This window comes from Dipteris shenzhenensis, chromosome 25 (assembly GCF_047967505.1).
Source record: "Dipteris shenzhenensis isolate YYH24624 ecotype China chromosome 25, Dip_SZ_1.0, whole genome shotgun sequence".
NCBI lineage: Eukaryota > Viridiplantae > Streptophyta > Polypodiopsida > Gleicheniales > Dipteridaceae > Dipteris > Dipteris shenzhenensis.
Window position 1 is genome coordinate 42584372 of NC_141620.1, and position 72089 is coordinate 42656460.

Genomic DNA, 72089 nt, shown 5'->3' on the forward strand with positions numbered 1-72089 from the left:
TGTATTATCAAATATGGATAGAGAACAAGCATATGACTAACTCAATCCTAGCATAGGAGATTGGGTTTTGACTTTTATGGAAATTGTGGCTAAGGGGTGCTACATACAATTGAAGATTTAGGCCCTTATGGTGTGAAATGTTGTAAAGTATGCTAGGAATGGCCGAAATCACTTTAAAAGTGTGGCTTGATATTCTGAAAGCATTGGTGATGATTGCAATGAAGTTTGATACAAAATGGTAAGGCTGACAAATACACTGATAGCTATGAGCAACAATGGATTAAAATGGTTGCAATGGATTAAAATGATGTGAATAACATGACATATGAAACCATTATTCAAAGTGCATCCCAACTTTGAATGCTAAGGATCAAGATATGGGTTTAGAAATTGGGACACATTTCCAACATGAAGAAGCAAATTGATTTGGGCAAAAATTTTGCATCTTTGATCGGAAGGTGGCCATAACATAGGCACTTTTTTTTTGTTTTTACATGTTAGGATCATCAATGGCACAAAGCAATGGAAGGATTTTGCAAGCCATAAGAGTTAACCTGATGAGTGGCATCACCTAATTGCCCGAAAAGGAAAAGGCTACCATACGAGCTGCATGAATGCTAATGCAAGCTAGGTTAGCATCAATGGGGAGAGGAAAGGAAAGAATACAAGATCTAGGTGGAGGAAAGTGCAAAAACATGGGGGAGGAGAAGATAGAGAGAAGCCCCAGAGACCTGAGCTCACACGATAAGGAGGTATAGGCATTGCATGCTTGTGAGAGATGTAAGGTGGCCGGTGTCCTTGCATGACAGGTAATGGAATCCAAGCTTCGCTGTTGTTACATCTGATTTCCTCACGAGTGCCATAACTAGGATATGTACTCTTAAGGGTATAATTAAGTGAGTGATCCAATAGAAATGTGAGGTCCTTTGTTCAACATAGGGTCCTTGTAAGCATGAAATGTATTAATTTTGAAGTAACAATTATCTTACCATAGTCCCTTTAGTGGACCTAGTGGTAAAATGACCCCAAGGATGAAAATGACATCTTCATCATCATCCTTAACAAATGAAGTCAACACCTAGGGGAGGGTGCTAACATCCGTTATTATCTAATTCCCCCTACTGTACTTCTTATGTGTGTGTGTAAGTGATGGGGGATGCATCCCCAGTTGAAAAAAAAACAAAAAATAGCCCCTGAGAGGCCCAAAGTCGCACCTGCATGCACCTGGGCCTCTCAGGGGCTATTTTTTGTTTTTTCTTTTACTAGGGGATGCATCCCAAAATTTCCCAAACTCTTGGAGTTGTGCTATTCGTTGCTCATGTCAAAGAAAGTGGTCATACATAATGGAAATTGTTGTGACCAACTCTTTTGGACTAAGTCATGCATTGATAACAACATTGTTCTTACTTCGAATGTACTCAATAATGTTGCCATATTACTAGAATGATTGGTTTCAGCACATCTATTATTCTATCCATTGGGTGATAGGTAGCCCAGTGAGTGATTGGTGTGGTCTGTGTTGACCGTTAAAAAAATGTTTTCATGTCTTTAATACATGGACTATGTTAGAACTTCTCTCTTTGTCACAAATAGTTATGGACTTAAAGCTTCCGAATCTCAAGTGCAATCAGATGTCCATTCTACTATAAGAGCCCACTAATCTTATGTTTGCTTAATAGAAACAAAGAAAAAACAAAAAATAGCCCCTGAGAGGCCCATGTGCACACAGGCTGGCCCATTCTTCCAATCTGCGTCTTTTATGCTCCTATTCTTCTGGTTTGCTTTTTGGCTCTTTAGGTGCCTCGGGCTAACTCTAAGGATTGGATTGCTCCCCATGATCTTCTTCATCGTCATTTGTTTGCTCATTGGTTTTTGTCCTCTCCTCCTCCTCCTCCTCCTCCTCCTGCCTCCTCTTTCTTCTCTCTTTGATCATTGCATTTTATACATCAGGAGGGATTGGGAGCTTTGTTCTCGAATCAACCGGTCTTCCAATCTGCTTTGTTCTTGCCATGTTGATGATGGTAGGGCTATGGAAAATGTGACGGTAGGAAGGAATGTACTAGTATGAGCGAGTACTGGTGGTATTAAGAAAATGAAGGTATTTGCATATATATAGGGGTATATTTATTTTGTGCATCATTATTAGTTAGCCCCCCCCCCTCTTCCCCCTTTACCCCCCCTCAACCCCTCTTCCCCCCCCCCCCCTATTTGTCATCATCCCCTCGGGGGTTAACCTCACAAGATTTTAGTGTACCACGTGCATTGTAAAGAAGTGACATTTATCAAAAAATTTACTTAGTTCATTAAAACATTGGGTTTTCTCATTCAACTTTAGGAAAAAATTACGTAAAGAGGAGGGGTGTTTGTTTTGGGGAAAAGAACTTATTTAAGGGGTTTTTGAAATTGCCCTTGAACTCCCGTGAGGTTGCTCCCCCAACCTTTTTCATCGTCCGCCCTGATTGGGTTCACAAGTACAAAATTCAATGCTTGTTTTAAAAAAAAAAAAACAATTAATCAAATGTCCACAACAAATATTGAAGTGCGATTTTAATTAACATCAAAGTACATTTGGTTTAGCAAGCCAATGCTTTCCAACACGAATTCTAGTTGCTATCCAACTTCTATGTTTTTGGGAAGCTTGCGAAGATATCCATGAATGCCTTCTTTTACTCGTTTTAGTTCGACGAACTACTTGAGCTAACTCTATTTGCAAAGCTTTATTCCTTGCATAGAAGGACCTGACTATAGCATGATAGAACCACTCGAACATCTTATGAAGAGCATTACTTCCATTAATTCCCCCTCTATGTCACGTACTCTTGAAATAAGCACCTCGAGCTCTATAATGAGACTTTTCCATACCTTGGGCACTCCAAACATTCAATGAATCATATTGGCAAAGAAACCATGGACCATGAGCATAAAGAATGTGCTGCATACATAGAAAAAACACGAGGTAAACAAGAATAAATTGATTGCAAATTAAAATTTTGAAAATAGCAAAGACTAAACACACCATGTAGTGAGTAATGTGTGATTCACCCCATACATCTACCATGGCTTCAATGAACTCTTTCATGATGACTTTATATAGTTGCACATCATCATCGTCTATGGAAGGCTTCCTCAAGATCTTTACCAGAGTATCCAATTCTTTCCAAACACGTATTCTCAAGGTTCTGACATGAGGATCAACTTCCAAATTAGTCATGCAATCACATAACTTTTTACAATAATTCCAATGCAGATTTAATCGATGTTTTCCATGATTGCACAAAAACCTTTGTGCCTTAGAGCCTCCCATGGACACTTTATTTGGAAGATTTCTTGATTTTCCTGACAATTGTGCATCTTTGATAAGCTTTACATTCCCCCCATGTAGACCCATGCTCGAGAGTAAAGCTTCGACCCTTGCTATACATGATGCCACTCTCTCCTCCAGTTTCATGTTCTATGCATATACAATGTGCAAGTAAACCAATTTATCAATGAGCCACATCTCCGCATGTAACACAAAAAAATGCACTCTTTGTAATGGAATGTTTAAAATTGGATCCCAATTTTTATCGTTCTGATCTCTGTTGGGTGCATCATCCTGATTGTAGTTCGTTACTCCATTGCTCTAATACATTTGTTTGTTAGCCTCATCATACGTGATGTCATTCATTACATCTTTAGCATTCCCAAAGTCTTTTCCTCTTTTTACTTGCTCTTTCCCTCTATGTATTCCTATGTTACTACCTCGAGTTTGGTTTGAGTGCATACAATAAAGACACGGATATGTCGCATTTGCACTCAATTCTGTTCCAAACATACACTTCAACGTCTTGAGATCTCCTGCCATGTGCCATTCAACTTTAAATGATTCGAACCCTTCAACTTGAAGCAAGTCAACCTTTCGTTTACGCATCTATGACACTTGGAATTGGAGATCTATCAAATACCCATTTCAAGAATGAGTATCTCTTTAGGAAGTTCAAATGCGGCAAGCCACCAAATGTGCTTTTTCGATTGCACACTAAAACCTTCCCTAATTTCCTTATCTTTGGCATTTCCGAGGGCTTTACTCATCAAAGTAATACTAACCCTCTCCAACTTGTGGCCTTTTATAGCCTCACACTCATCCAATTTGATAACGAATACTAACTTTCCTTCACAATCTGAAAGATTAAAGATTTACATGATTAGAAAAGATTTCATTTAAAATTCGAGCACTCTAAACAATATAATTTTAACACACCCCATGCTTTCATGTTGTAAAACTCCACCATTGCAGCTTGGACCCTATGTACATCCAAAAAAACATTATTATGCTCTATGTACTCAAAGGTTCTTGGTCCTTGCTTTGCCCCTTTGATAGTTGGTCCTCTTTTCTTTTTGCTATGGTGGACATTTGTCTTATTTGTGCCTTCCAACATAATGCTTCGTGAGATGTGTATAAATCCACCCAACAAATCTTGAACAGTAGAATTAGTTTCTTTCCTTGCATTTCTAATGTATACTGGTCTCGGCAATAGAGGGTTCTTAATGCCTTGACCTCGAAGTGCATTTACAAAGACATTATACACAGCTAAGTACCCTTGCCAAGACTAATGCTAGCAGCATCACATGAATGGATAACTTTTGATGGATCTACAAGATTCTCTAAATCACTTGGAACCTCTTGTAATATTGCATGTCGTAATGCACGCCGACAAGGGTATCTAAGAATAGAAATCAATTCTTTCTTCTTAATTACACTCTTTATGGCACAAAGTTTGTCAGAGGAATTTCTTCCAGTAACCTCCTCCATAAAATTTCTACAGAAATTATGATAACATTAGAAAAATAAATGACTCATTTGTAAGTAATGCTTCATAATTACAAAACAGTCCAAATATATGTACATACCTTGTAGCTTTCACCCTGCGTTTCCTTGCTCCACCACCATATGGCAAGCTCTCCATTGGTTGCATGGGCTTGATCCCCACTACAAGGACATCTTTGTTGGTCTTATGAAATTCTTTGGTTGTGGTTTGTTCATAAATTTTTTACCTGTAATCCTAATGACATGTTATGGCTATCAAATGCGGGGACAAGGTCATGATGATGGTAGGGAATAAAGTGGTTGGAATTGGTGCAGTGTGTACAATAGATTCGAAGGCCTGAGGCCTACTGTGGTGGTGTGAAGATTGGGACAAAAAATGTATCGATGATAATGGAGAATTCTATCAATAGTGACATGCTCTTGCCATTTCCCACTATGGATGCAGTGCTTATTGGTGAGGCACTTTGAAGTGTTGTCAAGTGGTCTAAGGGTTCTCTAAAACATGTTGGTGATTCTTTAGATGATCTGGTGACTCAAGAATCTAAACCAAGTGATCCTAAGCCACCTTATGTTCAGGCAATGCTAGTTTCTTCATTGGAAAATGACAATTTCATTTGTGAATCTTGGAAAGATAAAAAGGTTGTCTTGTGGGATGAGAGCAAAACAAAGACCATGGTGAAGGTGTGATCTTGTATGTTTTCACTATAAACTTTGACCTATTGGGTAACGATTGCATTGGTGTGGGTATTGAAAAGAAACAGCAAATTACAAGAAGTGATTTAGGGTCTTTTATGTAAGATGTCAGCTCTCTCAGCCTAGTTAAGTGTCCCATCAAGCAAATTACCTTATTTGATGGAAGACCATTGCAACAGTACGTGCCCATGGACCATGTTGCTGGCATGGATGAGGTGGTCAATGATCGAATGTTGAAAAGGGGTGATCCACCTTCAAAGAAAAGAAGGTACACTTTCATTAATAGGATGCCTAAACAAAGAGAGCCTCCAACACCAATGTACGAAATGTCACTAGAGTCGGTGCAACAGGTTTCTTCCATCAATTGTTGTGGGAGAGGGTGTTGCCAACATGTTGGGTGAGGCCTGTTAATGATTATAAGGAATAACTTTTGGGGCAGCTCCATGGAGTCTCGTACAAAATTTATATACGATGTGTTGTCAATGGCTTGGCATCGTGACTACACTAGCTACAACTTTTGGGTAAACGGTCAGGATGTGTGTTGCAGAGCATGGTACGAGATGCATGGAATTCCAAGGACATCATTTTATCAATACATGGAGCAATTCGAGAGTGGTGTGCAATGATATGTGCATGGGAATTCAAGGATTGTAAGGAGGATCAAGGAGCACATAGGTATGGGAAGGGCTCTCATTCAACACTTTGTGGATAATAGCACAAAGCATATGCCTCACAAGAGTACAACCATGCAAGATGGTTCTAGAGAGACATAACAAGTGATACCTGAAGTGTATAAGAAGATAGACATCATGCGTGAGGTCAATACTTCTCTTAATCAATGTGGTTATTAGAGCCTATCCACATCCACATTTGGCATGAATTGGAAATCAGACTTAAAAAATTTAGCCTTGCTAAGATGAGTGAATTCTCTAAATGTAGCTTGTGCAGTCGAATCAAGGCTCAAACAGCAGCCACAAAAATTCAAGATGAGTGCATTTCACTGACGGAGGAGAGAAAGATGCATATGATACAGTAACAAAGATGCATGGTGTAGGTACTCCGAGATGGATCCAAAAAATTTTGTATGCATAATCCATGATAAGGTGGACCAAAAAAAGACAAAAATTCCAAGACTTAGGGTGAGGTCCAAGGACACCAATTTTGCATGGAAATTATAGCTTTCACTCATTTCGAATGGTTATCCATGAGCATGGACATAGTCATTATGGAAACTTCACCCTCAATGGTTTGTGGCCATCTGATCCCAACCTAACAATTGGATCGCTCTCAAATTTTTAATGCAACCTCGAGAGGATGGATATGCATGGCCTTGGAGACCTTGCTACTAATGGGATTCCAAGAAGGAGCGCTCACCTTCTGAATGCTCTATGCTCAAGAAACACTTTGGACTCCCGTTACAGTTCTAAAGGTGCACATCTTTTTACAAGTGGAGCTGGCTTGTCTAAAAATCTAGATGTCACGATCACAAATGCAAATCTAGAAACTATATCATAGAGTGATCCAAAGTCTATCACAGATGCCATGACAACTTCATTGCAAGGGCTACAAACACATGTATGAATTTGTTGCTGTCAAATACAAGAGAAAACTCACCCTCTTTACAGGGAAGTGTTGCTATTGCGCCACCATATCAAAAGTTGCAAGAGAACTTGCTACTCCAACTAGATAATTGTGTGTCTGAGACAAAAAATAGATACTTGTTTGCATACCTTTCTCTTCTTGGAGCAAGGGGCATTTTCAAGACAGTTCAATTGGGCTTCTTGATGGCAGGGAACACACATGAGGACATTGATGCAATGTTCAATAGGTTCTATGAGAGGTTGCAAGTGGGATAAACATTAACTTTCCCTCATCTGATGGATACATTCAAAAAATGTACATCATCTTCATCAGCACCATTTCTTTTTACATGGGTTCCTACCTGCAAGGATTAAGCAATGGCTGCATTTGTGAGGGATCACTTGCAATTAATATTAGGGATAAAGTATTACATTCAGTTTTGGGAGATCACTTGCAATTAATATCATGGATAAATTATTACATTAGTATTGGGAGAGATGTGCAAGTGGAAAGAATGCATCGTATGAGTCCTACATTAGGCCAGTGATAGACTATTGGAAAACCATGATCATTGAGCTTGAACAGGAAAACATCCTAGAGATAGGAGTGTAGAGAGATTTTTCACCAAGAATAGATTGATCACCTCATGAGGAGGATGATATAGATGTTTGCATTAATGAGTTCTAGAGCTATGAGGAATGGAATGATCACTATTGCCGCCTGCTAAAAGGTAAACCAAGGGAAGAGTTTAGACCAATGGTGAATGTTAAGCCAGGTGACTTCGTCTTGGTGAGTCCATCAGACCCTATATACCCCATATGGCTTGAAGTTGCCATATCATGTGCGGAGAGGACCAACATAACATTGGAAAAATACCCAAAACCATGTAAAAATGTGTAGATTGACAAGCTTCCTACGGAAGAACACCATAGGGCGAAATGCTGTAGTGGAATGCCAATTTATACTCTTCATTAAATATATCAAGCTCATGCATGTGTCGAAGTCAAGTGCAAGTGTTAAAGGCTGCATCAGGAAGGCCGATATTTGTTCCATTTTTGGCCTGTAGCATGACAAGTCCTCATTGTGGCCACTAGCTCTAGAATCTTTGTTGCATGCATGGGCGGGTGTGGAAAACCAATCCTATAAATTTTCCCCCTTTTCTTGCAATCTTTACTATGTTTGTGGTGGGTAAAAATTTTAGGCGAGTGGCCATAGTTTAGGTGAGCAGTCACATTGTACGTGAACACAAGTAGTGAAAGGCCTCTCCCCACCATGGGGGCCTTACTCTCCATGCAACAAGCTATAGAATCTCCACCTTTTTCCATGTATATGTGCTCCTTTCTCTCCTAGGTGGGCATGAATGAGCTATGGAGTTTGTGAACCCAATGCCACACAATCAACAAGCTTTTGGAACGTGTCTTTTGGACAAGACAGTTGTGTAACTATGTTGCCTCCACCCAAGTGATGATCTTTGCCTCCAAATGTACTCTTGATCCACCAAACTACATTAAGTCTAGCACAAAGGGAGCATAGAGGAAGGAAACTACCTTCGGTCAAAGAGGTCCTCAGTGGTGAGCTCTTCCTTAAAAGAGCTACATACCTGGCTTTACCCAGTTTTTGCTCTCTTAGTATTGGTCAAGGGCATGAGCCCATGGTCGAACCCCCTCCCCTTTTTTTTGTACTCCCTTGCTCCCCTTTCTTTTCTAGGAGCCTGACCAGCCCCGCAAAAAAAAAAAAGTGCAAAAAACAAATTTGCAAAATAAAAATAAAAATTGCTCTAGGTTGTTGAGCCATTTGCGTCGAGCGCAAATGGCCTTGCCTTCAGCACTCGATCTCCACCGATCATCACTTTTAGCAGTAGCAACTCCTCGCTTAGTAAAACCTGGCATAGCATGCAAGCTCTTCATCCGCTCGCTAACACTATGCACGAATGCCGCAATCCATCCTTCAGAAACGAGCTCTGTCATCATAGTTGCTATGCCCCGGAGAATCTTGAGCGCGGAATGACATGGAATCCATGAGGTGTCGTTGATTTGTGAGCTTGATGTTTTTCATCCGCAGGTTTAAAATCCCTAGGGTTATGGCTGGTGGTGCTGTGCGTCCATAAGGGGAGTGTTGCTCATCAATTGCTGATGATGGAGAGCTTGGTGTTGACTCTCATGCATTATTTTGCATGTCTATCAAGCACGTCTATAGTTGCTTTGTGTTGTTGTGACCTTTCACTAGTTTGGCAAATATGCTAGTATCTTGGCATATAAGAGAAAAGGGTGGCAAACTTTCTCACGTGTTGCCTACCTCCATATCTGCCTTCAATCTCAGACATCCATCCCATCATTAGTGTTATTGTTGTCGTAAATCCACCCTTGTGTCATTGTTGTATGTGAAGCATAGGTTGAAAGGAGGGCGTTACTCTAGTGGAGGGGAGAAATCTACATCCCCATCGGGGCTCCCATATGCCAAACTTTGGCAGCGTAAAAAAAGTGGCAAGCCATAGGAACAACTCATGTTATGGCAAATTTTTCTCTTCTGCCATATGTGAGAAGTCCCTTAAGTTCCTAAGATCCATGTCACCCATGGCACCAAACTGCAAAATGGTGGTTGTTCAGTTACAAGGGAATGATCCTTGGGAGGACATTCCTCTAGGAAAAAATATGCAAGAGTCTGTTGGCAACAACCCAAATTACTAATGGGTGTGGCATTTGGTTGTTAACATAGTGGAGAATGATCAACCTTGGAGGTCATTCCTAGGAAGAAATTTCCAAGAATATGGTACAAGCACATTCCTTAATTTTATACCAGGGTCCCAATCAAGGTTCATTCACCCATGTGAAGGTTTGGGGAGTTTATGCCCTCATATCTTAAAGATCTACACCCTAGAATTTTTTAACGAAAGTTTAAAGGTTTCAAATCGTATCCAAAGGTTAAGAAGAGATTTTCATTCCGCCTTAGACTTTCATGAAATGGGATGGTGTAGATTGTGCTTCGATTGACCTTGAACATTTATTTATGCAAACTAACTCCACTGAATGGTCACCCAACCTAGTTCGAATGCCTAATCTCAAGTTTGGTTCATTACATTTACAGTTTGTAAACAAGCTTTGCACAAAATATGTTCATGCCACATAATCTGTACATGCGTTCAAGATAGGGACCCCAACAATTCTATATTGATGATGGCATCTCTTTAATTTCTAATGCAAAATGTTCTCTCATGCCTTCTATTGTGTGACCAAAACTACACTTCAAACACTCAAAATCCATTGGGCATGTGGATTAAGCACGAGTAGTCATGCGAGACGTGGCTTTAATTGAGCAAAACCCAACTTGTATCCATGAAGAATATGAAGTGGGTATGAGATGAGTACTAACAAAAAAATGTGCTTACATGTAGCACAACAACACAAAGCAACTATAGACGCGCTTGGTAGACGCGCAAAATAGCGGGCGCGTCTATAGGCGTTGCTCTAGAAGAGAAATTACGGGCGCGTCTATAGGCGCGGCTAAACGCTCGTCTATTTGCGCGTCAATCACTGCGTTTATTTGCGCGTTAGACCTGAGAAAATACGGGCCCGTCTAACATCCCGTCTATTAGCGCATCTATTTGCGCGTGTATTTGCGCGTTTACACTGAGACTCAGACGCGCATTTAAACGCGGGGTTAGACGCGATCCAGAGAATACAGAAAGTGAGATTTTGGTGTACATCATTGCTTTCCAAACATTGCCCATGATTACCAAAGCACATAATTTTTTGCAAGCCCACATATACAAGAATTAAGGGAAATGAAGAGAATGAGACAATATGTAAAATAGTTTTGCCAATATCAATTGTGGGGCTACGGTTCAATCTCATCCTCGATGAGATCAACCCTTGCCAAACTATCTACTTCAAAATCCAAACAAGTGTTTAGATCTACAAATACATTCAACCCACTACTACTTGTGCCACTCATGTGCTCATCGAAATCAAGATCTCCAATGGTAGGCTCGTTCTCACGGGTAATGCCGGCCTCAATATCTATATCTCCTATCTCATGATCGTCCTCCTCTCTTGTATCACGGTCATCATCACGTCCATGGGCATGATCATCCTCCATACGTTCCATATTAGTAAATGTACTATACATCACTTTGGAACGTGGCATAATAGGTATGACATGCCACCACCTATTATTATCCACCATTGGTTGATAGACAACCTAATTCAAACACAAATACAATCATGTTACTTTTCTTGCATCAAATATTTAAAAGCGAGTATTTTTATGTGTGTGCACAGTACCTGTTCACATTGTTGCGGTAGTATTAGTGTGTCCTTCCTACTTTGCCAAAACTTTGTGGAGTCAATATATAGTTACAAAGCCACTTGCATGGTGTTTGATTGTTGCATTAGGGCCTCTTTCCACCACGTCCTTAAACCACTTTACATCCAAAACATACACAAAGAAGCGTCGAAAGTCAAGCATAATGATATCTTGGATTATGCCACAATAATCATCCATGACTCCATTGGCTCCCTCAAAGCTAGCAATGACGCCGCAATCTTGTGTGTTTCTCTTATCATCAATCCATTGTGTTCGAAAATGCTTGCCCTCACACCATATAGCATTGAACATAGTGCACTACACCAAGAAAAAATCAATTAAATAAGCAATCTAAATTATAAAAACCTCCTAACTTATGCATAACATTCTATATACCGACCTTGCTCATGTATCCCCTATAGCATACTCCCATTCTTCCATTGTGATATGCATCCCCTCGTCTTTCTCTGCTTTCTCCATTTCATCAAGTAGCCAATCCACATGAATATCCTTTGGAAGTGCTCTTAGACGCTGAGGGTATGGCACACGAGATCCGTGGTGTGTACGAAAGAGGGCCCTTTCTTCTTGTCTTCTTGCCTTTGCATCCTCGTATCTTGTGACCCATCTTTTCATCACATCACTATTAAGCACGCAAAAGAGGTTGATACTATTACGCAACTCCGTGTCTATTACTTTGTTGCGTCCTCTTCCTTGAGGCACAATAGAGGTCATCCTTAGGTCTTCATCATCTCTCCATAGTCATGGGAGAGAGCTATCCACATCAACAAGAAACTCAGAAATATATACAAGTGACTCTTGTACCAACCAACCCTCGGCCATGCTACCTTCGGGTCTTGCATTTTGTCTCACAAAGCCCTTCAAGGTCTTCATGAAGCGCTCGAGGAAGAACAACCATCGTGCATGTATAGTACCGCATATAGCAATCTCATCCACCAAATGCACTATGAGATGTAGTTGGCTTGTGAGAATAGAACGTGGAAATGTCTCCTCCACTAAACAAACCGCCTCCACTGACATAACTCGAGCATTCTCAAGCATGGTGGGATCTATTTCCTTTGAGCTCACATACCTCACAAGCTCGCCCATCTTGTAAATACAATCTTTCACGTCCTTTGATGCACTACGTGAAATGCTAGTAGGTAGTATGAACTGAACCCGCGAGGAGGTGGTTGATTAGTTGCTTATAGCTATTCACTCACAAATTTGAAAGGAAAAAGATATTATGCACATAAAATACTTACTTGGAGCATCTTGTGCCAATAGACTCCTCTTATTTTTTGTACTTGAAGCCACATGACATGGCTTAGCTTCCTTATTTTTTGTACTTGGAGCCACATGACGTGGCTTAGCTTCGTGCTATATGTATATACAAGCACTTTTTGAGCTTTCAATTTTATTGCGTTTTGGAGTTGTAATATTTTATTTGGAATTGTAATTAAAATGAGCTTGGCTGTAAGAATTGAATTACAGAATGTGGATATGGGATTCTTGTAACTATATAGCATACACAACATACACAGTATTCTGTAAAATTTTTTTAAAAAAAAGGTGCGTCTATCAGCGCGTTTATATTTGCGTCTGTCTGTTCGATATGCGTCTATACGTGCGTCTATCAATGCGTGTATTTGTGCGTCTATATAAGCGTGTATAAGCGCGTCTATACGCGCGTAAGTCTGATATATAGACGCGCTAATAGACGCGGGTCTCCTGACGCGCAAATAGACGCGCCCGTAAGTTTTTTATTTAGTTCATGAAACGCGTCTGTGCGCGCGTCTATGGGTGCTTTGTCTTGTTGTGTAGGAAAACTAAGGTAGAGAAGGGAACACACGTGCGCAGAGTTGAGAAGGGAACACACAAACTAAGGTAGAGAAGGGAACACACGTGCGCAGAGTTGAAGTGGAGTGTCATGCTTAGTGGGGAAGACAGTTTCTTTGTAGAACTACTACTAACATTATTCAAATTATCCCCACAAGCTTGCTTCTATCAACCAGATATTACACTTTTAAAGGCCTTATGGTTTTGTAGGAATTGAGAAATTTAATGCCATGGTGGCATTTGGTTCCCCTCATGATTTTCCCCTTAGAAAAAAGTATTTGTGAGGGCTTAAAATTAAATAGAATTCACATTCTAGCAAAACATTTTGAATTTAAGATGCCAACCCTCAAGAGCCAGAGGAAACCCCGCCTATTGGAATTAGTTTTATGTCCTTAGAATTTAGAAGAGGCTATATAGGGTAAGTTCTTAATTTATCTACCTCTTTTTTAAAGCCTTTTAGAAACAATTTTTGAAAAGAAAAGTCCCTCCTAATCGATTTTCGACTCTCATCCCATGCCCATGGCTCCTTTATATTCTAATTTTGCTAGTGCATGATTGTATTCTCTCTCTCTCTCTGTCTCTCTGTCTCTCTCTCTTTCTCTCTCTCTCTCTCTCTCTCTCTGTGTCTCCCCCCCTTCACCCAAAATGAACTCATGACCATTCTCCTCCTCATATCTATATACTCCTTGAATGCTCCATGGTGTAGAGCAAATCATGTGCTCTATTGGTTAATATGTCTTTTTTCTTTTATATATAGAAAAGGAAAGCTCCCAAAAAATGGTTAACATATCTTTTTTATAAATATTGAAAAGGAAAGCTCCAAGAAAATGCAGCAGAATTAGTTTTTTTCCCCCAAAAAAGGATTTATATTAAGGAGTTGCTAGGTTAGAGCTTGTGCATACGATCCTCATAGAGAGATGCTAGTGGTGTATTTTGAGCGCTGGGACAGATTTCAAGGTTGAATTGAAGCGCCTTTGGTGCTCAAAGTTGCACCTAGATTTTGGGGGTTGCAGATTTGAGCATCCATGCACGATTTCTCTTTTATCCAATACTACGTTGTCATCTAGCTCTGGCCTTAGGTTCCATAGGTTCCAAAGCTTTCAAAGTTCCTCTAGCACTGAAGCTATTTTGCCTAGCAAATAGGAAATGAAAACGGACAATTCTACAGCCGAGATAGAAATGGACAACTCGGCGGCCGAGACAAAGCTCTACTGCACGTGAGTGCGGGTTCTACAATGTATTAAATGCTTAGCCTTTTTGTTCACACGCGACAATGACGTTCAAGCTTCAGGATCGCACCATCTGCGCACTTTTGACGCTGTGTGCAGAGGCCCTTAGCAAAGACGATGAATATTAGAGCCAGTGCACATGGGCGTTCAAATGCGCCACTGGCTGCTTGAAGTTTAGTTCACACACGGAAATAACAAATGCTCATCGATGCATGCTTGGTGCTCATATCAGTACCTTGGATTTCTGGGTTGCCAAACATGGCACCGATGCGCCATTGTTTGGTAACTGGCAGTAGCGAGTCGGAGGAGACATTTTCACCTCCACAAGGTGTGCAGAGTGCAGGAGAGGCAGAGCTGTACACCAGCAGCCGGTAGTAATTTCGTTCGGATGGAGGCCAATTAACACTGCCTGAACATAGTTTTCCATTCCAGGGGCTCCTCGTTTACCGTTCCAATGCACAAATGGTGCAAAGCGAGTTGCACATTTTACCTAGCGTGTGCACTGGTCCTTATATAGATCATATTACATAACTTTACATTTTAAAATTTGGCTCTCCAGTAGCTCACCGACATTCGCAATCTGACGCAGGATTCGGGAACACACGTTGACCGTTGAGTACGTTCTGTTCGATTCCAATTCTCTAGTGAGTCTACTTTCAGATCGCGAGTGCACATGGAATCAAAAATCTTGCGGACATCCGATAGTGCCACGGAAAAAAACTATTTGTAATCCGTCCGAAGTTGGAAGTTCAACGATCTTCCCCAGCCGCCAATCACCATTTGCGAAACTTTTCACCTCTCTTTACACTCAGGCGCTAATGGGTCTTGAAAGGCAAAAAGCGTTGTTCGATCTTTGCACTAAAATTATTTATTCAAATGCACTGGCAATGCCACGCACTGGTAAGGATGTCTCTCATTTGATTTGCTGATTGTTCAAATTTCATAATTGAGGGAGACCTTTCTCTTTTCCCGAATTAGTTAGAGCGTGCATTGCATATTTGCAATGTCTTTGAAATGCATATTTACAAACAACCTTGCGAATTATCGTAGGTAACATACATTTCCAGCTGCGTTATAAGCAAATACAGCCGAAGAGAAGCCCCATAAAATTTCATTATTCAAGTAATTGTAGAGAATAAGAATATGAACCACATGTTGAAGGTTTTGCCTCTTGCGGTTATGTTACAGTAGGGCTGGCTGTTAAACATCAAGGCTACTCTTCTTGTTACAGTACAAAGCAGTGCAGGTTAGCACAACCTTGTTTATCAGTATTTCGTTGGGAATTTCACTTTCCTGTAAGATGCCTTCGTTTGCTAGGAAAACTTGCTTCATGATGAAGCACATGATGTTCTTCCATCAACAGGTCACAGGTGGTTGTGCCTACCTTTATATGTGACAATAACATGGTCCTGCTTATCTCAAGACCTCTCTGTGTGCTTCTTAACAGTGCAGCCTGGTTGGACACATTTGTAGTAACCCCTCCACGAGGTAAAATACAATGAAGAATATGAGAAGTTTGTAAGAACTATAGGATTAGATGAAGAGATAGTGATAGAGATTGGATCACACGGTACCTTCGAAACTGCCTATCTCTAATTTTTTTATCGCCGTACTTGAGCCACGTCAAGATCAAGTGTGTCGCTTTTTACTTCTAGCATCCAAGCGCTCCGCTCAAGGTCGCTATTAATTTCTTGGACTGATGTAAGCCCGCAATTAGACATGTGACTTGCATGGGTCGGTGAGAATTCGCAGCATACCTCATCGAAGACCACAAGCACTAGCTAGGTGATAAGAATATTGCTTGATCATGAGATCACCCGCCAGTATCAACATTCCCCGCCTGTTGATGAGTTTGAGATCCTGCAGCTTGCTTACAGGCTGTATAAGCTACAAGTGACTGCGGGGTGGAGGCGGCAGTGAATTCGCGCGAATCGGATAGAGTCGGGGAAGAACCACCGTTGGCGCCACATGAACGGGAGATCATACAAGGATTGTAAGACCATCCCGGTGGGATCGCGCGATTCAGCTCAGGGCTGGAGCGGGAGGCTGTCGCACTTGAATCCGTTGAAATTGAATCGGGAAACTCACGTGTAATCCTCGCCCATTCACTCCCTATTCGGAGTTCATTTATTCGGAGTGACGAACTGTGATCAAGCTGATAATGTGACTGTGAAGAATCGTAAGGATTTCCCGTTTGAAATGCGGGAAGAAGCTCAGAAGTGAGAAAGGATTCTGTTTCTGTTGGGCAGGGGGGAAATGAATCGGGTAGTTGAAACATACTAGACACATATCCACTGCATGCCAATTCACTTCCTATTCCGCGTTGTGCTGCGGCTGGCTAGAGTAAATGTCAGGGAAGGGGGACGTCAAGGAGAAGATATCAGTGTCTTCCTCATTCCAACGGGCCAGTGTTTCCATATTGTTCTCGCAACCTTGCGGCCCTAAGCTGGATGCTTTTACATCATCGTCAAAATCGGGCAAGAAATGCCATAATGGAGCTTCTGTGATAGAGGAGGCAGCAGAATCCAGTGCAAGCTGCATATCTTCGTCGAAGCTTCGAATTCCAAGACGTGGCTGGGGAAAGGGAGAGAGTATGTACAGGCGAGAGGCTGAGAAGGGTGGTAGAGGGATGTAACAATAGTGGTTGAGGTGGTGGAATGAGGAGGGGAAGAAGGAGAGGGGGGCGGCGGGGAGGAGGAGGGATAGCTGGGCCTGCGATGAGCCATGGGATGATGAGGCAAGGAGTCGAAGAGCGAGTCTATGATTCGAGGGAGGCATTCAGAGCTGCAAGAGATGAGTGAAGTAGGGAAGGATGATGGGGGAGCTGGGAGAGCAGCAATCGATCACTCACCGATGCTGGCGACGTGAAGGATAGGTTGCAAAGGATATCTATGGATATTCGTCTAATTTATTCCTTGAAGCTTAGCTCGAACTTCCGTGAAGCTTTTGCACGAAAGAGACGACGGAGAAGCCATGAAAGAGCTTCGAATTTGAGGAATTTGCATGGCAGTTGCAAACTTTTGCATGCCAGTTTCGTTGCAACTTCTGTCTGCCTCGCATTTTCAACTGTATTTTTTTCTTTTCGAAGAAATCAATAAAGAGACGACGGACATAGCCATGAAAGAGATTCAAATTTGAGGAATTTGCATGGCAGTTGCAAACTTTTGCATGCCAGTTTCGTTGCAACTTCTGTCTGCCTCGCATTTTCAACTGTATTTTTATGCCGGTTCTAATACAAGCCCGAGAAATATACGGGAAACTTTTATGCTCGGTTTTTGCGCAGTTTGCAAATAATGAGAGACAAAATTTGGATTTCTTTGAATGGCAAGCCTCTTGCTATAGGTTACGGCAGGGCTTCCCGCTTCACCTCAAGGCTTCTATAATCTACGCACAAATAGCGTATCCACGATTCTGGGTTTTGTAAAAACAAGATGGGTATCTACCAGTCCCTTCATGTTTCACCGATGGGTTCAGGGAATTAATTTGAACATGCTGAAGCTCGAAATCAAACATTGGTAAACCTCGCTTATAAGTTAGAGTCAGCATAAACCAGACCGAGCATCGAGCTAATTCTGACGTGAAGACCACGGAAAGATTCAAAGACGGCCGTCTGGACAGTTAGTGGTTGTGTATGCCCATGTATGTAAACATTATATATTTGGGAGCGTGCATTGCATATTTGCAATCTCTTTGAAATGCATATTTACAAACAACCTTGCGAATTATCGTAGGTAACATACATTTCCAGCTGTGTTATAAGCAAATATAGCCGAAGAGAAGCCCCATAAAATTTCATTATTCAGGTAATTGTAAAGAATAAGAATATGAACCACATGTTGAAGGGTTTGCCTCTTGCGGTTATGTTACAGCAGGGTTGGCTGTTAAACATCAAGGCTACTCTTCTTGTTACAGTACAAAGCAGTGCAGGTTAGCACAACCTTGTTTATCAGTCTTTCGTTGGGAATTTCACTTTCCTGTAAGATGCCTTCGTTTGCTAGGAAAACTTGCTTCATGATGAAGCACATGATGTTCTTCCATCAACAGGTCAGAGGTGGTTGTGCCTACCTTTATATGTCACAATAACATGGTCCTGCTTATCTGAAGACCTCTCTGTGTGCTTCTTAACAGTGCAGCCTGGTTGAGCACATTTGTAGTAACCCCTGCACGAGGTAAAATACAATGAAGAATATGAGAAGTTTGTAAGAACTATAAGATTAGATGAAGAGATAGTGATGGAGATTGGATCACACGGTACCTTCGAAACTGCCTATCTCTGATTTTTTTCTCGCCGTACTTGAGCCAACGGTATCCGTCGTCAAGATCAAGTGTGTCGCTTTTTACTTCTAGCATGCAAGCGCTCCGCTCAAGGTCGCTATTAATTTCTTGGACTGATGTAAGCCTGCAATTAGACATGTAACTTGCAAGGGTCGGTGAGAATTCGCAGCATACCTCATCGAAGACCACAAGCACTAGCTAGGTGATAAGAATATTGCTTGATCATGAGATCAGTACCCACCCGCCAGTATCAACATTCCCCGCCTGTTGATGAGTTTGAGATCCTGCAGCTTGCTTACGGGCTGTACAAGCTACAAGTGCCTGCGGGGTGGAGGCGGCAGTGAATTTGCGCGAATCGGATAGAGTCGGGGAAGAACCACCGTTGGCGCCACAGCGGGAGATCATACAAGGATTGTAAGAGCATCCCGGTGGGATCGCGCGATTCAGCTCAGGGCTGGAGCGGGAGGCTGTCGCACTTGTATCCGTTGAAATTGAATCGGGAAACTCACGTGTAATCCTCGCCCATTCACTCCCTATTCGGAGTTCATTTATTCGGAGTGACGAACTGTGATCAAGCTGATAATGTGACTGTGAAGAATCGTAAGGATTTCCCGTTTGAAATGCGGGAAGAAGCTCAGGAGTGAGAAAGGACTCTGTTTCTGTTGGGCAGGGGGGAAATGAATCGGGTAGTTGAAACATACTAGACACATCTCCACTGCATGCCAATTCACTTCCTATTCCGCGTTGTGACACAACATCGAGCTGCGGCTGGCTAGAGTAAATGTCAGGGAAGGGGGGCGTCAAGGAGAAGATATCAGTGTCTTCCTCATTCCAACGGGCCAGTGTTTCCATATTGTTCTCGCAACCTTGCGGCCCTAAGCTGGATGCTTTTGCATCATCGTCAAAATCGGGCAAGAAATGCCATAATGGAGCTTCTGTGATAGACGAGGCAGCAGAATCCAGTGCAAGCTGCATATCTTCGTCGAAGCTTTCGAATTCCAAGACGTGGCTGGGGAAAGGGAGAGAGTATGTACAGGCGAGAGGCTGAGAAGGGTGGTAGAGGGATGTAACAATAGTGGTTGAGGTGGTGGAATGAGGAGGGGAAGAAGGAGAGGGGGGAGGGGGGGAGGAGGAGGGATAGCTGGGCCTGCGATGAGCCATGGGATGATGAGGCAAGGAGTCGAAGAGCGAGTCTATGATTCGAGATGGGTGAAGTAGGGAAGGATGATGGGGGAGCTGGGAGAGCAGCAATCGTTCACTCACCGATGCTGGCGACGTGAAGGATATGTTGCAAAGGATATCTATGGATAATAAGTGCAATGACGTCCAACTTCCTTGAAGCTTAGCTCGAACTTCCGTGAAGCTTTTGCATGAAAGAGACGACGGAGAAGCCATGAAAGAGCTTCGAATTTGAGGAATTTGCATGGCAGTTGCAAACTTTTGCATGCCAGTTTCGTTGCAACTTCTGTCTGCCTCGCATTTTCAACTGTATTTTTTGCTTTTCGAAGAAATCAATATAGATCCAGGAGGATCCTTGAAGCTTCCTTCAACTTCTCCTCCACTTGCACGGCACCGCACCCTCACCTCAACTTCCTCTCCTCCGAATTTCTCTCGCCTCTCCCTGCGCCGCCTTGTACTGTACCATTGTCCTTAAATGCTTCACTCTCCTCCCATTTCGATCTTACTACGTAGCCTTTTGCTGTCGCTCACCATCAGATCTCCAGAGTCCACAGACTCCATGAGGTGCACAGTGCATCCCATTTCTTCCACTTACTATTCCTTTCATAGGCCTCCATATTCTTTGGAAATTGGATCCCTCTCTTTCCTATTTTGGAATTAGTGTGCCGATCTCGGTTGTGTCCCGCTCCCGAGATCATTGTCAATCGATCCGGATCTTTTACAGCTTCAACTAATGTGCAGCCGTGGTTTTCATGTCCTTCACATAATTGATCCCAGTTCTGTGCTCGAAATATCATCTTCAGTTTTACAAAGTTTTTCAAAAGCTTGTGACATGTATGCTCTTGAGTTTTTGCAAATGCTTTTAACGAGCATGTAAATGCCGCATATTCACGCTTGTTACGTTCACATAATTGCATATTCTAAAATAAAAACTGATTTGTCTCGCTATAATGTAACTGACAACCCGGTTCTAATACAAGCCCGAGAAATATACCGGAAACTTTTATGCTCGGTTTTTGCGCAGTTTGCAAATAATGAGAGACAAAATTTGGATTTCTTTGAATGGCACGCCTCTTGCTATAGGTTATGGCAGGGCTTCCCGCTTCACCTCAAGGCTTCTATAATCTACGCACAAATAGCGTATCCACGATTCTGGGTTTTGTAAAAACAAGATGGGTTCAGGGAATTAATTTGAACGTGCTGAAGCTCGAAATCGAACATTGGTAAACCTCGCTTATAAGTTAGAGTCAGCATAAACCAGACCGAGCATCGAGCTAATTCTGACGTGAAGACCACGGAAAGATTCAAAGACGGCCGTCTGGACAGTTAGTGGTTGTGCATGCCCATGTATGTAAACATTATATATTTGGGATTTTTTGAACAATGTTAAATGTGTTTCTGTATAGTGCAGCCAGTTTGAGAGTTTGGAGCACACCTGTAGTAACTCCTGCACAAGCAAAATACGATCAGTTAGCCTCAATGTACCGGACAAGATACAAAGGGCGTCAACAACAAGGTTTACTAGCGAACTTCCAGAACGTCGTGCACATATTGTGGGCAATTCCAAAAGAAAATGCCATGATATCGCACCTTCGAAACGTTCGACCTTTGATGCTCTTATCCGACCCGTACTTATTTCCAACGGAATCCATCATCTTGGTTGGGCGTCTCGGTGTTTACATATATGAGGATATGCTGAGCATGGGAGCCTTCCATGTCGTGGTTAACTTCACGGTTGGAAGCCGATGGCGTTGTCTTGTAAAACATGTAATGCATTAATTATTACAGCGTGAAAATTGAGTTCTCAGCATGAGGGGTTCGTAGTACAGAACTACCCAATAATATTGGCATCGCGATTCGCAGCCCTCTTGGCGAGGCAGCTGGCAGCAGGGATTTGGGTTGTAAGCAGGTTCCATGGAGTAGGGGCCGGCATTGAGCTTACTCGTTACAACCGAATCCCAAGGCTCGACGTTGTCACCCCAAAACGTGTTGGTCTAAGAATGGAAAGAGCAAGTCCCGACGGGTAGCGGAGGTGTAGCAGTCACGGACCGATTAGTACATGTTCCGAGTGGTAAAGTGGGGTGGAATGGGCTGATTTTCGTGGATGAATGGTGAGGACTTGCGGTTGGAGTGGCAGGAACGAGGTGAGGAGCTGGGCAATAGTAATTATCTGTTAGGGGTTGGGAAATTGAGGTGATGCGGGCTTGCTGTGCCGTATCCCCAGAGATACATGGGGGGGTTTTAAGGTGAACGGAGGGAGGAGAGTGAGGTCGAAGGAGTCCTCGAGAAGGAGGTCAAGCTCATCAAAGTGTAATGTATTCTGGATGCAAGGCCAAGGAGTGATTGATATTAATCATTCATAAGGCCTGCCCAAGATTTAAAAAGTAAAGAAAAAGGAATCCACTCAAAATGATGTGAAGGAAGAGGAGATAAAGGGAAGAGAGAGAGAGAAAGGGGATAACACATATTTCGTTAATTTTGGACTTTTTCTGTTGTTTTTGGACGAAGCCCAAAAATCCTTCCCAAATGAAAAGTTTACTTTGTGAAAATATCCTTCCTAAATCAAAATTTTACTTTCTGAAAATATTCTTCCCAAATCAAAAGTTTACTTTGTGGCACTATCATATTCACATAAAAATATTGTTTTTTCAATCTATACTTTTGCACCAACATGCAAGAATTTGAAATAATCCTATATTAAAAATTCTAGCTATACCTAAGTTATTTGTTAATTTAATTATTTTTAATATTTTTCCTTGACGTGATAAATTTATAAATCCATGAAAGGAGACTTAAATATTTCATGAAAATAACATTGTCACTCGCAATATGCACAAAATTTTTAAAACTTTTAATAAATAGAAAAAAGACACGATGCTATAAGACCCAAGTTTTGTATTGAACCAAAGAGGTATAATAGCAATTATAGCTATTATTATATGATTACATTGAGAGACGTTGCTCTCAGCTAGAGTCTTTATATCCAAAATGATATAGATTGAACATATGTTTACAATTTAAATTGTTGCTTTTAAAGAGCCTCAATTCGTGCCATCTACATAATTTGACTCCCCATTGTCTTATTGCTCAATGTCATGACAGTCTCTTGCCAGGTGCCATCTGCATAATTTGACTCCCACTTGTCTTGCCAAGCCTTGCCCCTTGGGTGCATTGACTCCCCATTGTCTTATTGCTGAATGCGATAGTCCCTTGCTAGGTGCCATCTGCATTAACTCCCTATTGTCTTGCCAAGCCTTGACCCTTGGGTGACATCCAGTGCAAAATACAGGTGCCATCATCTGCATTAACTCCCACAAGTTATCTTGCCAAGCCTTGCCCCTTGGGTGCATTGACTCCCCATTGTCTTATTGCTCAATGTGATAGTCCCTTGCCAGGTGCCATCTGCATTAACTTCCTATTGTCTTGGCAAGCCTTGACCCTTGGGTGACATCCAGTGTATATTTTGACTCTCATTTGACATAGGAGGTGGTGACACTGATTATAGTTGTCTTGGATTGGCTTCTTGCCTAGTACCCAAATAAAATCCTTCAATGGACTTCAATACAAAGCTTTAATCATGGACATTCTTCATTTGCGCTGTCTCCTTCTACTTCCTCCATGGCGAGCATCCTTAAAAATTCGTGTATATGCAAAATAGTTTGCTGTGGTATTTTTATTTTTCCTTCTACCTCATATCCCATGCGCTTCTTTGATTTCTTTGCCCTTGAATGCCAAGACACTATGATTGTCTCTGTCGAAACTTGAGAGACCGCTTCATCATTTGGGACCCAGTCCTTCATTATACAATTAGTATACAATGTGTTGTTATCCATATTCTCCTTCCTGCCCTTTGGCCCATACCATACCGCTATAAATGTTGTAGCTCTCCCTTGGTCATCTCTTTGCACATCAACTACTTTTGTAACCCAAAACTTCACATTCTCATATTCATAATCCGATGGCCGAACCACAACAAATCAATCGACCTCTATATCTACTTGTGGCATAAACTCTCTCTTCTTCGGTCCACAATATGGATGTGGGAGTAATGATACAAATTCATTTTCAAAGACTGGAGCTGGGCGCAAATCGTTATGAACATTTGGCCAAAACATATTGCATTCTTCCTTGACATCCTTTGAGCCTCGCATTCTCTCAAGGTCCTTTATTAAATTTCGTGTCTTGTCAATTACAATGGTAGTGTGTTCTCTCCAAGTAGGCTTCGAATCAGGATATCTCCAGAGCATTTCCTCTTTGTATGTAATAAATGCTTTTAATCCTTCTATTTGACAGTTAGACCTCTCATTGAATTCTTGTATAGAAGCCCATGTTGGATACCTTTCCTTGCTAGGAATTGAAGTTGAGAGACTGTAAGGTTCTTCAGGTTCCCATTTTGTATCATGCGAATACTGTTGCCATTGCATTACGGGTTTTTCATCTTTAAAAAAAAAACGAAAGTAGTGTGGATTGGTATGACCTGTCAATGCATCACCACCCATTTGTATGAAAGGTAGAATGAAGCTTTTCCAATCATACATTCTTTCGAGCCTCTCACATACTGTACTTTCCTTACGACCACCAACTTGCCTGCCACATCTTCTTACCAAGTCATCTATTGTCTCCACATCCTTGCATTTAAGCTCCCTTGAGACTGTGCTAAAAACCTGATCGATATCCTCATGTGTATGCCCAACATACAAAAATCCACATTCGACCTCATTGAAGATTCAATGAGCAACTAGCATGGAGCAGAATGCAAACATGAGTACATTCTTATTTTCTCACTAGCAATTATCAACTTGTATTCTCAAACTCGGTGGTAGGCGACCTTTTTCTGCATGTACATTTCATAATAGATGTTACAACTTGATTGCTATCATGTAGATGCAAGGAATCAATCCATATATCTGCAAAGAACTTAATTCCATGCACTAACACTCCACATAGATGTGTCTTTAGAAAGTGCTTTCCTTGTAATTTAGGTGGAGTGGCAACAAAACAAGGCAATGTTTTTGTATTTTGATCCATGCCATCTACAATAAGGCACATGTAGTCATCGGGATGCGAAATAGCTTGCTCCTTCCAAAATGCATATTTTTGTTTGGAATGTCGAATAAGGTCATGATGAGATTTTCGATTTTTTTTGTATAATTTCCTTTGATTTGGACATGTTGCACTCTCAATCGCTCGCTTGAAATCATCACAGACATTGCACTTTGACATTTTTTGCCTCGAGATTTTAACATATCCAAAGTTCTTCTTCAAAAAAGAGTATACAAAGTATGAGAAAAAGCTATGGCATCCCCTCTTTGCCTTTGCTTTTCTGCAATAGAGTCAAATACTTCGAGCTTTGTCAAGCCCATTGGAAGGTGCATTTCAGTGATCGCGTCACCGTTAAGGAGTTTGGTAGATATATGGGGTTGAGGTAAAGCATTTTCATGTATGAAGTCTTGCAAAATTGCTACTGCCCTGACAGTTGAGATTCTTGATTTGGACCTTCCTCTATTACCGTGAATGCTAAATTTGTTGCCGCCCTTTGCCTTGCTAACTAATTCCCAATATGTACCATGGGATAATCCAGTAATATTGCGATATGCCTTATTGCAAATCCTTTTTCCATTTACGAGAGGTTTTACCTTTTGTGTTGAACTTAGCCTTTTATTGCCATTCTGAAGAAAGCAAGAGAGACTTGTGAGAAGGTATTCATTTCTTTCGCTTCCTCTTCTTTGCCACACGTGTCCTCTACATTCCCTGATGTCTACAAGATCAATGAAGCGCATACATCTTCGCTTGCAACATAGATATCCCAATGCATTTAACATGTTCTCCTCCTTCATTATTCTCTTCCTCTTTGGTTGCTTTTGTGGATCTTCTTGGATTTGCTTTCTCTTCATGCATATGTATGGCTGTTTTCGTTCCTCGTGCACGTTGTTATCTGTATTTATGCACTTCTTCTCCTCACATTTGTTTGTAACCAAGCATCCATGATTGGTCGTCGCATCCTTGTCCATATCACAATCAAAGTTAAATATTGAATAATCCTCTATTGATCTCATCCTCGTTTTTAACATACTCTTAGGACCATTCAATGAATTCAATATTCTACGAGAGTATTAAGAACCTTGAAACTCTTCCACTCTTGAGAGAACATCACTCATTGGGACATCTTGCATGGCTTTCACAAATCCACAAGCTTGATTGACACCAGGTTTGTTAATATGCATGAACTCATCCACACTTGACAAGACATCTCACTGTGCAAGAATTCATCCACCCCAGATAAGGCTTCGCTTCTAAAATCATTTTGTTTCTCGGAACCAATGAAATCATCCACTCCAGATAAGATGTTACTTCTATAGTTGAGTATATTGAAATCATCCACATTTGAAGTGATAGAGCCTGGCACATGGGCACACTTTTTAGGTCCTTTGATATTGTAGTATACCTTATCTTTATCATTGAAAACCACGTGCCTCTTTCTCATGTTTAAAAATTGCATGCTCCATCTCATATTCTTACCTACCTCATAGTAGGGATCACATAAGGATGTTATGTTATCAACCATACCATCATCAGTGACTTTTAAAATCCTCATCTGTGCAAATGACCATTGCTCCACTTGTTCAAATCCCAATACTTCACCTTCTGCTACAGTCTTATTTGCAAATGATCTCATTTGTAAAATGTCCCCTATAGTAAAATCCAAGGTGGTGCACTTTGTATTCTTGATAATGTCTGTTGCATAAGTCTCATCTTTGTCCCATGCTATAAATGATTTGTTGGATGTATTGTAGGGCATAACATCTCCAAGTGTTTCCATATCTCCACATTTATACTTTAGCTCAACATGTGCGCTAAGAATCTTTGATACAATAACTGCCACCTTATCTTTGCCAAGTCTTTGAAAGTAGCAAACTGAATTGGGATCGCTATCATGGATTGTAGCAAATGCAACTACTTCTCTTTTGCTACATAAAATCACATCCATCCCTGGAACAAAATCTATAGCCATCTCCTTTGTGAAAGACTTTCACAAGCAAGCTGCAGTAGCAACAATTACATAAATATTAGTCTCTTTTTAATAATCTACTTATTTATTAAAATTATTAATTAGTACTTAATTTATTGGTGGGAGAAGTTATCCGATCAAGTACTCATCAGATGGACATGCCAAGTTATCCTTTGCATGGTCGATCGAGAATTAAATACTATTTTTCCTCTAGTATCATGCACATCCGTAAAAAAACACGAGCCTGCTAGGTATGTTATCCAATCAAGCACTTATGGGATGGGTGTGCCACTTTGCATTAAGTCAATTACACCTAGTTGAAGGTTTGTGCAAAGTATTGTGCCCATCGGATATGCTTTGCATTGTCGATCAAGCATAAAATACCGTTTTTGCCTTAGTTTCATGCACAACCATGAAAAAACACGGTCCTAAGTGTGTTAATCAAACAAGTACAGGGGGCTCCAGTTTGCACGCAAGTCCGTTTCAACTAGGTTGAGATGCATGCAAAGTATTGTCACCATCGGATATGCTCTGCATGGTCAATTATGCATTATACAACGTTTTTCCCATAGTGATATGCACATCTGCAAAAAAACATGCCCTTAGGTATGTTATCTGACCAAGTACTTATCGGATAAGTGTGCCTCTTTGAGAACATTTCAATAAACATAACCAAACATTTCAAAAATGTCAATATTTTTAGTCCTCTGCATGATGAATAAGAGGAAAAAATTTTGGTTAAATTTGAGTAAGGGAAACGTACGATATAACAGTTAAATCTCCCTTTTGTGGGGGAAAAAGGGCCACCCAAGCCTAATACCAAGACAAGGTAGGCTTGGTATTAGGCTTGGTGAGGTAGGCTAGGAGCATCACCGATCCTAGTGGCAAGCCTTTGGAGTCTGCATGCTGCCCATGTGGAAGGCTGAGTCATCAAAACCATGCCACGTTGTTAGACCACGTGGTGCCATCTCATCAAGCAGATGTGACATCACTCCTTGTCATGTCACCTTACATTGCCACACGTGCTGCCACATGTGCCACCTCATCATTCCACATCATCAGCCATGTGATCACACAATGCCACCTTGGCATACCTCCTCAACCTTGCCACGTCACCAATCCCTCCACCTCAATTTGCCATGTCAATCTACCACCTCATGAATGCCAACTCATCATGCCACATCACCTTTCAATGTCATCGAAGAGGCCCAGTACCACATCATGACCATGCAGGAAGAGACTATATTACCACATCATGACCATGCATGGTGCCACATCAGCCAGATGCATACACATGACGATGTGCGAGGCATACAATACCTCGATCAAGGTATATAACCTGGGTGAGGCATACAATACCTCGTTCGAGGTATGTGACCGAGGACACCTAGAGATACCTCGATCGAGGTTCATACATACATGCGCAATGCACTGAATACCTCGACACCTAGAGACACCTCGATCGAGGTCCATACATACATGCGCAATGCACTGAATACCTCAATCGAGGTATAAGGTCTGATCAAGGTATATGATCGGGGCTCTGGGCATAGCAGACCTCTCCACCAAAACTAAGCCAATTAGTATCAATCTTAGCACCTCTCCACCAATAATAATGAAGAGCAATCTAAGAGCAATCTAGTGGATGAGTTGAGGCTCTCTATAAGACACCACGTTTTGGTTCATTTCACCCATTCTTAGCCATTCTTGCCTTCTCATCACTTTGTCACACCTTCCATCCTACTTTCATTGAGAATGGGTTCTCAAAGTCGTAGAGCTAGTAGACGTGAAAGATGTAGGAACCCCCCCCCAAATCTCATTGACGAGGAGCGCAAGCGGAAGGCTCGTGAGCGCAAGAGAGCCTCTAGAGCTCGAGCTCGCGCTGCCACTAGTGATCCACCTCCAGCTCTACCTCTACATCCCACCTCCACCCCCACCCCCACCTCCATTGTCCCCCCATGCTCATCCGCTCCCCTACCTCTAGCCTCCGCCCTTCCCCTAGCCACCTACATTTTGGCCTCCACCTCTACCTCTTCCCCCTCCACCCTCCCCCCTCCCCCTCCCCCTCCCCCTCCCCCCGCTCCGCTTGGTGCCTCCCTTCCCCCGTCCACCCTACCATCTCCCATTGATCCCCTTGCCCCACCTTGCAGCAGCAGTGTTGCTTCATGACTTGACTTGCCGAAGTCCACTATCCGTCATCGTACTAGCAAGATTGTGCAGTCTTTTTTTTGTGACCTCATGCCAGCTTCACAGTCTTCTCTTCTTACGTCCCTGATTGATCACCCTGACTTGGTAGAGTGTAGGAGGCTTGCTGGTCTTGGTGCACGTAGAGATAGGGTTGTATCTAGCGAGGTCCTTAGCAGTGTCGACGTTCCTATGCTTCTATTAAGCATAGGAACTCCAGTGATGCCTTGGCAGCACGTCGTGCTATTGTGGTTGCCATTAGTAGACCTCATATGATAGGCCATGTGCGTACCGCTTCACGTCTTCTTCAGATTGCACCGCGCACATTGCGAGCAGGCATCATTAGGAGGCAGAGTCTAGAGGATAGTGAAACTGATGCTCTTTGGGCTTCGAGTGGTCGTGCACCTCGCAGCGATCAATTGTTGGATGATTCCACTAGGTCCTTCATACAACAGTTTTGGGAGGAGCATTGCAGAGCATCCCCGGTGTTCAAGAAGGCATTGCGGAAGAGGGTGTCACGCGGTGTGTACATTGAGCATGGTGCATGTTTTTTGGAGTGTACCCAGACTAAGTTGTACACTCAATTTGTAGAGGCGCACTCGGAGTTCAAGATTGGGCAGAGGTCATTCGAGCGATGCATGCCATGGTTTGTGCGATGCTCTCAGGAGCGTGACACATGCTATTGTCGCTACCATGTGGATTTTGGATTGATGTATGACATATTCCATTCCCTTGATGGTCATAGGGGAGTGGTTCCTACTAGCCCTCGCGACTTCATTCATTCCATATTGTGTACACGAGATGGTGATGCTTTATTCCACTCCCTTGATTGTGTGGAAGGCACGTGTACTTTGTGTGGTGACTTTGCTAGAGTGCCACGAGTTGCACTAGATACTTGTGATGTGCAGATGGTTCGTTGGTAGCAGTATGAGTACTGTACCTTGACATTAGATGGTGGTGCATAGTCGAGGAGGTTGCAGCTTGTGGGGAAGGAGACACCACGTGTTGTATTCATTGACTGTTTTCGAGGGAAGCTGTACCGCTACATACGCCACTCGCACACTGCGAAATGGGAGGATCGTCAGTTTCGTGCATGTTTGAGGACATTTCCTATAGGGGTGGTTGTCTCAGTGGTGGACTTTACGGAGAATTACACCTTTGCACCACAGCATGAGATCCAATCAGAGTATTATTTCTCCGAACAGGTGACGTGTGATTGAGTATTGATTTTTTCCCCGCCTGGCATTATATTGAATTATTTCAATAGTCATATTTTTTTTCAATGCCATATTGCAGGTTGCTATACTTGTGCACATTAGCTATCGTCATGCACAGGCTCATGTGGATGGCATTGATAGCACCATGGACTCACGCATCATTGTGCGAGAGTATCACTTCTACATTAGTGATGATCAATCGCATGATGCCCATTTTGTGCAGCATTGCTTCACTTTGCATGATAGTTTCTTGAGGGATCATGGTGTCACATGGCAGCGGCGCTGGATCTGGTTAGACAGTTGCGGTGGTCAGTTCAAATCCGCTATAGACAGTTTTATTGGTTCTACAGATGGCACCGTGAGACAGGCATTCCAATCACATGGAGCTACTTCGAGACGGGGCACGGTAAGGGAGAGCACGATGGTGCAGGTGCTTGCATGAAGCGTGCTTTGCGTCGATACCAGTTGCGTCACAGTGCCGATCGCTTCAAGGATGCACATGATGTGGTGCGGTGGTGCAGCCAGCACTTATCCACTAGTGCTACGTCCTCGTTTCAGTCGTGTGACGATAGGGTGGTGAGCCGGTATTTTTGGTGCGTGGACATTGGGAGTCTTGATCGGTCGAGGCCTTTTGATTGTCGTTCTGTGCCTGGCACTCTTGATTTCCATTCCATCAGGAGCGTAGGTGAGTCTCACCCCGCGATCTTTTCTCGACGGTTTGCATGTTTTTGCTCTGCATGCATTGATGATGATTGGGGAGGGTGCTCCATGATACCATGGGCCGATCCATGGGTACGGCGAGTGCTTTCTCCCTTCCAGCCTTGGGAGGAGATACATGATGATCAGGATGCGGGATTCAGTTCCTCTAGAGATTATGACCAGCTTACAGATATTTTGCGTATTGGTAATATCTTCGTGGTTATTGCTTCGGAGGGCAATGAGGAGGGTGTGGATTATTACTTGTTGTGATGCTCTATGCTGAAGAGTGTGCTGAATGAGGATACACTGGATGGGCATGGGATGCACTTCAATGCTCATAGCATGATCGTAGGTGGCATCTTGTTGTTGGGATCAAGATTACTTTGAGTCGTGTTCGCACTCGCAAGGCGACGTCCACTCCACGATGGCGCCTTGCAGTGGCGGATCACGAGAGCATACTTGCAACTATTGGCATGAGAGCTGATCGTGAGGAGTAGCACATTACATATCATATTTTTTGGGATCATCAGTTGATCAAATTGATTTTTATTGGGTATCACAAGTTGATTACACTTTTTTGTATTCGATATGTATAGGCTCACTGTGTGACCGTACCATTGTAATTTTCATGGACTCATATTTTGTATTTCACTATGATGGCTGTATACACATTCATACACATCATTGTATTAGATTCTATTTTTAACATGATGTCCGATGTCTTCTCAATGGGATTTGTTGTGTTTGTAATACAAAAAATTGTTTATTAGTAGTAATGTTGTAATTTGTTTTGTGCTTTAGGACATTTTAAAAACGTGACTAAGAAAATTCGCATACGTACTAACGAAATACGCGTGTGGACTTGCTTGTTGGGGATGAAACTTCGCACGACTCTTAGGCCACCCTAGACATACATCCACGCGAGATTTGGTCTGAATTGATTTGGTATGCGCCACGTGGAAGGTACAATGCGTACATTTTTACAATCCCTACTAGCACTCGTGACTACGTATGAGCTATGGCGCATGTACTAACGAAATGCACGTGTGGACTTATCTGTTGGGAATGAAACTTCGCACGACTCTTAGGCCACCCTAGACATACATCCACGCAAGATTTGGTCTCCAACTTATTTGGTATGCGCCACGTGGAAGGAATAATGCGTACATTTTTACAATCCCTACTAGCACGACGACTACGTGTGAGAAATGGCGCATGTACTAACCAAATATGCATGTGGACTTATCTGTTGGAGATTAAACTTTGCACGGCTCTTAGGCTACCGTAGACATACATCCATGTAAAATTTGGTGCCCAACTGATTTAGTATGCTCCACATGAAAGGATAGCTGTGTACATTTTTACAATCCCTACTAGCACGACTACGTATGAACTATGGCGCATGTACTAACGAAATACGCATGTGGATTTATCTGTTGGGAATGAAACTTTGCACGACTCTTAGGCCACCCTAGACATACATCCACGCAAGATTTGGTCTCCAACTTATTTGGTATGCGCCACGTGGAAGGTATAATGCGTACATTTTTACAATCCCTACTAGCATGACTACGTGTGAAAAATGGCGCACGTACTAACCAAATATGCATGTGGACTTATCTGTTGGAGATTAAACTTTGCACGGCTCTTAGGCTATCGTAGACGTACATCCACGCAAGATTTGGTCTGAATTGATTTGGTATGCGCCACGTGGAAGGTACAATGCGTACATTTTTACAATCCCTACTAGCATGACTACGTATGAGCTATGGCGCATGTACTAACGAAATACGCGTGTGGACTTATCTGTTGGGAATGAAATTTCGCACGACTCTTAGGCTACCGTAGACGTACATCATGCAAGATTTGGTGCCCAAGTGATTTGGTATGCGCCACATGGAAGGACAGTTGCGTACATTTTTACAATCCCTACTAGCACGACTACGTATGAAAAATGGTGCACGTACTAATAAAATACGAACATGGACTTATCTGTTGAGGACGAAACTTCACACGCCTCTTAGGCTACCCTAGACATACATCCACGCAAGATTTGGTCTCCAACTGATTTGGTATGCGCCACGTGGAAGGACAAATGCATACATTTTTACAATCCCTACTAGCACGACTAAACCCTAAACCGTAAAACCTGGACCCTAAATCCTAAACCCTGTTGGGCACGAAACTTCACACGCCTCTTAGGCTACCCTAGACATACATCCGCGCAAGATTTGGTCTCCAACTGATTTTGTTTGCGCCACGTAGAAGCAATCCCTACTAGCACGACTAAACCCTAAACCCTAAACCCTAAGCCCTGGACCCTAAATCCTAAACTCTGTTGGGGACGAAACTTCACACGCCTCTTAGGCTACCCTAAACGTACATCCATGCAAGATTTGGTCTCCAACTGATTTGGTTTGCGCCACGTAGAAGCAATCCCTACTAGCACGACTAAACCCTAAACCCTAAACCCTAAGCCCTAGACCCTAAATCCTAAACCCTGTTGGGGACGAAACTTCACACGACTCTTAGGCTACCCTAGATGTACATCCACGCAAGATTTGGTCTCCAACTGATTTGGTTTGCGCCACGTAGAAGCAATCCCTACTAGCACGATTAATTCCTAAACCCTAAACCCTAAACCCTGGACCCTAAATCCTAAACCCTGTTGGGGACGAAACTTCACACGCCTCTTAGGATACCCTAGACGTACATCTACGCAAGATTTGGTCTCCAACGGATTTGTGTAGAAGCAATCCCTACTAGCATGACTAAACCCTAAACCCTAAACCCTAAACCCTGGACCCTAAATCCTAAACCCTGTTGGGGATGAAACTTCACACACCTCTTAGGCTACCCTAGATGTACATCCACGCAAGATTTGGTCTCCAACTGATTTGGTTTGCGCCACGTAGAAGCAATCCCTACTAGCACGACTAAACCCTAAACCCTAAACCCTAAACCCTGGACCCTAAATCCTAAACCCTGTTGGGGACGAAACTTCACACGCCTCTTAGGCTACCCTAGACGTACATCAACGCAAGATTTGGTCTCCAACTGATTTGGTTTGCGGCACGTAGAAGCAATCCCTACTAGCACGACTAAACCCTAAACCCTAAACCCTAAGCCCTGGACCCTAAATCCTAAACCCTGTTGGGGACGAAACTTCACACGCCTCTTAGTCTACCCTAGACGTACATCCACGCAAGATTTGGTCTCCAACTGATTTGGTTTGCGCCACGTAGAAGCAATCCCTACTAGCACGACTAATCCAAAATCTCACATGTAGTAAAGAAGATTGTGCATGATACGGATTGGGTGAAGTATAACATCGAAGTGCATGCATTTTTGCAAGCACCTTTTCAATGCTTAATGTTTACAATTACGACACACGGCATTATTTTTAAAATACATTTTGTATTAGATGTGTGAATTGAGATATTTGAAATTCAAAATCATACTCTTAATTTTAAATACGCACATGGGGATGAAACTTCGCACGGCTCTTAGGTTTAGTGTAATAATTGCAAGCATTGATATATACAAAATTCAATATGATATTCAAAATGATAAAGTTGGAACTTGAACATGACCAGCGTTAGATATCAATTGTCACAAAATCACCTATAGTCAATATTATTTTTAACATCTTGAAATTTACAAGACCAAAGTAAGTTTAAGAGGGAGAAATTCACTAGCATAGCCACACCAACCTTTTCCTTTTACATAAACCAAACACCAACACTTTCCCTTGCACCAACTACCAATCCTTTCTCTTGTACGTAAACCACCAAATCCAAAAGAAAGTAGTGAAATTAAATGGTGGGCTAACATGCCACACCTTTCTTGTACTCCCATACATGTTAGCGTACCACCAAAGTCAAAAGAAAATAGTAAAATTAAATTGTGGCGTAACATGTCACACATTCCTTGTACTCCAATACATGAGTAGAGTTTAAGAGGGAGAAGTGGGATTGTTAATATGTGTATATTTTTTTGGTGCATAGCCACAACAACCCTTTCTTTTTACATAAACCAAATACCAACACTTTTCCTTATACCAACCGCCAATCCTTTCTCTTGTACATAAACCACTAAATGCAAAAGAAAATAGTGAAATAAAATGGTGGGCTAGCATGCCACACCTTCCTTGTATTCCCATATACATGCATTAATTGCCAATTGTGTTGATTTCTCTTCTTTATGTTCATTATCTTTTATACATGCATAATAATTATAATGTTTAATGTTTACAATTACTTCACATGGCATTCTTTTTTAAATACCTTATGTATTAAACAAACTATAAACTGAGATAAACAAAGTGTGAAGAACATCATGAAAGTACGAAAATGCTCATACATCATAAAAGTGGGAACAATATCATGAAAGTACCAAAATGAATCTGTACATCATCATCATCATGCTACAAAAGTGCATCCCTATACAAGAAATGTGTGAAGCCTAAACAATCAATCTGAATCCGAATCTGATAACTCTACATATGATCCTCTAGTGGAACGCTAACGTGGCTCCTGTATGACCCGCTGCCCAACCGTCCGCTGTGTGCCCTCAGGCAAAGCCGGCTCAGATGGGCTAGCCTCATCACCTGCATGAGATTGGCCAGCCTCATCCTGATGAAGAGGAGGGCATGCTGCACGTGCCACTGCTGCCATCTCTGCCTCCCTCGCCTCCTCTATGTACGCACGTCTCAGCTCCCACAGCCGTGCATCTGCGAATACTCGTGCCTCAAATCCAGCGCGAGTAATCGTCTCTACATGTGAAAGACGCTGGTCTCGGGGCCCCGCCCTAGCTGCTGCTCCACCCACACTATTCATTTCAAAGTTTGGCATTTCAAAAATAGCTCCTAACCAATCCTTATAGTGGCCCATACTATTATCTATGATCATTAAGGGATGATTAGGAGAGATTCAGTCATTAACAGGCTCTATTTGAACTTAGGTCTATAGTTGATCAAAACACTTGCATATATTAGCATGAATGTGGAATGAATATAGATCCACTAGAGTCCCATGTGCAATGAATGTTAGGTATTCTAGTTAAACTTTTAGTTTCTCTATGGCGTATTTCTTTCTTCTTATACATATAAGAGAAGTAGATGAATTATGGAACTAGACAACCAACATGATCAAAGTGCTAGATCTAAAGCATGCCATAGTGATAGCATAAGAATCTCAAACAGTTTATAGGCACAGACCGTAATATTTGAGTTCTTGAAGACCCGTCCAAATATTCTCAATCTTGTAATATTCTTTTTTCAGTTATGCTAGAGTCTATGCATAACTTAGAAGAATTAGACATTTGCAAACTATTCCATGTCTTCTTAAGGTCTAAGCCACTATTTCATGTCTTCTTAAGGGACTAAGCCACTATCTAGGCATTTCCAAGCTATAGCCTTATCATGCATGCTTAGTCTAATCAATCTATTGACTAATAGGGGACATATGCCTTCAACATACTTCCTAGTAGAATCGATCCTTACTAATTGCCAAATAGTTAAAGGATGATTTATCATTAGTAATTTCCCAATATATTAGGGATGATTACCCAAGCTTAAACCTAGTTTCCTTCTAAAGAACTTGCTTGTCCCAAAGTGTCTAGTCAACTTCAAGCTTTGGTCACCAACCATGTCACTAGTCAATCTTTAATGTCCAACTCCAATAGTTGACTAGTAGGTTTATGTTTGTGTATTAATTTGATAAGTCGAGTGAGTCTTATACAAAATGTCTTGTATCTTCATTTCCTATTTTGGTTGGGCAATCCACCTCAACTAGTGGCCATTCCTAAAGATGATTTTTAAAAACCTAATTTTTACATTTTCACATTTTGAATAAAAAATGCCTCATTAAACGTTTTTTAAATTTAAAATTTTTACATTTTAAATTATAAATGTCGTAATTCAAAAATAAAAAAAAAATTTACAAATGCATTTCAAATTTATAAATACTTTATAATTATTCCTATGAACGTTTTTTTATTTAATAAAAATAGCTCTATTTAAAAAAAAATTTTCATTTTCACATTTTAAATAAAAAATGTCGTAATTTATAAATTTCAAAAAAACATTAAAATGCATTATAAATTTAGAAATTTTTTATAATTTTCCTTATAAACTAAAATTCAATTAAATTCTACCAAAAAGAAAATGCTACATAAAAAAAACAGAAATATAGAACATTTTCACATTTTGAATAAAAAATGCCTCATTAAACGTTTTTTAAATTTAAAATTTTCACATTTTCAATTATAAATGTCGTAATTTAAAAATTTAAAAAAAAATTTGCAAATGCATTTCAAATTTATAAATATTTTATAATTATTAATATGAACGTTTTTTAATTTACTAAAAAAAGCTCTATTAAAAAAATTTTTTGATTTTCACATTTTAAATAAAAAATTTCGTAATTCATAAATTTCAGAAAAACATTAAAATGCATTTTATAAATTTTCTTATAAACTAAAATTTAATCAAATTCTACCAAAAAGAAAATGCTACATAAAAAAAACAGAAATATTGAACATTTTCAAATTTTGAATAAAAAATGCCTCATTAAACGTTTTTTAAATTTAAAATTTTCACATTTTAAATTATAAATGTCGTAATTTAAAAATTTAAAAAAAAAAATTACAAATGCATTTCAAATTTATAAATATTTTATAATTATTAATATGAACATTTCTTTATTTACTAAAAAAAGCTCTATTTTAAAAAAAAAAATTAATTTTCACATTTTAAATAAAAAATTTCGTAATTCATAAATTTCAGAAAAACATTAAAATGCGCGCATTAAATACTATTTTTGCTCTAGTGTCATGCACATCCGTAATAAAACACGCTGCTAGGTATGTTATCTGATCAAGCACTTATGGGATGGGCGTGCCACTTTGCATGTAAGTCAATTCCACCTAGTTGAAGGTGTGTGCAAAGTATTGTGCCCATCGGATATGCTTTGCATTGTCGATCAAGCATACAACACAATTTTTGCCTTAGTGTCATGCACAACCATGAAAAAATACGGTCCTAAGTGTGTTAATCAAACAAGTACTTATCGGATGGGGGCTCCAGTTTCAACGCAAGTCCCTTTCAACTAGTTTTAGATGTGTGCAAAGTATTGTCACCATCGCATATGCTTTGCATGGTCGATTACGCATTATACAATGTTTTTCGGGTAGTGGTATGCACATCCGCAAAAAAACATGCCCTTAGGTATGTTATCTAACCAAGTACTTATCGGATGGGTGTGCCTCTTTGAGAAAATTTAATTACCACCTAGGCTAAGGTGTGGAAAAAGTATTGTGCCCATCGAGTATGCTTTGCAATGTCAATCGAGCATTAAATACCATTTTTGCCTTAGTGTCAAGCACAGCCGTAAAAGAACACGCTGCTAGGTGTGTTATCCGATCAAGTACTTATGCGATGGGAATGCCACTTTGCATGTAAGTCAATTCCACCTAGTTGAATGTGTGTGCAAAGTATTGTGCCCATCAGATATGCTTTGCATTGTCGATCAAGCATAAAACACCATTTTTGCCTTTGTGTCATGCACAACCATATAAAAACACGGTCCTAGGTGTGTTATTCAAAGTAGTACTTATCGCATGGGGGATCCACTTTGCACGCGAGTCCGTTTCAACAACGTTGAGGTGTGTGCAAAGTATTATCACCATCGGATATGATTTGCATGGTCGATCACGCATTATACTCCATTTTTTCCCTAGTGATATGCACATCCACAAAAAAACACGCCCTTACGTGTGTTATCTGACCAAGTACTTATAGGATGGGTGTGCCTCTTTGAGAACATTTCAATACCACCTAGGTTGCAATGTAGGAAAAGTATTATGCCCATCGGATATCCTTTGCATGGTCGATCGAGCATTAAATACAATTTTTGCTCTAGCGTCATGCACATCCATAAAAAAAACACGTTGCTAGGTTTGGGATGGGCATGCCAGTTTGCATGTAAGTCAATTCCACCTAGTTGAAGGTGTGTGCAAAGTATTGTGCCCATCGGATATGCTTTGCATTGTCGATCAAGCATAAAACACCGTTTTTGCCTTAGTGTCATGCACAACCATATAAAAACACGGTCCTAGGTGTGTTATTTAAACCAGTACTTATCGGATGGGGGCTACACTTTGCACGCAAGTCCATTTCAAATACGTTGAGGAGTGTGCAAAGTATTGTGACCATCGGATATTCTTTGCATGGTCGATCACGCATTATACAACATTTTTCCCTAGTGATATGCACATCATGGATGATTTTTTCCTATTAGTTTCGTTAAGAAGCGAAACTTTTATATTGGTGTCGAAAGTTTGTATGCCTTGATAAAAATAAAGGTTTGAAAAATTCGCCAAGATTTGAAACTTTTATGAGAAAATTTTAAAAGTTTCGCCATAATTTACAACTTTTTCTTTTGAATTCAAAAGAAAATGTATAAAAGTGTAATCTATTATACAAATATTGTGAAACTAAAAAAACTATCTTGATAAACTTTCGCCAAGATTTTATATTAATATATAAGCATAGCTTCGATAAAAACATCCCTGATGCACATCCGCAAAAAAACATGCCCTTAGGTGTGTTATCTGACCATGTACTTATCAGATGGGTGTGCCTCTTTGAGAACATTTGAATACCACCTAGGTTGAGGCATATGAAAAGTGTTGTGCCCATCGGATATCCTTTGCATGGTTGATCGAGCATTAAATACTATTTTTGCTCTAGTGTCATGCACATCCATAAAAAAACACGCCGCTAGGTATGTTATCCGATCAAGCACTTATGGGATGGGCGTGCCACTTTGCGTGTAAGTCAATTCCACCTAGTTGAAGGTGTGTGGAAAGTATTGTGCCCATCAGATATGCTTTGCATTGTCGATCAAGCATAAAACACCGTTTTTGCCTTAGTGTCATGCAGAACCATGAAAAAACATGGTCCTATGTGTGTTATTCAAACAAGTACTTATTGGATGGGGGTTCCACTTTGCACCCAAGTCCATTTGAACTACGTTGAGGCGTGCTCAAAGTATTGTCACCATCAGATATGATTTGCATGGTTGATCACGCATTATACACCATTTTTCCCTAGTGGTATGCACATCCGCAAAAAAACACGCCCTTAGGTGCACATGTTATCTGACCAAGTACTTATCGGATGGGTCTGCATCTTTGAGAACATTTCAATACCACCTAGGTTGAGGTGTACAAAAAGTGTTATGCCCATCGGATATCCTTTGCATGGTCGATCGAGCATTAAATACTATTTTTGCTCTAGTGTCATGCACATCCGTAAAAAAACACGCTGCTAGCTATGTTATCCGATCAAGCACTTATGGGATGGGTGTGCCACTTTGCATGTAAGTCAATTCAACTTAGTTGAAGGTATGTGCAAAGTATTGTGCCCATCAGATATGCTTTGCATTGTCGATCAAGCATAGAACACAGTTTTTTCCTTAGTGTCATGCACAACCATGAAAAAACACGGTCCTAAGTATGTAAATCAAACAAGTACGTATCGGATGTGGGCTCCAAGTTGCACGCAAGTTTTTTTCAACTAGGTTGAGATGCGTATAAAGTATTGTCACCATCGGATATGCTCTGCATGGTCGATTATGCATTATACAACGTTTTTCCCGTAGTGATATGCACATCCGCAAAAAAACATGCCCTTAGGTATGTTATCTGACCAAGTACTTAACGGATGGGTGTGCCTCTTTGAGAACATTTCAATACCACCTAGGTTAAGGTGTAAGGAAAGTATTGTGCCCATCGGATATGCTTTGCATGGTCGATCGAGCATTAAATTCCATTTTTGCCTTAGTGTCATGCACATCCGTAAAAAAACACGCTGCTAGGTGTGTTATCCGATCAAGTACTTATGTGATGGGAATGCTAGTTTGCATGTAAGTCAATTCAACCTAGTTTAAGGTGTTGCAAAGTATTGTGCCCATCGAATATGCTTTGCATTGTTGATCAAGCATAAAACACCGTTTTTGCCTTTGTGTCATGCACAAAACACGGCCGTAGGTGTGTTATTCAAATAAGTACTTATCGGATGGGGGCTCCACTTTGCATGGAAGTCCGTTTCAACTACCTTGGGGTGTGTGCAAAGTAGTGTCACCATCGGATATGCTTTACATGGTCGATCACGCATTATACACCATTTTTTCCCTAGTGATATGGACATCCGCAAAAAAACATGCCATTAGGCGTGTTATCTGACCAAGTACTTATCGGATGGGTGTGTCTCTTTGAGAACATTTCAATAGCACCTGGGATAAGGTGTACAAAAAGTGTTGTGCCCATCAGATATCCTTTGCATGCTTGATCGAGCATTAAATATACTATTTCTGCTCTAGTGTCATGCACATCCATAAAAAAACACACTCCTAGTTATGTTATCCGATCAAGCACTTATGGGATGGGCATTCCACATTGCATGTAAGTCAATTCCACCTCGTTGAAGGTGTGTTCAAAGTATTGTGCACATCAGATATGCTTTGCATTGTCGATCAAGCATAAAACACCGTTTTTGCCTTAGTGTCATGCACAACCATGAAAAACCACGGTCCTAGGTGTGTTATTCAAACAAGTACTTATCGGATGGGGGATCCACTTTGCACGCATGTCTCTCTCAACTACGTTGAGGTGTGTGCAAAGTATTGTCACCATCGAATATGATTTGCATGGTCGATCTTGCATTATACACCGTTTTTTCCCTAGTGGTATGCACATCCGCAAAAAACCACGCCCTTACGAATGTTATCTAACCAGGTACTTATCGGATGGGTGTGCCTCTTTGAGAAGATTTCAATACCACCTAGGTTGAGGTGTACCAAAAGTATTGTGCCCATCGGTTATGCTTTGCATGGTCGATCGAGCATTAAATACTATTTTTGGTCTAGTGTCATGCACATCCGTAAAAAAATACGCTGCTAGGTGTGTTATCCAATCAAGCACTTATGCTATGGGAATACCACTTTGCATGTAAGTCAATTTCACCTAGTTGAAGGTGTGTGCAAAGTATTGTTCCCATCGGATATGTTTTGCATTGTTGATCAAGCATAAAACACCGTTTTTACCTTAGTGTCATGCACAACCATATAAAAACACGGCCGTAGGTGTGTTATTCAAATAAGTACTTATCGGATGGGTGCTTCACTTTGCACGTTAGTCCGTTTCAACTACGTTGAGGAGCATGTAAAGTATTGTCACCATCGGATATGCTTTGCATGGTCGATCACGCATTATACACCATTTTGTTCCTAGTGATATGCACATCCGCAAAAAAACATGCCCTTAGGTGTGTTATCTGACCAAGTACTTATCGAACTACGTTGAGGAGCATGTAAAGTATTGTCACCATCGGATATGCTTTGCATGGTCGATCACGCATTATACACCATTTTGTTCCTAGTGATATGCACATCCGCAAAAAAACATGCCCTTAGGTGTGTTATCTGACCAAGTACTTATCGGATGGGTGTGCCTCTTTGAGAACATTTCAATACCACCTAGGCTCACGTGTACAAAAAGTGTTGTGCCCAGCGGATATCCTTTGCATGGTCGATCACGCATTAAATACTATTTTTGCTATAGTGTCATACACATCTGTAAAAAATCACGCTGCTAGGTATGTTATCTGATCAAGCACTTATGGGATGGGCGTGCCACTTTGCATGTAAGTCAATTCCACCTATTTGAAGGTGTGTGCAAAGTATTGTGCCCATCGGATATGCTTTGCATTGTCGATCAAGCATAAAACACCATTTTTGCCTTAGTGTCATGCACAACCATGAAAAAACACGGTCCTAAGTGTGTTAATCAAACAAGTACTTATCGGATGGGGGCTCCAGTTTCAACGCAAGTCCGTTTCAACTAGGTTGAGATGTGTGCAAAGTATTGTCACCATCGCATATGCTCTGCATGGTCGATTACGCATTATACAATGTTTTTCGCGTAGTGGTATGCACATCCGCAAAAAAACATGCCCTTAGGTATGTTATCTAACCAAGTACTTATGGGATGGGTGTGCCTCTTTAAGAACATTTAATTACCACCTAGGCTAAGGTGTGGGAAAAGTATTGTGTCCATCGAATATGCTTTGCAATGTCAATCGAGCATTAAATACCATTTTTGCCTTAGTGTCATGCACATCCGTAAAAGAACACGCTGCTAGGTGTGTTATCCGATCAAGTACTTATGCGATGGGAATGCCACTTTGCATGTAAGTGAATTCCACCTAGTTGAATGTGTGTGCAAAGTATTGTGCCCATCAGATATGCTTTGCATTGTCGATCAAGCATAAAACACCATTTTTGCCTTTGTGTCATGCACAACCATATAAAAACACGGTCCTAGGTGTGTTATTTAAACTAGTACTTATTGGATGGGGGATCCACTTTGCACGCAAGTCTGTTTCAACTACGTTGAGGTGCGTGCAAAGTATTGTCACCATCGGATATGCTTTGCATGGTCGATCACGCATTATGTACACCATTTTTTCCCTGGTGATATGCACATCCACAAAAAAACACGCCCTTAGGTGTGTTATCTGGCCAAGTACTTATCGGATGGGTGTGCCTCATTGAGAACATTTCAATACTACCTAGTTTGAGGTGTAAGAAAAGTGTTGTGCCCATCGGATATCCTTTGCATGGTCGATCGAGCATTAAATACTATTTTTGGTCTAGTGTCATGCACATCCGTAAAAAAACACGCTACTAGGTATGTTATCCGATCAAGCACTTATGGGATGGGCGTGCCACTTTGCATGTAAGTTGATTCCACCTAGTTGAAGGTGTGTGCAAAGTATTGTGCCCATCCGATACGCTTTGCATTGCTGATCAAGCATAAAACACCGTTTTTGCCTTAGTGTCATGCACAACCATGAAAAAACACGATCGTAGGTGTGTTATTCAAACAAGTACTTATCGGATGGGGGCTCCAGTTTGCATGCAAGTCTATTTCAAATAGTTTGAGATGCATGCAAAGTATTGTCACAATCGAATATGCTTTGCATGGTCGATCACGCATTATACACCAATTTTCCCTTAGTGATATGCACGTCCGTAAAAAAACATGCCATTAGGTGTGTTATCTGACCAAGTACTTATCAGATGGGTGTGCCTCATTGAAAACATTTCAATACCACCTAGGCTGAGGCATACGAAAAGTGTTGTGCCCATCGGATATCCTTTGCATGATCGATCGAGCATTAAATACTATTTTTACTCTAGTGTCATGCACATCCGCAAAAAACACGTTGCTAGGTATGTTATCCTATCAAGCACTTATGGGATGGGAGTGCCACTTTGCATGTAAGTCCATTCCACCTAGTTGAAGGTGTGTGCAAAGTATTGTGCCCATCGGATATGCTTTGCATTGTCGATCAAGCCGAAAACACCGTTTTTGCCTTAGTGTCATGCACAACCATGAAAAAACACAGTCCTAAGTGTGTTATTCAAACAAGTACTTATCGGATGGGGGCTCCACTTTGCATGCAATTGCGTTTCCACTATGTTGAGGTGGGTGCAAAGTATTGTCAGCATCGGATATGATTTGCATGATCGATCACGCATTATACACCGTTTTCGGCCTTGGTGTCATGTACAACCGTCAAAAAACACGGCCATAGGTGTGTTATTCAAATAAGTACTTATCGGATGGGGGCTCCACTTTGCACGCAAGTCTGTTTCAACTATGTTGAGGAGCGTGCAAAGTATTGTCACCATCGGAAATGCTTTGCACGGTTGATCATGCATTATACACCATTTTTTCCCTAGTGATATGGACATCTGCAAAAAAACACGCCATTAGGTGTGTTATCTGACCAAGTACTTAGCAGATGGGTGTGCCTCATTGAGAAAATTTCAATACCATCTAGGTTGAGGCATACGAAAAGTGTTGTGCCCATCGGATATCCTTTGCATGGTCGATCGAGCATTAAATACTATTTTTGCTCTAGTGTCATGTACATCCATAAAAAAACACGCTGCTAGGTATGTTATCCGATCAAGCACTTATGGGATGGGTGTGCCACTTTGCATGTAAGTTGATTCCATCTAGTTGAAGGTGTGTGCAAAGTATTGTGCCCATCGGATATGCTTTGCATTGTCGATGAAGCATAAAACACCGTTTTTGCCTTAGTGTCATGCATAACGATGGAAAAACACGGTCCTAGGTGTGTTATTCAAACAAGTACTTATCAGATGGGGGCTCCACTTTGCACGCAAGTCCGTTTCAACTATGTTGAGGCGTGTGCAAAGTATTGTTACCATCGGATATGCTTTGCATGGTCGATCACGCATTGTATACCATTTTTTCCCTAGTGATATGGACATCCGGAAAAAAACATGCCCTTAGGTGTGTTATCTGACCAAGTACTTATCGGATGGGTGTGCCTCTTTGAGAACATTTCAATACCACCTAGGTTGAGGCATAAAAAAGGTGTTGTGCCCATCGGATATCCTTTACATGATCGATCGAGCATTAAATACTATTTTTGCTTTAGTGTCATGCATATCTGTAAAAGAACACGCTGCTAGGTATGTTATCCGATCAAGCACTTATGGGATGGGCATGCCACTTTTCATGTAAGTCAATTCCACCTAGTTGAAGGTTTGTGCAAAGTATTGTGCCCATTGGATATGCTTTGCATTGTCAAACAAGCATTAAACACTGTTTTGGCCTTAGTGTCATGCACAATCGTCAAAAAACGCAGTCCTAGATGTGTTATTCAACTAAGTACTTATGGGATGGGCATGCCACTTTGCATGTAAGTCAATAATACCTAGGTTGAGATGTGTGCAAAGTAGTGTGATGATTGCATATGCATTGCATTGTCGATTAAGCATAAATCAGCGTTTTTGCCTTAGTGTCATGGACAACAACCAATAAAACACATGGTCCTAGGTGTGATATTCTAAAAAGTACTTATTGAATGGGCGTTCCACTTTGCATGGAATACCATACCACTGCTTTTGAGGCATGTGCAAAGTATTGTGCCCATCGGATATGCTTTACATGGTAGATTGAGTATTAAATACCATTTTTGGCCTCGGTGTCACACACACGGGTCAAAAAACACGATCGTAGGTGTATTTTTCAAACAAGTACTTATCGGATGGGGATGCCACTTTGCACACAAGTCAATACTTCCTAGGTTGAGAAACGTGCAAAGTCTTGTGTCCATTGGATATGCTTTGCATAGTCGATCTCACATGATACACCATTTTGTTCCTAGTGTTATGCACAATCATCATAACATACGTTTGGAGGTGTGTTATCCGAACAAGTACTTATGGGATGGGTGCACCACCTTGTATGCAAGTCAATAAGACCTAGGTTGAGGCGTGTACAAAGTTCTGTGCCCATTGGAGAAATGTAGATGCGATAATATTAGAAAATTCTCAGTATGTGTATATGTGTGTGTGTGTGGCAAATAATTTTGATACAACAAAGTAAACACCTAGTGCACAAACTATGCACTTCATACCTTGAGTAAATAAGCTTGTTGATGAGGATAAATATGCCCTTGAATAAAAGCACAGTTGTTGTATGACCACAATAGGATCACTTTGACATCTGTGATTTTGCCCACATGTAAGTTTGCAAATAGTATAAAAAATCATATAATAATATATTAATAGCTTGCAAATGTGTATAGCAAGTGAGTAATGGGAAGTGGAAGTGGGAGTGAGGAGGGAGGAGTGGAATGGGAGAGGGAAGTAATAGGGGTGTATGATAATAAGTATAAAAAATAGTATAATAATATATTAATAGTTTTCAAATGGCAAGTGAGTAATGGGAAGTGGAAGTGAGAATGGGGAGGGAAGAATGGAATGGGAGAGGGGAAGGTAATAGGGGAGTAGGATAATAAGGGAGTGAAATGAGTGAGGGAGTTAATAGGGGATGAAAAAGAGGAGGGTGAGATGGGGAAATATGGGATTTTAGGAAATGGGAGGAGTATGGGACGTGGTGGAAATGTTCGGATGGGAGTGGTGGCAATGGGGAGGAAGAAGAAATGGATGGATGGGAGGAGGACTAATGGAAGATTGGGATGAGGGATGGGGGTCCAATGGGAGAGGGGGAGTAATGGGAGCCAATGGGAGAGGGTATAAATGAAAAGCCAATAGGAGAGAGGGGAGGAATGGAAAGCCAATAGGAGAGGAGGAGGAAAACCTAATTTTTCTTATATATAGTCTTCCTTCTTCATTCATTCTCCCCTCATTTCATTCATTGAAGCAAGAAAGCAAGGACGATCAAGAGAGCAATGAAGGAAGAGCAAGAAAGCAAGAAAGAGCAAACTTACAAACTTTTTCCAGGTACATGCAAATTTTTATGATTAATTCTTTATCTAGATTTCTTTTTAAAAATTTAAAGAGAGAGGAACTAGAGAGAGAAAGGTTGAGGGGAGGAGAAGAAGAGGATGAAGGGGCTAGAGGGAAGGGAGGAGGAAGGGAGGGAGAGGCGGGTGGAGTAGAGGGGGGAAAGGAGGAGGGAAGGGGGGCGGGGGGGGAAGAGGGGAGGGGGAAGGGGGGAGGGCGGGGGGGCTAGTGGAAGGGGAAGAGGGGGGGGGACTGGCGGGGGGGAAGCGACGGGGAGTGGGGGAAGGGGGGGGGTGGGGGTGAAGGGGGGGGAGGGGGAAGGCGGTGGGAGGGGCTGGCGGCTAGCCTGGGGGAAGGGGGGGTGGGGAAGAGGGGGGGGGAAGGGCTGAGAGAGGGGGGCTGGGGGGCTGGTGGCCGCAGCCGCCAGCCCAAGGGAAGGGAGGGGGAAGGGGGGGTCGGGAAGAGGGGGGGGAGGGCTGAGAGGGGGGGTGGGGGGCTAGCGGCCACGGGGGAAGGGGGGAGGGGGGGGGAGAGGGGGCGGGGAAGGGGGGGGTGGGGGAGGGGGAAGGGGGTGGGAGGAAGGGGGTGCGAGAGGGGGGGGTAAGGGGGGGTGGGGAAGAGGGGGGGGAAGGGCTGAGAGGGGGGGGGCTGGGGGGCTGGCGGCCACGGCCGCTAGCTCAGGGGAAGGGGGGAGGGAGGGGGCGGGGAGGGGGGGCGAGGGTGAAGGGGGGGGAGGGGGAAGGGGTGGGAGGGGTTGGTGACCGCGGCCACCAGCCCGGGGGAAGGGGGGGTGGGGAAGAGGGGTGGGGGGAGGGCTGAGAGGGGGGGGCTGGAGCCCGGGGGAAGGGGCGGTGGAGAAGAGGGGAGGGAGGGATGAGAGGGGGGGGCTGGGGGGTTGGTGGCCGCGGCCGCCAGCCCGGGGGAAGGGGGGAGGGGGGGGAGAGGGGGCGGGGAAGGGGGGGAGTGAGGGAGGGGGAAGGGGGTGCGAGAGGGGGGGGTACATCGCATAACTTTTTTATATTTTTATAGGAGAAGGAGGATGTAGAATACATAGCAAGTGAAGAAGAATACGATGTAGACCACTCTCTCAATAAGATGAGTCATGAAAATATGAATCTATTGGAGCAAATTGGAAGTTCATTCACCGCTATGTTGTTAATTCAACAACCTCATTTTTTTGAATCTGGTGAAGAAGAGATTTCAATCCTCTTGAATCCTAAGAAAGAGGTTAATGTCAAAGTCATTACAACCATCCTCGGGTTTGATGCAGCCTTTTCCTTGGCTTTATACTTTGCTTATTTTGATTAAACCCAAGAAGCTAATACTTTTTTTTTTAATATAGTAATATTATAGCAAATTTTCTGCAAAATATACAAAGCGTTTCACATATGCTCGATCCTCGTATTTCGGAAGTGCTTAGCAACAAAGAAGAAACCATAGAGGATGTTTGTAAGTGGTTGAAGCATGTTCCTATGAATGACGCACGAGTTATTTTTACAGCATATGATGAGAAGTAAGCATTGAACCCTACTTGTTTTTTCTATTGCATTGCTAGAATTGTCTCAAACACAGTAATTATTCTTTATTGATAATGTAGCTCACATTGGAGTCTTGTAGTCGTGGACATCCTTGTGAAGAAGTGCTTCTTTGCCAACTCAATGACATCCGTCCATGGCAATGTGTTAGAGTAAGTATAGACTACACTTGTTGTCACTTCTTGACATGTAGATTGATATGAAATGCACATATTCACTGTTGTTATATGTTTTGATGTGCAGATCAGCTCGAAAGTTAGTAGGTGCTATCGACATAGTAATGCGGCAATGTGACTTGGCACAACAAATAGAGTATATAACATGTCAGGTATCACATCAAGAGAATAGCCACATCTATAATTGTGGATGGAGGGTGGGCTACAATTGCTTTTCGGTACTTGGTCAAATTTTTGAGATACAAAATGACACCACACTGTCAACATATACGGATTTGGATCTCTATGCATTTATAACATGTACCATTCGAGCAATCATTGAGGGCGACATTATGGACCCTCCCACAAGGCAAATAGATAATGGCTCAGAGGAGTGCGAAATGAATGCCGTCAAAGTGTCAAAGGGGTTAGAAGACCTCAACTCTACAAACATGGCTTCATTGGAAGAATTGGGAAGCTCTTTTAATGTTAGGGTTATGATTCAACATAGACCTCAGTATCTTGAATTTGGGGGAGAGGAGATTTCAATCCTCTCTAGAGCTTCAAATGAGGTCAATAACAACATTATGATGGCCATTCTCAGGTTTGATACAAACTTTTTCTTTGCTTGATAATTCAATATTTTAATTAAATCTAATAAGCTAATATTCATTTATTTGTTGGTGCAGTATAGTTATCTCACGATTTGGTAGAGCCGTACAAAACCGTGTGTATATGTTGGATTCCCTCCTTTCTCCTATACTTAGTGATAGCAGAAAGACAATAGGCAATGTTTGTAAATAGTTACAGCCTTTATATTTACATGGCGTGCGAGTCCTATTTATGGCATATCACGAGATGTAAGTATCATGGCAACCTTTATTTTCATCTTATACTGGCAACATTATGTTAAATAATAATGGTTCTTAATTATTCGTGTAGGGAACATTGGAGTCTAGTGGTTTGGGACCTTGAAGACAACTATTGTTGGTTTGTTAACTCGATTGCAGGCTTTCATGGCTTAGTGCAAACGTAAGTATTCTATTAATCTATTGTTACTTCTATATTATGTACCTTATGTAATAGACACACTAAGTTTTTTTAATATGTCATGATGAGCAGGTCGATTGAGAAGTTGGTATCTGCTATCAAAGAAACAGGACAGTACAAAGACTCGGTAGACTTCCAAAAGCGTTTAATAGTAGAGCAGGAAGATGGGCATAGTTGTGGGTGGAGAGTTGCCTACAACTGCATGTTGATTTTCAAAGAAATTTTCTCACTTAAGCCACAGATCTCATCGGAAGACTCTTTGGAGCTCAAATATTCAGAGGAGGATATACAATTGTTTAGGGCTGAAATCATTCAAGACCTAATTGCTACCATTAGAATACAACATGCAACTGAAGCAATATCAGAGCTTGCATTTAAGGAAGAGGAGACTGAGTCTACTGTGAAAGCACTGCACATTACAGAAGAAGTAGAGACCCAGTGTACACCTACAGCACCACAACCTCCACTAGAAGCATCAAAAGAGTTGCCACAGCCTCTGCTTGTATTTAAGGAAGAGGATACTGAGTCTACTCCGAAAGCACTACATACTACAGAGAAGAAGTAGAGACTGAGTGTACATCTAGAGCACCACAGCCTCCATTGGAAGCATTAGAAGAGTTGCCACAGTCTCCACTAGAAGCATCAGAAGAGTTGTGATGCATGCATGATGTTGTGTTTGTATATATGCATGAGGAGCATATTCTCATGATGTTGTTTACTCCATGAATATTATGGTTGACATTTATTTGTTGCAATGTATGAATCATGATGTAGTTTTTGCTGATTATACACCAATTTCTGACTTATTGCTTAAGTGGCATTTAGTCATGATATTTATATATTTATTTCATGCACACAATTTTATGATATGAATGTGTGATGATGTGATTATTAGGAAATATAACCTTCTGTGATGAGAATTTTGATATGAATATGTGATGATGTAATATTTGTAATATATTTCATGGCAAAGTATCAAGTCCCAATGCTCCACTCACTTAAAGTACAGCATTCCCAATGCTCTGCAAAATTTTATTCAGTTGGACAGTCTCCACTCACTTAAAGTAGAGCATTTCCAATGCTTCTCTCACTTTATTCCAACCCTTATCCTTATCATAGCGAACACATCGTGCCTTAGTGCACTTGTAATCTTCCATCGTAGTCCTTCCACAAACACTCTCTTATTTCTTACATCCTAGTGTTGATTAACTTGCATTCATCTTTCACTTTACGTCTTCCCTCACTTTCTATCACTCTTGAAGGAGGGGTAGCTCACTGTGCATCCCTCGCTATTGCTCCCTCACTCTCCTTCTCCCACTTTCTCTCTAAGACAATGACTACTTACTACCCGACTTCATTTAGTGAACTCAAATTCTGTCTTAGATCTCTTTTGTATGGACCAATGAAGGGAAAATCATTCAAGGAGGATATGTTATGCACATGGCTGCTTGATTTGAACTCAGAAGAAGAGGTGAATATCCTTAGCTTTCTTTTTTGCTAAGTCTTCTAATCACGTGCTTCTTATGCGAACGAGTTAAATTTTTGTACAGGATATGGTGGTGGCTAGAAGCTGTATTGAAAAAAATGGTGAAGATGAGGAAAGCCAAGAGAGAAAAGAAGAGTTGTTGAATGCTTACAAGTCGGCGGAAGATTCAAAACAAGTTGTGAGGAGAGTCTGTGAGGAGATTTGCGATGCCAGCCCTGGTTACGGATGGCCTACAAGTTTAAAGTCTACTTGTTTTCATGACGCCAATGCCATAGTAGGCACTTTCAAGGACATATGCTCTCTCTAATGACTTAATAGTCAAGTGATGGAAATTTAATTCCATAGAAATTTAAAGTAACTGTGAAATTTAATTCCATAGACTTATGTGTTTTCTAAAGTAACTGTAAGAGACAAAGATGAAATCTTCTAGGCTGAGCTAATGGAAGGTGTTTTTTAACACCATATGGCTTTGAGTTATATGATCTACTTCTTGTACAAATGTGTCATGCTTTTTTTTAAATGTACTCTAGTTTTTTAAATGTATTCTAGTTTTTTTTCTAATTTGATTTTTTAAAATCTTACTTTTTGTCTCTTTTAACAACATGAAGTCCTCTTTTTTTAATGTACTCTAGTTTTAATAACATGTCACGTCATTTTTTCTAATTTGCTTTTTTAAAATCTTACTTTTTGACTCAAAGTTTTGTTTTATAAGAGCCTCTTTTTTTGAAATGCTTTATCCAAAATTATCTCACAAAATGAATTTGGACAGTGCACTAGTCCAAAATTAATGAAATAGGTGTTGAAAGTAATTTTTGGTAAATGTAGAGAGGAGAGATGTACGCGGATATGGAACCATCAAGTGCCATATAATGGTAAATGGGTAAGATGGCCCATTGGTTTCTTATGCCCTCTAGTGGTCTTAGGCTTATTATATTAAACGCCTGGGATTATTTGTTGACCAATTATGCGTGCCCATGTTCATGGGGATTTGAATTTTTCAAAGTATTGATAGTCCATGGAAACATGTGATCATATTGATGTCCTTAGGGAAGTATGAGTACCCATTGAACCACCATGGGTAAGTGCAAAGACCTAGTGGAAAATGAAATAACCTCCAGATCATGAGACCCTTCTTGATATTTATTCCGCATGGAGATGATAGACTAGCAATTATCAAGGAATGGACCATCCATTGACATGAAAAGTGGTATGGAGTGACATGGAGGACCATAAAGGAGAGTGGTGGTGTGTGATAATTTAATAGCCATGGTTGGCCGCATATTTTTTGAGATCTTAGTGGACAACAGCATCTAAAAGTACACCGCATGAATAGTGAAATTAGAAGGTAACCAAAAGGAGGTGAATATGTACTTTGTTGGATTGGAGACTTGAATATAGAAGTGAGGTGGACCAATGGGCCTTTCATGGTACCTTGCCTACACCTTACAGGGTGCATTGACTACACCTTACATGAAACATTAACTGGACCAATTTTTGGCCCAAGAAGACACTAAAGGCACGAAGTACATCCCTCCCAAAAGTCAAATCCAAAGCATAGTTCCCTATTATTACTTGCCTATAACTTGGTTGTAAAAAGGGAGAAGAGCACTTATGAGATTCACGTGATTGAATGGAAGGGACTCAGAGCCAGACGTGGTACCCAAGGTGGAGTTGAGAAGCCTTTGGAACCTACTGGAACTTGTGGCTCGAGGAACGAACTGGATCCATAACCTTGATTTGGAAGAGGGAAGCGGCCTTACTTACTAGTAGATGCATGGCATGTTGAAGGGAAGCCCACTGGAGGGCTTTCAACATTTAGCTACGCTACTAGAGGAGTGGTATCAGAGGTTTGATGCCTTGTAAAGGCTTATTGTAACCCCTCTACACGACTGTGGAAGGAAATATGGACAGCAGACTATGTTAAGAGAAGCTCCACGATTCTTAGCTAGCTCCATGACTCAGCCTGACAGGCCTACAATAGAAAAGCTTCTGCTCGACTCGATCTTTGATTTTAGGTGAGTCTGATCTTTGGTTTCAACTGACTTATCATCGCCCCTCAGCATGTCTTACTCGAGTTCAGCCTGAGAACTTTGTGCTTCTCTTCAACTTCTTGTACGCCTTTTTAAAGAGGCTGGCGTGCTATCCTTGCTAGCTGCAACACTATGTATAGCGCATGGAAGGCCTCTCTTCTTCTACTAGTAGCAGCACACTTTTGCTACATTATCCTAGGGAGCTTAGAGAAAAGCTACTATCCATTTTTTGGAGTCAGTCGAAAAACTCACCTCTGTATTGGCGGGGTGATGATCTAAAGCTCGCTAACCACGCCCATAAGATTTCAAAGAGGTTCGCACTAGAAGTTCTGTAGTGACACATAGCTTTGTGAACTTCGTAAAGAAAGACTGTGTGATCACGAGTAGTACAAGAGCTAGGACCCGCCTTTTCATTATGACCTCCCACAGGAATACTACGAGCCAGGTGAAGAACTATGGGTAATTCTACAAGCTAGAAACGTTGAGCTCGACTTCTGAGGTACTAAGTTTCTTTAGTCCTCCATGGCTATGGCTGTTGAGCTCTCTAACTTAGTTGTTCGGGAGCCAGTAGTGTTTTTTACATTATGTTGCATTTCTTCAGAACTTCTCCTAATGTGACTGGGGACTGAATTACCATCGGAGTAGTCTTTTATCTTATTAGTTATATTATGGAGAGATTTCCTATCTATTGAATTAAGAAACATTCATGGTGTAATTATCAATAGAAGTCAAGAGTTTAGCATGATTTTAAGTGTTAAATGGTGAAAAGGCCATGTAGCATGGAGTCTATCCTTCAATTTTGTCATTCTCAAGGACCTTATCACACTTTGATGTGTGCATAAATTTAATTGTGATATTGATTATTGGAAAGTTCCAACAGGTGATCGAGGAAAGGTATAAGTATACAGAGGCTATATTTGGATTTTTCGACCTTGGGAATTCCCTTGCACTTGGCTGGAATACTCAAATTTATGGTTTACTTGAGATTCCCACTTATTACTTGGATTTCACTAACATTTTATATGCATTTAGTCATATCTTTAATTGCCCCCCTATGATTACTATTGAACAGTAAAATGCCAAGATCTGATATGCTAATCTAGATCGAGTGACAGGGATAACAACTGTGTGCTGGCATTGAAGCCTATAGTCCCACAATTCATAGTGTGTATGTTCTAACGTGCTATGTTTATGGATGGATGCAAGTGAGTCGGCATACCTCTCTATCAGATTTGCATTGAAATTTCTAAGGAATGAAGACGCTGTTGGCAAATTTGAAGAGTACTCTAAAACAGATTATCTCCAAGTACTATTAAATAAGATTGAACATTCTATTGGAGACTAGCCATCAATATTGTTGTAACTTTTGCAATGTCTTGACAGGAATTTGAGTATAAAAATTGACTTTCACTTCCTAACTTTGTCAGAAGGAATGGTTTGAAATGAATTATTCTCACTTAAGCAGTACTAAGAGATTGGTTAACAATGGATTACTCTCATTAAGTGTTTGAAAAGGGCAAGAGCGGATGTTTGCGATTGATTTATTTTGACATTGGAAACTGGTCAAGTAGTTTAGAAGGATAGTTGTTTGATAGGACAAACACACATTAGTATGGCCATTGTAAGATAAGAAGAATCTTATAACTAATGGCTATACTTGGGTCGACTTGTTCTGACTGATTAAAGTTTCAGGCCTCATTGTGGCACGGGGACCATGGGACCAAGCCCTTCGTTTGGTTGCTAGGCCATGATGCTTGGACCAACATAAAATTATTGGACACATCCATTGCCCATGATATGGAAAGTCTACAAGAAGATGTTCCACTTCACATAGATGATCTTCACAATTAGTCTCCATATAGGAGAGATAATCTAGCTAAAAGCTTGAAGTGTTTATTCTCATAAGAAGATTGTTCTTTCGATACTCGAGACTGATACCCTCGACCAACTGGTTGAGCGTCTTGCACTTGATACACTCTATGAATGTCCTCGACCTACTAGTCTAAGGACTCTCCCATGACTATGGAATTTTGGCCACCCTCCACCGACTAGTTAGAGAGGAGTGATACTTTTATTTACTTACTTTTCATCTACTCGTTGGGGGGGATTGAGATACTAGTATATCCATTCAAATTTAAGTTTATGGTTATGACTTAATCTAGGGCAGTAGTCTAACCCAATCCATTGTGATGGGCAGACCGCTGCCCTCACTTGGATTGTGTGTCAGACCTATGGGAATCCGGTCAGTGGGACACTCACACACATACACACACGCACACACACACACACACGCACACACACGCGCGCACACACACACACACACACACACACACACACACACACCCCTCCCCCTTGGGAACCCTTGTTTTCTAGGGGTGTGGCTCATTCTGATAACATTTTTGCTACAACATCGTTTGTATCTACCCTAGAGATTGGCAGTAAGGCTCTACATGGATGCGAGAAGGACATGGGGAAGAGTAGTTATAAGCACTAGGAATTGCACATTTGATTTTTGTCTAGGTATGGTTTGGGATTTACTAATATTTTGAAAGTAATTTTTGGTAAAGGTGGAGAGGAGAGATGTACACAGATATGGAACCATCAAGTGCCATACAATGGTAAATGGGTAAGATGGCCCATTGATTTCATATGCCCTCTAGTGGGCTTAGGCTTATTATATTAAATGCCTCGGATGATTTGTTGATCAATTATGTGTGCCCATGGTCATGGGGATTTGAATTTTTCAAAGTATTGATAGTCCATGGAAACATGTGATCATATTGATGTCCTTAGGGAAGTATATAAGTACCCATTGAACCACCATGGGTAAGTGCAAAAACCCAGTGGAAAATGAAATAACCTCCAGATAAGGAGACCCTACTTGATATTTATTCCCCATGGAGATGATAGATTGGCCATCATCAAGGAATGGAGCATCCATTGACATGACAAGTGGTATGGAGTGACATGAGCACCATAAAGGAGAGTGGTGGTGTGAGTGATAATTTGATAGCCATGGCTGGCAGCATATTTTTTGAGATCTTAGTGGACAAGAGCATCCAAAAGTATAGGGTATGAATAGTGAAATTAAAAGGTAACCAAGTATTTGCAGTGGTATTAAAACGTCAGTTTTTAAACACTGTATTAAAACATTTAAAATGTTTTTAAAGTTCCTATGGGGCATTTGAAAATTCCCCAGTAGCGAGTTTTATCCGTAACCACCTCCAGCCTGTAGACCTATACATTGGGTGGTATCTTCACACAACACTGATCGGTATTTGATAATACTGACCGGTTTAGAATATACCAAACGGTTTTTCTCTACACCAACCCATATACCTCTACAATGACTGGTGTTTCTCTACACCAACTGGTATAATTAGCACCACCAGTCAGTTTTAGTGACACTGGCCGGTGTTCTTAATGTTATATATACCCACGTCGCACTTGTACTATTCACAAAATCCAAGATTCCTAGAATATTGTGGAGTCTTGGGGGAAAGACAAGAAGCATAAGAAAGAGGATAAACAAAGCTACAAAGAAATTTGTAGGTTTTGTTAGTCCTTCAATTATGAAAAAGTATCTAGTGTCGGTGGTGGGCTCGCATTTACCGGTCGGAATCCACTCGCACTTAGATACTAATTGGAAAATTAGCAATTGCATTACACATACTATTAGGTGAAGAGTAAGTTAGTTGCATGTGACATTGTACTTAGCTTTGAAAAAATAGATGATTTTGATTTTATGCATGAAGTACATAAGTTGTTACTTGTCCACATTGGAAACTCTTTGGAATGACTTGTTACTTAGGACTAGGTAGTTGCATGGCTTGGAATTTTAGTTTAGTTTCAGAACTTATAGGTGAAGAGTAAGCTAGTTGCATGTGACATTGTACTTAGCTAAAATAGATGATTTTGATTTTATGCATGAAGTATATAAGTTGTTACTTGTCGAGATTGTAAACTCTTTGGTATGACTTGTCACTTAGGACTAGGTAGTTGCATGGCTTGGAATTTTAGTTTAGTTTCATAACTTATGATTTCATTCTAGATGCATAAAATATAGTACGTAGATACTAGCAAAATTTAAGAAAATGGTAGAGTAGACATTAGTGCATGAAATGATTTACTTTTGGAATAGTTTATGTTTGTGTGTATGATTTTCTTACTTTTAGCATATGCATTTATTTATAAGCATGTAACTATAGCTTGTAACTATACCTAAAGAAAAAGTCAATGGGCCGGTTGGAGGTTCGCTTAAGCCGACCGGTAACAACTCATTCGTTGATGAATAATATTATACCATGTGCCGGATGGAGGTTCGCTTAGGCCAACCTGAAACATCTCATATGTGGTTAAAATTCATATTATATGTTACTAAAACTCTACAAACTAGTATTTAAGAGTGATAAGGAAATATTTGACTTTGAGCCGGTTGTGGGCTCGCTTATGCCGGCCGTTTGCATCTCGCTCAAAGTCTAGCTAGTTGTGGAGCTCGCAATTGCCGGCTCATAGCAACTTGCAAAATTATGTTGCATATGTGTGGAAGGATAGTGGTATACATAGGTTCACTATCCTTATGTTTTATCTCGGGGGGGTCACTCATCATATGTAACCCTATCACGTGAGTTCAACAGAAGGATATTTTTTATTTCTAAAATTTACAGAAATAAATATACATAAGGGACTATTTAAAATAGTTTTCGAAAAAATTTACAGATTTGTATAGAAAAGGGGTACATTTTATTAATGAAAAATTTACAGATAAGGGATTTTAGAAATATGCCTTGAACGCATGTGGTATAGAGGGTTTATACATAGTGACCCCCCCGAGTGTTTTAAAATAGATTATTAGGTGAAACAAAATAGATATGAATATATTACATCTGTTTTAATTTGTAGCTTTTATTAGAACTAAAACACCATAGTACATATATACATAGAAAAAAACAATATTGAGGATTGAGGATATTAGGTTAACAATTTCTCCTAGCTTAGAAAGTAGTAGTAAAACAATTTCTCACAGCTTAGAAAGTAGTTGTAAAATTATTTATAAGTACTTGTGTAAGTGATGCTAGCTACTGCACCAATGTATGTAAAATATCGACATCTATCAATAGAGCATGATGTTGCAGATGATCATGGTGCAGATAGATGCTTACTTGAGAGAGAGTGGAACACGGGAAAAGGCAATTTGCCGTCCCATGCCTATTTCAAGAGGTAGATTACCACATTCACACTCATCCAATTACATCGGGAGGGGACAAGATAGTTGGATGATTTCTCTATCTCGAGGTCTAGCAAGCTTGTATGGAGTATTCTATATCAATGTTACAAATAGCCACATTGATTTTGGACATAGAACTACAAATGATTCAAGATAATGTGATGTGTCATAGATCCTGAATGATATCGTAGTATCCAGAACATGATTACTAATGTGAATACACATAGAACTTACATAAGTTTTTGTATGTTTCTCTTATACAGCCTCTATTGGAAGCATGACTCCACAAAAATGAGGAAGGAATCCAACAAAGGCTCACGGTTATGTTATGATGTTGCCTAACAAGAAGTGGAAATGCTACTTTGTCATGAAGAGTACTCTGGCTCGAGCACAAGAATGCAAAAGCACTTCTTGGGTGATAGCAACAAATAGATTGGAAAATGCAAGGGGCTAGGAGTTGAGAGAGCTATAGCCACTCTAGGTGACCAAATGCCTAAAAGTATAGACAACCAGGTAGATGATATAGTCACACATCACCAATCCCAGCCTCAAGAATGTATGCCTGATGATTTACTCACACCTCTACCTAGTCAATCTGTAGATGTGCCACCTCAAACTAGTGGTGTGGCCTCATCTCAGGGCCTCATTCACACATACGGCAAGCTGCTCTATGAAGTATATGGATAGTGGATGATCTAGTGACATTTCTCGTTTGCAATCGTGTGTGCATCCGCATCAAAGATCTTTGGAAGAGCCATTTAGACAACAACATATAGAGAAAATGCAACAAGATGTTTTTGAGGCCATTTGTCGCATTGGTTACCCACTAAGCATGGCTCAAAACCCACAATGGAAGAGACTCTAGGGCATCTGTAGCAAAGGTGGGTCCAAGCTTTACATTTCCCAGTTACAATGCTGTCCGCAACAACTACCTGGATGCATACTATGAGAGGATGAAACTAGACGTGGATCAGTAAGTCATATATGATGGTATTGAGAGAATAGGATGTACCATTGTTAGTGATGGATGGAAAAATGTCACGAAGAGGCCTCTTATCAATATCTTGGTAGTGACATTTAAGAGGGAGGCTTTTCGTCAATCCATCGACACAAGTGGTACTGCCAAGACAGGTGACTACATTGCTGAATAATTGGAGGCTGCAAACGTAGATGTTGGGGAGCATAATGTTGTTCAGATAATCTCTTTCCATTGCCTTGACCTTGTGATTGAGAATTGGTATAAAATAGTGGAGACTGTGGTGTTCAAAGCCACTGTAGATGAAGGAAAAAGATTGGTGTTATACTTCCTCAACCATGAGATATTGTTGGGCATATTCGAAAACCACCAACCTGCAAAATGTCCACTAGAGTTTTTGAAACCTAGTGAGACATGTTTCGGAACAAACTATATAATGTTGGACCATTTGCTCAAGCTACAAGGAGTTGTAATGGAGATATTATTTAGTGTAGAAGCTAGCGAGTCGATAGTTGAGTCAACCACACAAAACGCTTGCACTGAATTCATAGAGATGAAGCAAATGGCTCACACTGCTAACTTTTGGAAGAGAATAGTTGATGCGGCTGATGCAATGAGGCTGGTATGGTTTGCCATTCAAAAATTAGACGTGGAAGGTCCAAGTTTGGGCAATGCTTACATGGCATGGTGGACTGTCGAGTGAGACCTCTTAAAGGAAAATAGAAGATCCAGAGGTGACAATGTTGGCTATAGCACCATTCATTGTGCCACTTTGAAAGAGATGTTTCAAAAGTGAGGGAATCATGCTCACAATGACCTCCACTATGCTGGTCATATTCTAGATCCCCAATGGTGGGAGTATCATCCGAAAACATTCGAACACGTAATGCAGCCTTGGCATAATCTCTTGGGATGATTTTTTGAGGATAGATTTGAATATGCTAATGCTGTCAAGGAATTATCCACTTTTCGAAATAGGGAAGGTTTGTTTGCATATACAAGAATACGAGACCTTGCAAATGAGATTCTTGCATGGAGATGGTGGGAAGAGTGTGGAGCTTCGACACTTCATTTGCAAATGTTGGCATTGAAAGTGCTATCCCAGCCTTGTAGCAATTCATCGAGTGAACGAAATTGGAGCAATTACAAGTTTGTTCATTCAGTCACAAGAAATAGCTTGAAGACAAAAAGAGCAGAGAAATTGATATATGTTTATGCAAATGGTATAGTTTTGGATGATGTTAAGGGAGAGAGCAATGATGGAGATTTAGCCAAGTGGGTACATTGTGATCTCCCAAGTCCATTGCATGATCCTCCCAATCTTGGACAATTGCAAGTTGTAGCAGCAGCCACAAAGCAAGCTCTAGCAATGAGGAGGATGAGGAAAAGGAAACTTTGTGATCACTCATGAGCAATCATTCCTAGGCTTAAAATACTATATACACTGTTGACCATGCTTACATTTTGACTTATTAAATATTGTGCTAACTGATTGACATCATATCAAATTTTTTGATTGACGTCATACCTATTGGAATTTATGCTAAAGCATTGCTTTTGTTTGACATCCACATCAATTTTGTTAATTAACATCATATCAATTGGAAATTATGCTATAGCATTTAGATGGTATTACAATCGTGCTCACGTCCTATTAAAATAAAATTGACGTACATTGATGTCATCAATTTTGTTGATGGATATCATACCAATTTGAAGTACTACTATAGTATTTAGATGGTATTACAATTGTTTTACTTCAATGTTCAAACTTGGAACATATTATCCAATTGCTTGCAACCTTGATGTACTTGTGTAATTGATGCTAGCTGTTGCACTAGTGTGTGTAAAATACCAACATCTATCAATAGAGCATGATGTTACAGATGATCATAGTGTAGACACATGCTTACTTAGGAGAGAGAAGGATGTGGGAAAGGCGATTTGCCATCCCACGCCTATTTTAATAGATTACCACGTTTATAATCAGCGAACCACATCGGGAGGGGGTAAGACAATTCGATGATTTCTCTCTCTTGAGATCTAGCAAGCTTGCATGGAGTACTCACATGTTGAAAGTTTGGTTAAAAATGAATTTCAAAGGGATAAAATGTTTTTGATGATTATGAAAGCAATTGAATTAATTGAACTCCTTAATTTGACAGTACTCAATGAGGATGTTATGGCACTTCATGGGAGATGTTAATAGAACAATGCCACAGTGTAGAGGTGATGGTGCACAAAGAGTGGCTGCCATCTTACAGCCACCTGCTAGTATTGACATTGACATAACAATGCAGTCTACAAATGCGGGTGAAGTTGTCACAAATGTGGAGACTAATGTTACAATGCTAGACAATGGACGATGGAGATGTAATATCTATCATCAGACATACATTGGCTCTCTCTTAAGAAGAAGGTTATATTTCTTGGGTGATGTGCATGGAAGAATTTTAAAATGCAAGGGACTAAGAGATTAGGGCCTTGCAAACTCTTGTTGCTACCATTTTGCGACTTGTTGTCGAACATTACTGTTTTGAGGCATTGTAAATCACCTTTTCAATTTTGAATTGACATATGGTAAAACTGGTTTTGCAAAGGGTGAATATGATGAAACTAAAATTGAATTTTTATTTCACTTCAAATTGTGCTCATAATAATTACTTCAACAATTGCACTTATTCCTAGTTTTGGAAGTTGACTAAAGGATGTTACATTATTTACAATTCCACTTCAAAATATGACAATAACAATCCATCCACATTAATTACTTCAATAATTTTCAACAATCAATGCATCCACGTTAATTAATTCATCAATTTTAAACAAACATTGCATTTTTAACAATTCAACGTGGAGCACTTCAGCCTTTTCACAATAATAATTTGACTTCGAGATTGCGTGTTCACCATTTGAAAATATTATTGTTACAAAAAATGGGCTAGCACTATCCATATGAAATGAGCCCATCAAAAAAATAGGCCATAACATGGAGATATTCATACAATATCGATTATATGACAATATCGATACAAAATTGCCTCACAAAAAACTAAGCCAATAGATGGCTACATGCATAAAAGATTCTATCAAGATTGGCTATATTCATACATGACTCTATGAGGATCAAAATAAATTAACCAAAAAATGTTCTCTAGGTGACTCATGCGCTAGCAGTTGCTGGTAATTGGGTTCCCTGAGCGCCTAGTAGAATATGCAACCCATGGTGATATAGCACCATGAAACAACCACAAACAATCGTTATCCCGAGACCATGGTAGCAATAAGCATGAGTATAGCGAGGATGATCACCATGGAGATGATCGACTACTAAAACAAAGTATTACATTTATGAGAATAAGATACATTTCAATTATCATCGTAAACAAATTTCTTCAGAATTGAAAATACAACATTGTAATAGGAATATTAATTCAATACACCTTTGAAACAAACCTTCAAAACATTTATTGCAAATAGATAAGACATGCCCAAGAATTAATTTTATATTATAAATATGTTTGTATACAAAATTCTTCCTCTCCTTAGCATTTCAATTGAACGTAGCCTCAGATCTCGGCAGAGTATGTTGCACCAATGCCGAGCATGTCATACAACTCACGTGCCATAGGAGCATTGCATGCCACACAAGCACTTCTCACCTTTAAGTTATTCGCAAGATAGACAAGGTGAAAGCGATGATCATAAGGGAGGGTATAGTATCCTGTGGCCCTGTCAAAACGATCTTGGCAGATTGGGCAAAGTCCATGATGTATTGTAATGTTCTAGGTATCGTGGATGGTTTGCACATGACGAGGCCAACAAAATCACGACTGATTACCGAGACTATGGCCCCATCTTCAATATGTTGCAAGGCGGCTTGTGCATCACGTGCTGGTTGAGAATAATTGCTTTCTATTATGCACATCTCCACATATGGATTGTCAATATTAAGCCACTGGTCGGTTTGGGATAATAGTGCATGCAATCTTTCATTGTTGCTTCTCACCTGCTCAAGTTCTTACAGCACTCATCGATGCTCTACTGTTGCATCTCATACAGTGGCAACTATAAATGTGACATCTCGCTCGACATGTGCTCCCTGTTTAGCTCCCTCTTCGATCTTCATATAGAGATCTTCACTTGTGATAGAGGCTACACATTCAATAAAGTCACATACAAACTTATCAATTAATGTTGGGTTGGAATTCTTCAAAAAACCCCAAAAGTAAATGATCCACATATTTTAATATTATATTCACCTAAGACTGGACCACTGACGCTTTGTGGAGGTTTGACTACCACAGGTTTGGCACTTGGCGTACATGGATCCTCGCGTACTCGAGTGACTGAGGCAAAGTCCCACTTCAAGTCCAAGCACAAACTTTGCATATAGCATCTTTGCAAAGTATTTGTAGATTTTAGAGCCAGATTTCCTAGCAAAAATCATCTCCTAGATGTGTTGTGCATTCTCTTTGATGATTTCATTATAACACCATGTAAGGGACCATCGCCAATGTTTAGGAGCATTTTTGCTACAATCCTATATAGTCTCTAAATCATCATCCGAGACGAGGAGATTTATAGCCGAGTACTTCATGCCATTAGGGTTGTGGAAAATACTAGCTTGGGCAATTGCCTTTGTTTGCTCTTTTAGTGACAAATGCGTGGTAGCATCATCCATGTCCATCATGAACTGCATCGCTTGACTACCGTGTGTGTGTTCGCTTGGTATTGGGCCTGTGTGGATGGTCGAGACGGTGTTCTTGATGATGATGCCATTGTTTTGGTTAAATGGTAAACCCTAAACATAATAGCAAATATACAAGTTCTAGACATGATACATACATACATTCAAACACATTTTCTTGTCATCCTATTGTAGAAGATTGTTTTCTTAAAATTTCAAAACATAAATCCTAAACAACCAATGAAAAACATAAATCCATTTCAAAACAGTGCAAAATTTATTTTAAGAATATTTAAAAACTGCAAGACTTGCAAATGGAAATATGATGAGTTGGAAATGGAAATATGATGACTCGCAAATGAAAAAATTATAGATAAGTTTCCATATCGTCCATTGGATGCATTGCGTCATTTTCATCAAGACGATGTGTGTGAAGTTTAGTTAGCAGCGATTCCATTATCATCCATTCCTGAGGCTCATTCTAACACAAGTTGAGTTTACAATCCCACAACAGCTTGATTACATGCCCTAAGTATAGTTCATCACTTAACAGTGCGGACCTGCACCCCACAAGGAAGTTGGCTATTTCACCAAGTAACCAACTGATAGCATAGCAATCTGACATGTTTGACCATGCACCATTTGATTGAGGAAAAGCATCATTTCTTGCATAAAGCTTTGGTGCAAACCAAGGAAATCTTGCCTTTGGAACATGTGCCTCAACCTACTTGGCGGGCTTGCTGATCTCAATCCTGACGTGGAGATGCCTTCCCCAATGAATAATGCTAACCCGCACATATTTCCCATCTAGTGTGAAATCAAACACATAGTTTCTGGCATTCAAATCAGTGTGTCTGAATCCCCTCTCGTGCACTGCTTTCATTGCACTAGCAATAGCTGCGCAAATGGCAAGAGCGTTCTTATAGAATAGGCATGCTTGCATTTGACTCCATGTATCATGCCATGCATTGCGAGGTTTTTCGTGGGGGTTGCCTCACCTTGCCCAGTTCAGACAATCATGATACATGGAAGGTAGGCTATGAGCATGTCATGAATACTACCTCCATTGAAGTATGGACTGATTAACCAAAGATCGCTAACGTGTGTGTAACCAATTGCGTGACACACGGTCCTATGCATTATAGTCATTGCTAGCTCCGTCTTCAACGATCTATGTGCATGTGCAGTATCATGCCTCAACTTCTTGCTAGCATAAGATAGGGTTGGATTGAAACCTGTCACACCTTCTATCTTAACCCGGTACACTTTTCCTTCCATCCCCCCGCCTAATTCCTCAAGAATTGTCAACACAACTAGTGGGAAGTGTACCGTTGTAGAGCACATGTCAGCAAACTTCGTGCACAAGTCTATTTGTGCCTTGCCATCTTGACTACTTGTGTCTATTTTTTCTGATGAGCCACTAGCAACTTGGGTATAATATTGCATGGCGACATTCGATAGTCTACTGGCCGCACCTTTTGCCTTTCAATTTTTCCTATGAATGGCAGCATGGGATTCGTTCCATTCTACGAGCCACCTATCCAACTTCGGCAACTTCGACCTTCCTGCATCTATCAAGAACTCTGACTGCTTTACCATTTCCCATTGTGCAACTATATCACCCAGCACTCTAGGTAGCAAACTTAGTACAGCCTCTTTCTCCTTAGTCTGCTCCACCTCTCTGCACCTCGTCCAGCTATAGTCAAATTGAGCAAGTATGCACTGATGCATTTCATCCAGCTTAGACTTGGTATGCAAAATGTCTCTTATTTGCTGCTCACTCAATGTTATAATATGTCGAACGCACACCCTACGGACACATTGTTGCAACTTGATTCTCCAAGTGTCTCTCTCTCTCTCTCTCTTTGAAGGCGTGGCTGCCATGAGAAAGACAGAGGTATAGATCTAATTCACACAACAATCATTACGTAAGCACTCGTGAGGTTCTACTACCACGATGAGTCACGATGTGTACATACAAAAACCAACACATACCAATTAAGTAATTGAGACATGTAGGTCCAATCATAATGCATTACGTTAACACTCAACAGACATTACAAAGACACATGCGAAAAAATCAATAAATAAAATTGAGATCTACGCACATGCTAACTTGAATTTCTAATAGATAATTATAAGGTGGACCCTAAAAGCAATAGCGCGCCTCATAAAAATTACTCCAACAAATCCTATCAAGCTATCAAAGAAGAATAGGCTATAAACGACAAACATGAAAACATATAATAGCAATCACAATGTAATGAACCAAGATGATCTAGATCAACATTGTGTAATCACACATCTTAGGATCGTTGGGAAGGTCATCGTCGAGATGAATCTAGCTAGCCAAAGCGAGCTATCCTTCAGACAATAACCGACTCTATTGACACCTATGTACAATATATATGAATATATGATAGTAGACCAAAGCGAGGTGAATCCAACTGGCCAAAGCGAGCCATCACCTGGCCCTCATCATGATACTACCTAATAGAATGTCACTCGAGGCGAGATGAATCCAATCGACTGAAGCGAGTCATCATCCGGCCCCAAGTGATAAACATCACACATTCAAACACATATAATTCAATTTTTTTATGAGTGGATAGTAGTTAGACATCTTAAAAGCCATCATTTATGGCCATGTGTCATCCAATTACCGAATGATGATATTACTATGCATGCTTTAAAGACCACAATTTGGTGAGAGTTAGTGGGCTATTTAAAACATGCATAATTATCATTTACTCATCCCCCATAGGAGAATCGAATATAACATTTTAAGCATGTACTTTAATATATTGCCTTATAATTATCATTTACTCATTGCCCATAGGAGAATTAAATATAACATTTTGAGCATGTGCTTTAATATTACTCACCTCGATTCACTCGCCTATCGAAATTCAATTAATTTGTCTCTGCCTCATTATCGTTTACCAAATGCTATTTGCAAATATTTTAGGCCTTAATCCATCATTAGGGAAAAAGGGAACTCATTTTGGGGCCCTGTAAGAAATTCACTATTTTTTGATTTATTTCTCTCCTAAAAGACCTCAAAAATAGTAAAATACGGAAACGTGGCTCAGAACTGTCAGTAAGGACTACAGAACTGTCAATTCAAAAAGGAATAAGATAATCTTTTGTCTGACTAACACGATTTTGTATTAAATATCCTCTTAGATTTTTTTTTGTTTACCAAAGATTCCGCATCTCTTTGGCCGACGTGTGCAGGCCTTTCATAAAGAGTCCATCACTGAACTTAGTGATTGCAAGTTTTCAAAATATTCACATGGATACCGCCACACTTCCACGATTCATGTTGCAAAATGACTATGAGATTGAAAAACAAACTTCGCAACCTGAGAAGCACAAAAAATGGCCGATACTAGTGAGTCACTATCTGAGAAGAAGCGATTACACCATCTTCACATCGACTTAGAAGAACAATATGCTCCAGCACAAAAAAGACGAAAGGATACGGTGCTGAATGCTCAACAGCAGGAAAATATGAGTAGAGAAGGGCTTCAACATATTGACTTATGGTGCGATGGAAGCATATATCCAAAATGTCAAGTAAAAAACTCTACACCTCCATTTGTCAATCCCACCACATTACTGAGGTTTGCCGGCGATGGACAAAATGGACTTCTTGGTTATATTTCAGTGCAGTCTGCATTTGCGGAAACGTATAAAATGATGTACCTACAAGAAAAGGGGGCCAAGATGGAGGAGATAGCCATTCATGCAAAATTGGAGCAGTAGTTGCAGAATGAAATTGAGGAGCATTCAAAGAGTAAAAAAGAGTTGACAAGAGCAAGAAAGAAGAGAACCGTGCTTGGAGACAAACTACTAGCAGGAAGATTAAAAACATTGCAAATTTGAAGGCTGGGACTGGTGGATGCAAGCGACGAATTCAGGAAGCAAGGTTAGATTGAAATTTATCATTTTGTATACTCAAAAAGTCTCTCTTCCAGACTATATCAATTTCGTTGATTGTCACAAAATAAGAATGGAGGTGCTGAATGATATAGTCATATTGTGTTGTTACTACAAGAAATTATTGGAGCCTGCAAAAGAAAATATGGACCCGAACCTTCTTCCTGTTAAACAAATGAAAGGATTGCTTTCTTGCGGTATAGCAAAAGGTTTGATTGAGGAAAAAAAATACAAAACAGTCAAACGCAATGTTGTAGAGGACTTTGTATCCAATAATCAAGTTGATGGCACTATAATCCAAGAGGCTCTTGATGTTAGTGGAGTTAGCAGGAAGGGATATAGTTCGATTTTCCATGCGATATCCTCAACTTTGAAAGATCAAAGGATTAAACGAGTTTTACAGCCAAATCCAGCAACCGTGTGGAGGATAAGAGGTCATTTGAATGAAAGTATAGATGAATTTATTGGGCAATATATCCATATTGAAGAAATATTTCATGGTGTTAAAGGAACCACTGTGTATGATCCTTGGAACAATATATTTTTAGATCTACAACAACTTCAAAAAAGAATGGTCGAGTTTTATGGAATAACATTTGAGGAGTGGAAAGGCATTTTGAAATTTGTTATCAAACTGGATGAGTGTGAGGTTGTAAAGGAAAAGAAAATGGAAAGAGTTACTATTACATTGATGAATGGAGCAATTGATACATCATTGACTGAAGCGAGTTCGAAGTATTTTAGTGTGCAGTCAGAGAAACACATATGGTGGTTAGGCTTCCACGTATGATCATGGGTTGTTTTATACTTGATTTTGGTCATTGTTTTCAAATCTGATATAGTAATACTTTTGTTTTCTATAATCTCGCAGGTGAAGACCGAAGACCATGAAACACTAGATTGGGTGTTTCACCACACGGAAATACCAAGAATAATCAAAAGACAAGTGCAAGGCGAGAATCTCCATGTTGCAGGAAAAGGTGATTTTCAAGTAGAGTGGCACATGGCCGGGGATCTTAAAACACTTAAGTGCATGTATAACATTAGTAAAGGAGGCAACTCAAAGTCTCCTTGTCTTTACTGCAAAGAATCAGCTCAAGTAATGGATTCAAAATGGTGGAAGAGAGCACCTAATAGAGATAAAGTTGACCCTGACTTCAAGGCGATTCTGGACATTCCACTATGTAATGTTCACATCTGCACATTGCATGGTCTATGTCGAATTATTGAGAAATTGGTATTTTTATATATTGGATTTGCTTGGAAACTCCGTCCCGAAAAAAATAGAAAGGATGCTCTTCAAGCATTGGAAAAAGTGTTATCCGATATAGGTCTGCATGGAGGAGATGTTCAAATCACAAAGGATTTTAAAAAGTCTACCAATGGCAAGGAGGTACCAATCAAGCCCTCTATTGGTGGTGTTAAGGCAAGAAGATTGTTGTCTCGACCCAAACACAGTAAGCAAGTAAGGCAAGGTAGAGCAGTTTCAAAGATTAATTATGGATTGTGGAAGCAAGTCCATAATGCTGTGAAAGATCATGAGGCAGATGGGGAAGCACGAAATAGGAAGGCAGAGGTGTGGAGGTCTCTTGATCAACTCTTCATGTTCTGTGACAAAGTAACATGGACAAAGAGTGATTACAAGAATTTTGAGGAGGCAATTAAACATTTTGGAAAGTCAATGAAAGACGCATGGACAGCCTGCAATATAACTCACTACATGGTAAGGTTATGTCTTTTTCTTTTACTTAAGTGTGATCCTCTTTTTTTTTATTACTTACTATGCATTCTTATGTCTTACAGCATATCATATACAACCACCTTTCCTATTTTGTCAAAAAGTATGGATGCCCAGCATTTTGGTCTACCCAAGGCATGGAGAAGTCTCACTACATGGCACATAATGCATTTTTTAGACACACACAACACTATGGAGGGAGTCAGAAGGCGAATAGTCTGAAGGAAGTCTTCCAATGGTTTTACCGAGGCATACTACAGACGCTGCATGCTAAAAGAAAAGTTGCTAGCTCCAAAATCAAGCTTACTTTTCTTCTAGCCCAAAAGCAAAGACGAAGACAAGCTCTAGACAATTCAATTGCAGCAGAGAGACATAGACAATGGAGGGAATCGAAGATATTTAGAAACCATAAATGGACAAGTAAACATGAATAGGACTCATTTGTAACTTATTGGTGTTATGTCCACATGTTTTCAAACTCATTCAATAGAAATTTTTTTAGTGGAACAAGTGACTCTTGGTGTTATGCATGAAAAGTATTTCAATGTGAAACATATGATCTGAACTTAATACAATTTGTTTACAATTTCAATATATTGTTCATTTAATATTTAACGACACCACTCTATGTAAATGTACAAATCATTTCATCATCAACTTATTAATCATTTATACAAGATCATACCAGATATCAAAGACTTTATACAAATCAGTTCAAATTTAATATAATGTTTGTGCTATATTCGATGACTAAATCCTATTTCTCCCAGGGCCTGCCGATCGGAACTCTCTTTTTGATCTTGATTGGAGTCTTTTTCTTCTTTATTGGCTTGATGTCGACTGTCTCTTTATCCTTTTCTTCAGCTCTCTCCACCTGTTCCTCTTCTTGGACTGTGTGGCTTGATGCAATCATGGGTGGCTCTCGAAACCTTACGAGCTGGTGTTTTCCATAGCCCTCCAGATATTTGGGCTCCTTAACACCACATGCTAATGCATAAGAAGTGTAAGACAAAAAGTAAGCGGCCCTAGAGGCCTGCTTATTCACATAATCTCCAAATATATCTATGGCAGACAACCTCTCTATCAAAATGATCTTTTCCTTTTGCCATGAAAGAACATGTCCACCTAAAGCCCTGGACAAACATTTTAGGAAGTCCATTGTTGCTCAACTGCCTATGGTAAATCAAGATCTTGGCACTGCTTAGATCATGAATATAATGAGCTAGGCCTGACATTTTGCGAAACCCAACCTGCCTGCTTCCACTTGATCTCTGGAGGAATGTGTCATCCTCAATTTGTAGCTGCAACATATCAAAGGATTGGAGTGAGACAATACACAACCTACAAAAACAAAGTTAAGCAGAAGTCAAAGTATATGATTTGAAGTACCTTCTCATTTTCATTAGCAACAAGCAGTTCATCTTTCCAAATATTTATCCCTCTCCCTTCTTGTCCAGCCTCTTCTTTAGGCTTTTCTGTGTATAGTGCTGAGAGATTCATAGCTTCCTGTGTGAGCTGGAAGGCAGCTTCATCTGGCTCTTGGAACTTTTCAGCCTCTTTGAAACAAAATGAAAGGGCCTCTACAGGATCAAACATTGTTTCCAAAGCCAGTAGTGAATGGTCATCCTCTATGCCAACCTCCTTGTCAAGCCTTGAAGCCTGGGCAATAAGGGAAATGGCATAGTCCTCCCTCAAATCAAACATACACTCTATATCATGGAGGAAAACATAATCCTTTCCACCAATCAACACACTTGGAAGCATGGGCACTGCATAGTTGCTGCTCTGAACATCAAAATCTTCAACTGGCTCTGCTCCCCTCATAGTTTTTGTCCTCAGTTGAACAAGGTCAAGAGCAGCCACTTGCAGCCCCTCATCCTGAAGGTTGATATCT